This window comes from Peromyscus maniculatus, chromosome 17 (assembly GCF_049852395.1).
Source record: "Peromyscus maniculatus bairdii isolate BWxNUB_F1_BW_parent chromosome 17, HU_Pman_BW_mat_3.1, whole genome shotgun sequence".
NCBI classification, from domain to species: domain Eukaryota; kingdom Metazoa; phylum Chordata; class Mammalia; order Rodentia; family Cricetidae; genus Peromyscus; species Peromyscus maniculatus.
Window position 1 is genome coordinate 25,740,927 of NC_134868.1, and position 71,534 is coordinate 25,812,460.

General features: G+C 46.9%; 4 long non-coding RNA genes across 6 annotated transcripts; all 4 read right to left on the minus strand.

Moving 5' to 3' along the window:
* Window positions 1-6,942: 6,942 nt before the first annotated feature.
* On the minus strand, window positions 6,943-14,743 carry LOC121823465 (uncharacterized). Of its 2 annotated transcripts, XR_013045293.1 has the most exons (6): window positions 12,105-14,743; window positions 11,834-11,993; window positions 9,677-9,915; window positions 8,653-8,751; window positions 8,282-8,315; window positions 6,943-7,788 (listed from the first exon to the last, which is right to left on the minus strand). It is a non-coding gene; the product is annotated as an uncharacterized LOC121823465 (long non-coding RNA). The 2 variants fall into 2 exon arrangements; XR_013045292.1 differs by having other exon boundaries at window positions 11,834-14,743.
* A 2,329-nt stretch (window positions 14,744-17,072) lies between these two features.
* Window positions 17,073-19,259, minus strand: LOC143269026 (uncharacterized). The gene is made up of 2 exons (XR_013045296.1): window positions 18,975-19,259; window positions 17,073-17,980 (listed from the first exon to the last, which is right to left on the minus strand). It is a non-coding gene; the product is annotated as an uncharacterized LOC143269026 (long non-coding RNA).
* Window positions 19,260-22,530: 3,271 nt separating this feature from the next.
* Window positions 22,531-48,095, minus strand: LOC143269025 (uncharacterized). 2 transcript variants are annotated; one of them, XR_013045295.1, is made up of 4 exons: window positions 47,907-48,095; window positions 27,668-27,878; window positions 27,053-27,156; window positions 22,531-23,599 (listed from the first exon to the last, which is right to left on the minus strand). It is a non-coding gene; the product is annotated as an uncharacterized LOC143269025 (long non-coding RNA). The 2 variants fall into 2 exon arrangements; XR_013045294.1 differs by having other exon boundaries at window positions 22,531-23,927.
* Window positions 48,096-49,355: 1,260 nt separating this feature from the next.
* Window positions 49,356-57,291, minus strand: LOC107401621 (uncharacterized). Its single transcript, XR_001578484.3, has 4 exons — window positions 57,131-57,291; window positions 54,785-55,081; window positions 54,296-54,378; window positions 49,356-53,871 (listed from the first exon to the last, which is right to left on the minus strand). It is a non-coding gene; the product is annotated as an uncharacterized LOC107401621 (long non-coding RNA).
* Between the last annotated feature and the right edge of the window lie 14,243 nt (window positions 57,292-71,534).

Sequence of the window (71,534 nt, forward strand, 5' to 3'; positions counted from 1 at the left end):
GATTTAGTCCATGACATTGACCTTATCTTCAGTGAATTATGATATTTTCTGGGTCTCAGCCACAACCTTCCTCAACGAGCTGACCTCATCCTGATAAAATAATCAGTTCAGGTTCGTCATCACCGTCTATCTGGACAGACCGAGGAAGCATAACTAATGGGCAAATGGGATGCTTAGATCTAATCTCATTAGGAGGCTTTATGATGGATGGAGAGAAGCTGGATCACGGTGAACTAATTCCACAACCTAGTCTGGAATCGCAGAGCGGGTCTCTACTACTTAAAAAGCACTTATGCCTAAAATTAAAATTCACCTGCTAGAAACAGCAGCACCAGCAATTCTGAGCCCCCTGATGCTGGCTGGGTACATAAAGAGTTGGACGGAGGTACAGATGGTCTGCTCTGAGCTATTGTGTGAACTGAAAGGGCTCTTTAAAATCCCAAGGAGGTGATTTGTTCATTCATAAAATCCAAGTCCAAAGGAACAAGAAAATTAGCATGCATTCAAGATCTAAAAAAGACAAGAAACTATAGGAAAGAGAAGTTGAAATAAAATTTGATATTTCCCTGCCTCCGGCGATTAGGATTGAACCCATGACTTTGTGCACGTTAAGCAGGCACTTACCACTTATTCCCAGCCTATGGAATAAAATTTAAAATGAAAACCTACCATTCTAGTGACCAGCTCCACTCTCAGGAAGAGTCCACCTTAGGGCTGGGGACATAGTCCACTTGGCAAAGTTCTTGCCTAGCATGTCTGATAGTCAGGTGCAGTAGTGCATGCCTGGAACCCCAGTATCTGGAGATAGGGGCAAGAAGATGAAGTTCATGGTCATCCTCATACATGAGATTCTATCTCAAGAAAGAAAGAAAGAAAGAAAGGAAGGAAGGAAGGAAGGAAGGAAGGAAGGAAGGAAGGAAGGAAAGGAGGAAGGAAGGAAGGAAGGAAGGAAGGAAGGAAGGAAGGAAGGAAGGAAGGGAGGGAGGGAGGGAGGGAGGGAGGGAGGGAGGGAGGAAAGGAGGAAGGAAGGAAGGAAGGAAGGGAGGGAGGGAGGGAGGAAAGGAGGAAGGAAGGAAGGAAGGAAGGAAGGAAGGAAGGAAGGAAGGAAGGAAGGAAGGAAGAAAGGGAGGAAGGAAGAGAGGAAGGAAGGAAAGAAGGGAGGAAGAAAGGAAGGAAGGGAGGAAGGAAGGAAGGGAAGAAGGAAGGAAGGAAGAAAGGAAGGAAGGGAGGGAGGAAGAAAGGAAGGAAGGGAGGAAGGGAGGAAGGGAGGAAGGGAGGAAGGGAGGAAGGAAGGAAGGAAGGAAGGAAGGAAGGAAGGAAGGAAGGAAGGAAGGAAGGAAGAAGTGTGTGTGTGTGTGTGTGTGTGTGTAAAGCACGGGTGGCGTGCAGCAGTCTGGAGTGGAGGGAAAGGACATTCCCCCACCACCACCACCACCCCAAGGTGTTCCAAGGACAGGTGGAACTTACCGTTTCTGGTTTGCACGATGAGTAGATACCTACCCTGCTGTTCTACAGTTTACCCCGAGGGGGAGAGTTGATGACTGGTCAGTGGAACGAGGCATCCAAGGAAAAGAGTATGACAGTGCTCCATGCCACTGACCCCTCCCCTTAGCCTGCCCTTCAGTCACAACACATAGGCATCAGGGCCATAAGGGCCTATCTTATGTGTGAACACAAAACTGAAGCTTCTTCCTGTAGCAGGCTTCTCCTTTGGGCCACCAACCAGCTCCAATCAAGACACAGAGATGACTTATTAGTTATGAAAGCTCGGCGTTTTCTGATGCGTGTCGCACTGACTCTTAAAACTTAACCTGGGCCGGGCGGTGGTGGCGCACGCCTTTAATCCCAGCACTTGGGAGGCAGAGCCAGGCGGATCTCTGTGAGTTCGAGGCCAGTCTGGGCTACCAAGTGAGCTCCAGGAAAGGCGCAAAGCTACACAGAGAAACCCTGTCTCAGGAAAAAAAAAAAAATTAACCTGTTTCTCGTTGTCTACGTTTTGCCTCAGGGCTTTTTATCTTTTTTTTCTTCTAGCTGTTTTACTTTCCCTGCTTCTCATGTCTGGCTGGTGGCTGCCTGGCTTCTGGCCTGGGTGTGTCCTCCTTTTTCTCCTTCATTCTCTCTCCTCCTTCCTCTCCTCCCACACCCCAGTCTAGATTTTCTCCTCCTACTTATTCTCTCTGCCCACCAGCCCCACCTGTCCCCCTCCTGCCTCACTATTGGATGTTCAGCTTTTTATTAGACCAATCAGGTGCATTAGGCAGGCAAGGTGAAACAGCAACATAATTACATAATTAAACAAATGCAGCAGAAACAAATGAAACACATCTTTACATAGTTAAATATTCCACAGCATAAACAAATGTAACACATCTTTATATCACTAACAAAGGCAGCAGAGACAAATGTAACACGCCTTTGCATAGTTAAATATTCCACAGCATAAACAAATGTAACACATGTTTACATCACTAACAAAGGCAGCAGAGACAAATGTAACACACCTTTGCATAGTTCAATATTCTACAGCAGAAACAAATGTAGCGCATCTTTGCCTAGCTAAAAATAATATTCCACACCATCTTCCTTCACTCTACTCTCTAAAACTCACATCAAGAACAACATCTTTCATCCTGTATCCTTTCTCGATGTATCTGTTCCTCCCAGATGGGCTTAGAAACATAGGCTCAGCAGTGGTATGTATGTATGCAAATGTCACTGGGAAACCCATTATTCTGGATGCTAACTAAAAGAATACTTTAAAACAGGGGGAGGGGGGAGCTGGGCAGATGGCTTGGTGGATAAAGCATAAGCCTGAAGACCTGAATTTGGATCCCAAGACACCACCTAAACCTGGACATGGCTGTACTCATCTATAATCCCAGCATTCCTGTGGTGAGGTATGAGGCAGACACAGGGGAACCCCTGGAAGTTCATGGGCCAGTGTAAGTCTGGCACACTCATTGCCTTGCCTCAAAAAAAGTGGAAGGTGAGGACCAATTCCCAAAGTTATCCTGTAACCCCTGGACAAACACAGTGACATGCATATGCCTACATTCAGGTGCATGACCACACAAACATCATATACATAAGCACTCAAAAGATTTCTTTTTAAGAAAAAAAAAAACAAACCAGACTGTCTTAGTTAGGTTACTATCTCTGTGATGAAACACCATGACCAAATAATTTGGGGAGGAAAGGGTTTATCAGCTTACAGTTCCACAGCACTGTTCATCACTGAAGGAAGTCAGGACAGAAACTCAAGCAGGGCAGGAACCTGGAGGCAGGAGCTGATGCAGAGGCCATGGAGGGGTGCTGCTTACTGGCTTGTTCCCCATGGCTTGCTCAGTCTGCTTTCTCATAGAACCCAGAACCACCAGTCCAGAGATGACATCACCCACAATGGGCTGGGCCCTCCCCCATCAACTGCTAATTAAGAAAATACCCTACAGCCAGATCTTATAGAGGCATTTGCTCGATTGAGGACCCCTCCTTTCAAGTGACTCTAGCTTGTGTCAAATTGACCTAAAACCAGCCAGGACACAGACTTAGGAGTCAGCTGTAAGGGTCGAATTCCTGACCTTAATACTTCCTTGCTTCTTACCTTGAAAAGGTTACTCAAATTCTCATGCCTTCCTTCATTTTCTAACCTGTGGGATGAGGCTACTACTAATCCTTGCATTGAGATGCTGTTGGGGGCCTGAGGAGGTAAAACATGCGAGGAGCTTGAGAATAATGCAAGGCACACAGTAGGAACTAAGAACATGTCCCTGGCCGGTGGTGGTGGTGGTGGTGGTGGTGGTGGTGGTGGTGGTGGTGGTGGTGGTGGCACATGCCTTTAATCCCAGCACTCGGGATGCAGAGCCAGGCAGATCTCTGTGAGTTTGAGACCAGCCTGGGCTACAGAGTGAGTCCCAGGACAGCCAAGACTGTTACACAGAGAAACCATGTCTCGAGAAAAAAAAAAAAAAAAAAAAAAAAGAATATGTCACTGTATGTCCAAAAAACAAAAATGTCCATTTAGTCCCTCTGATGGCCTATCACAAGGACGAGGCTCTGGCATGAAAGATGATCAGTATCAACCCTGGTGCCCAGATGAACAGGCATTCACATCAGTCTGAGGTGATAAAATGAACCCAAGTGAAAGCAAACTTTTGTCAGAAGAAAGAAGGGAGAAGACTCCAGAGAACGAGAAACATTTGCAGGTGGCTGGGCCTGGCTGGAGTTCACCGGAGACTCCTTGGGTGCAGAGAGCACACAGTCAAGCCAGGATGGATCTTCCCTGCCAGACCAACGAAGTTGAACTTCATCCTTAAATGCCACAGGATCCCCTGAAGTATTTTAAAAGAACCTGGCCTCAGAAGGGTTAACAGCCCAGCATCCCCCTGCCCACCCTCACCCTTACTGTATCTGAAAGAAAACCCACTTGGTTTGCTTTTGAGATCTTGAACATATTTGTCAGAATGCTTGTGAGGGACTTGGGAACCATCTTTCCAGAAGCAGTCCCTACGATTCTGTGGCGGTAACTGGCCTGATATTAAAGGCTGACTCCTGCACGCTACCCGCAAGCCCCACATGTATGCTCAGTCCGTTTTCATCTTGTGCAGTCCTTTTCCGAAGGGGGCCCTGCCAACTGTATTTCTTCATCTGCAAACCCTGATATGGATGGGTCTTTTGTAGCATTTGGAGTAAACCAGTTGGCGGGGATGTCAGACCGATGCTAGGGTAATCAGCAGATTTATTTGAGGAAACGTATTTATGGTACTAAATGGCTGTTCTAAATGGGGTCATTATCTGGCCTGTTCTGCTATTGCCATAAATGTCCCTGTAGAACACAGATACCCACAATAAGTCCATCACACTTCCTGGACAAGACTTTGAGACAGTATTTATGATGGCTTCAATCGTGTCTTTTGAATGCTTGAGCACAAACTCTTTGCTGGATGCTCCGTGAAATGTTTCCAGGGCGGACAAAGGTAGAAGGGAGTGGGAGATCAGATTTGCTAAATTGTCAGGGGACACCAGAGGGTGAAGCCTGTCCCAGATCCATAGCTTGGGACATGAGAGAATAAGTCGTAACTAAATACCCTGAGGGGGTTTCAAAGGATGTCATCTTTCTTCTGGAACTGCGGGTCCTGTCCACTAGGGTGGAGTGCTCCGACCTGAGGGAAGTTGTGAGGATCCACAAGGCCCAAACCTCTCAAGGAGAACTCCCCAAAAGACGAGGCTGTATGATATTATATTTTAGAGATTCTCACAATGTATTAAGTCAGTCTCCCATTTATAGACATCTCAGCTGGTCTCAGAGGCCAGACTATTCCTTTTCTCTGAGTACTCACAACAGTGGATTATTCAGAGGTGTTTCTGCTTACTTTGTTATTACCCCATCTACTTTTGGGGGATCAAACAACAACCCACTACCATGATGGAATTAGGCTTGTCCAGGGTTTAATGTTTAGTGGCCACGCCTCCTGCAGAATGGAAACTTGGTTTCCATGGCTCCCAATTCTAGTCTGCAAATAGACTTTGGGACATAGATGCTTTGAAATTTCGTACCAACATCCCTGTGCCAAGCCCCAAAATACTTCGCCATGTGTTCTGGTTTGGCTTCTGTGACTCGGAAGCTCGTGCAACAGCATCAGGAGCAGACTCTGAAGAAACCGACCCTTTGCAGTATTGAAAAAACGGAACCTCGGATGTGTAGTCATAAGCACGGGTACACATGAGTACAGCGAATGTCGCACAGGTGTGGCAAAAATCCCATGTTTGCACACATGTAAGAGGAAGGGGAACCTGCTCTTTTTAAAGATGGAGTTACTACAGAGTTCTTACATGTGAGGAAAAATGGATTATTCAAAGTAGCCGCACACTAGCTTAATGGACAGGGGCTAGAGAGACGGCTCCGTGGTTAAGACTGCTAGCTGCTCTTCCAGAGGAGACTCAGTTCCCAGCGTCCATACAACGGGTAACAAACATCTGTAATGCTGGTTCCAGGGGGTCTGATGTCCGCTTCTGGTCTCCATAGGTGCCAGGTAAGCAATTAGTGCACAGACATGTGTTCAGACAAAACATCCATAAACATAAAAATATATAAAGCTCTTTAAAAAGAAATAACACGGACTTTTGAGTGGAAACAATTTCATTTCTCTCTCTAGACATTGGGAAAGATCTCAGGAAAGGCTGTCTGGGCATTAAAGGAAGAGGTAGCCTACAGAAGGTTGGAGAAGTGTAGGAGTCTTCAGACAGCCAACATTATGCATGTGTGTGTGTGTGTGTGTGTACATCTGTGTGTGTGGCATCTGTGTGTGGATGTGTCTTTGTGGTGTGTGTGTGTGTGTGTGTGTGTGTGTGTGTGTATCTGTGTGTGTGGCATCTGTGTGTGTATGTGTCTTTGTGGTGTGTGTGTGTGTGTGTGTGTGTGTACATCTGTGTGTGTGGCATCTGTGTGTGTATGTGTCTTTGTGGTGTGTGTGTGTGTGTGTGTGTGTGTGTGTGTGTGTGGCATCTGTGTGTGTATGTGTCTTTGTGGTGTGTGTGTGTGTGTGTGTGTGTGTGTATGTGTGTGTGTGTGTGTGTGTAGAAAGAGAGAGAAAGTCTCTGTTTTGCAATTTGTAGTTTCATAGCTTTCCTGGGACTGAAATTGACAACTTCAGCCTGTTATCGTTTGAGTTGTGTTCTCCTCAGAGTTGGTGTGTTGAGTCCCTAGTCCCCAATATGAATTTGTAAACTGGGCCTTGACCGAGGCAGCTGAGGTGAAAGGAGATCATGAGGGTGGGGCCCTTATCCAACAATACCGTGACCTAAGAACAGGAAGAGACCAGAGACTGAGGGTCCTCAGCAAAAGCAGCAAGAGCTTTTAACGCTTAGCGATTTTTCCAGCTCAACACCCTACTTTTTAAAATTCACATCCTTCAGAAACCTAAAGAAAGAAATTAAAACCTCATTTTTTTTCTTTCACAAAAATGTCACAGTAGATGTGCATAACTTTGGGGTTTAGTTGCATAGGCTTTAGTCACCTACAGGCTTGCCGTGCCAACATCTTTCCTCGTCAATAAATATGGAACACCATTTTAACCGGTTGCATAATATTATATTTTAGAGATTCCCACAATGTATTAAGTCAGTCTCTCATTTATAGACATCTCGGCTGGTCTACAGAGGCCAGACTATTCCTTTTCCCTGTGCACTCACAGCAGTGGATTATTCAGAGGCGTTTCTGCTTACTTTGTTATTACCCCATCTACTTTTGGGGGATCAAACAACAACCCATCACCGTGATGGAATTAGGCTTGTTCAGGGTTTAGTGTGAATGTATGATTGCAAAATGCCACTTGCATAATTGCCTGCAGTGATGCCGGAGTTTCTTTCACAACTCCAGAATATTGCTCACAAGTTGAACTTGGCCTTTAGTGACTTCCTTTGTCCAAACTTCCTTGACTTCACTGTGTTCTGGGACGCACGGACCTCGTGGTTCTTTCCGTCTAAGGCACGGCTGCTTCCACCTGAGTCTTCCTAAACGCTGTGTCTGTGAGTTCAGGGCAGGCAGCTGTACCAGGATTTGTGTCCGTTAATGTGTATCTGTTCTTGACTCCGCCCTCATAGTATGCGCCCTTTGGGGTTGTTTTATCCCAGTGGCTGCCCTTGGAGCAACCGCTGTCCTAATCAGCAACTGCAACTCCACAGCTATCAGCAGGTTTGGCAATGAGGGCTGCAGCCAGCGGGGATTCTGTGTCCTCAGGCACCGACTCTCTCGAGGCAACCAAGGAAAACCTTATCTAGATCTCTACCCTTCTGTAGAACACAAGATTCAAAGGGTAAAATTCTCAGAGAGGCTGAAGAGCAAAAAGCTAACCACCTCTCCTTGCTCTGGGCTCCCCCAAAGCAGCCCATCCTTCTGTTCCACCCCCACTTAAGAACCCTAGCTACGCATGGCTCCACCCTACCACTTCCTGTCAGTTAGTTGCTGACTCAACCTCTTGACCATGGGTTAATTTTATTTAATTGTTTAATTAAAAATGTAACATGTCTTTGCATTGTTAACAAAAGCAGTAGGAAAAAAATGTAACACACATTAAGATAATATTCCACAACACTTTGGAGACTTTGGGTGGGTGGGTAAGATGAGAGAATAATAAGGACAAAAGGGAATGATGAGTCAGTCTAGGAGAACCTGAGAAGCTTGACTTAATTAGCCCTCCTCCAGGCTACAAGCCCACCAGTTACACTGCTTAAAAATCCATCCAAGAAATCAAAGGCCAGCCAGCCAGCCACTCATTCAACTTACATTTATTGAGTGCCTCGTCTGTGAAGCCCGGTACCTGGGGATGCAATGAGTATCTATAATCACATCATGATCATAAGTTATTGTCTATTTCAGTGGTTACATTAGCAGACCTGAAAACTTAGCCATTTTCCAGTAGATTCCATCAGAAGCAAAACCATTCAACAGTCAGGGTCTGCGTAGCAGCTTCTTCACATGGAATACCAGATGGAAATGGGGGGGGTGCATTAAGGTAGTGGAGCTCTCCTCAGATAAGGGTGAGACAGTGTGGTAGTTTGAATGTAATTGGCCCCCATAAGCTCAAAGGGAGTTAAAGTGACAATTCCACAGAGTCTGTCTGATGGTCAAAAGGGATTTATTCTGTGTTAACTTACAATAAACATAAGGGAGTTGGTCACAGGGTCCAGGAGGGGTGTGCAGTCCAATGAGGTTTTCTGGAGAACTCTGTCTTCCACAGCACCAGCGTCCAGCATCTAAGACCATGAGGTAGCCAAGAGAGTGAGCACGTATGCATTCCAGGTCTTAAGGGGTGCCCCCCTTGGGCATGCTGGGGTAGGGGGGCAGGTACCTAGCTCTGAGGTCTCCTATGCTCAAGCTACGCCCAGTGTGGACAGATTCCTGCTGCCTATAGATCAAGATATAGAACTCTCAGCTTCTTCTCCAGCACCATGTCTGCCTGCAAGTCACCATATCCCACCATGATGATGATGATGATGAACTAAACCTCTGAAACTTTAAGCCACCCCAATTAAGTGTTTTCCTTTATAAGAGTCGTCATGGTCATGGTTTTTCTTCACAGCAATGGAAACCCTAAGGCAGAAGTTGGTACAAGGAGTGGGGTATTGCTGTGATAGACCTAACTATGGTTTTGTTTGGAGAAATTTGGGCTTTGGGAGTTTGGGTTAGGAAAAAAGATGGAATGCTTTAAATGGTGTTTAATGGGCTGTACTAGAAGGAACATGGAAAACAGTGGTGCTCAGCTTCTTTATTAAGCCAATCACAGCATCATATATTCACACAGCATGAAGGAATATTCTATATTTCCTTCTTAAGATGCTGCAAACCATGATTTGGGACCATCTGGGAACCTGGGTATGGACTTGGCCAGAGCCCATCCTCCTGACCAGTATTTAATTAAAGCTTGCTTCAAATTTGACTATAAATTGTGGTAGTGGTCTTGTTCTCAAGCAGTGGGATTAACAACTGGTCTTATGTGTAGCTAAAGTTTTTCTGTGTCCCATTCAGTCCACAGCTGCTCAGACCCAAGTAAGCACACAGAGACTTATATTAATTAAAACTGTTTGGCCATTAACTCGGGGTAACTACTAACTAGCTCTTATACTTAAACTCAGCCCATTTCTGTTAATCTATATGTCACCACGTGTTCCACGGCTTTACCTGTGTGCCATTACATGCTGCTCCCTGGACTGCAGGATGGTGTCTTCTGACTCAGCCTTCTTCGTCCCAGAATATTCCTTGTCTGTTTACCCCGCCTATACTTCCTGCCTGGCTACTGGCCAATCAGCTTTTTATTTATCAACCAATCAGAGCAACACATTCATACAGAACATCCCACAGCACTTACGATATTTTGATGAAAAATGTGGCTGCCTTTTGCCTTTGTCTGAAGATTCTGCCTGAAAGTGAAGAGATTTGGATTAATTCTGTTGGCAGAGGAAATCTCAAAACAGCCTGGTATAGACTCTGTCATGTGGTTACCAGTTCGTGCTGATAAAGATTTATAGTGGAAAGGAGCAAGCTGAGCAGGGGGAAAAAGAGCACCAGGAAATGGAATGGAGCTAAGCCCTGTATTCAAGGAGATAAACAGATTATGAAATGAAATAAAGGGAGTAGTGGCCTCAGGGCAAGATCCCACCCAGCTAAGTTTCCAACTTGTGAAAAGTAATTAAAGAAAAGCTTACAGCTGGGTGTGTGGCACACACCTTTAATGCCAGCACTCAGAAAGCAGTCTCTGAGTTTGAGGCCAGCCTAGTCTACAAATTCAGTTTCAGGGCAGCCAAGCTTAGGCAGTAAAAGAAACCATGGAGAACAGACAGCTGGTAAAGATGTAATTGAATGAGGGGACCATGTTCCAGCCCAACCGAACAGCAGAACTTGGCAGCTTTGGCCACGTGATTCTGGCTTTAGAGTCAAGAACAGAAGAAACGAGTTATGGAGTCTTCCTCTGAGGCTAAGGAAAGACACTGAGGCCAGGCATTTTTGTCAGGGGTGTCCCTGAATGGAGGCCTGGAGAGGCCATTATGTGAAGCTGGGATGTTGAAGTCTGGATTGCCTTGGAGAACCCAAGATGTTAGAGATGGCAGAGTTGTGGAATACCTGCTGAGGAAAGCTGCTAACAGGGAGTGGAACCAGCCCAAGAGAAGGAAGTGTGTTGCATTCAACAAAGCTAAAAGGAGCTGGAGATCTGAGGAGCATTTTGGCATCAGACATGGAGATGCAGTTGGTTTTAGTCTTACTTTGCCCCAATGTTTCCTCACTATGCTCCTTTCCCTGCATTTTGGAATGGTAATGTATATCCTGTGCCATTATATGTTGGAAATATGTGATCTGGTTTTTTTTTTTTAATTTCATAGGGGATTACAGTTAAGAGATTGCATGAATTGCAGAAGAGACTTTGAACTTTGGGCTTTTAAACATTGCTGAGACTATGATAGACTATGGGGACTTTGAAGTTGGACTAAATGTATTTTGCATTATGATATTGTTACAAGCTTATGGGGGCCAGGGAGTGGAGTGTGGTGGTTTGAATATAATAGACCCCCATAAGCTCATAGCAAATGGCACTATTAGGAGGTGTGGCCTTGTTGGAGTAGGTGTGGCCTTCTTGGAGGAAGTGTGTCACTGTGGGGGCAGGCTTTGTGGTCTCTAATAGGTTTTCTACACACACACCCATAATAGGTTTCTCTACCAATACAGTAAGCCAGATCAAGCCAGGCTGAAAGAGTATATCAACAGGTTTGTTTGAGCAAAGCAACCCTTAGGTGGGTTCCAGTCCCAGAGATCAAGGCTGGAGAAGCCGTGCCCACAACGGAAGCAGAGAGACTTTATAGGTTGGAGGTGAGGGGTGATGACATGCCCATTGCAAGCTGGGTTTGTGTCCAAGTATGGTCAAAAGCTGACCGCTTGGGCTGATGGCAGCAACATGGGAGGAAGTTGCCATAGTTACCAAGAATGGGGGGGAGGGGATGGGACTGGGCTTTTTGGCACCTTTTCTTTGTTGAAGACTCTGTGGGAGGGCAGGGTTTGGAGAGAGAGACAGGAATGGGGCTTTTGGGCTCATGCCGGAGTGAGCTGGAGGTTCCAACCGAACACCCCAACATTTTTGGATCTATGAACACCGGTTTCTATCAGGCTACTACCTGCTGGCAGGGAACGATGTGGGGAGGGGGCATCAGGAGTCAATGAGCTCGTGCTCAGTGGGACGTATGGGTGAAGTAGCATTCAGTTAACTACCACCCTGAAGACCTTGCAAATCCATTCCTGGGGGAGGCAGAGAAGGCAAGGTGCTAGGAGAAAGAATAGGCAGATTATTACCACCGGCCCCGTGAACAGGACTAGAATGGAATGGAGATGTGTTCTGGTTGTGTTGGCGAAATTCTTCAGACAGTTTCCGGAGTGGCTTGATATTAGTCCAGATCCACTGACACAGTAGCAGCACTCTGTCCCCAGGAATACGCGGGTGTCTGTCAAACAGCTGGAACAGATTCACACCTCGGTGTCATAGCAAAGGCTATGGCTTTGCGTTAAAATGCGTGAACACTTTCCCTATGTCTGGAGGGCCGGGTTTTAGCCTGACGAAATGCACCTGTAAGTCTATCCTTGGAAGGCAACCAAAGTAAATTTAAAATCTTGAGCTTGTGACCAAACAGTAAGTATTCAGTGCCCCGTCAGCTCCTCAGAACTCCATTTATCAGAGCTAAAACTCCGAAGATGCCAGTGTAACAACAGCCTAGAGAGAGACAGAAGTCTGAAACATCTTTATAGACCTTCAATCGTATACCTATACCTTCACAACTTGCATTTACACATCTTAAATCATTTTCTGTGTTTCTTTCGTGGAACGTTACATCTAAGACCTGTTTATCCTTTACTATGACGCCTGTGAACAAAATAAACCTGTCTGTATTCTTAACGAGAAACTGAACTACTAATGAACTCCCAAGGTGGCTGTAGCCTTGGGCAGAAGGAGCTGTTACCCTGGTGAAGCTATTACTAGCCTGGCTGTCAAACACTATCAAACCTGAGAAGGATAAATTTCACCTGGATAAGCAGAAGTGCAGACCAAGCAGCTTCCGAATCTATTAAAATGACAGGGACTTACCGGCTGCCTGGACAGCGGCCCCAGGTTCCTCCGTGGTCATTGGGGACAGAGGTCCCAGGGCAGCATCAGTATTCGGCTGCCAGGCCCAGAAGATCTGACAGACTTTCCTGAGGAGTAGGAATTTGGGAGGGACTGGCCTACCTTGTCTAGGCAAAGCGGGGCAATTGACTCCCCAGTTTCCTGCCTGTCTACAGTCTGGACGGGGGCTGGGCAACAGTTGAGGGAAAGGCTTTGTGACTGGCTTTGTCACGTTTAAAACAAGCTCCAGATGGAAGTTCTTCCGTGCCCACCATCTTCTTTGGAGGAGATGGGGTGCTGCTAGGAGCTGGCATGTCTCTACTGTGAAAAAGTTTTGTTATTAAACATTTTGAATGCCATATTCTCAGATCTCTGAAGCATTTGAGGATCATTATCTGTTAGGTATATCTAAACTAGACAAATGTTGTTTGTTTCTAGTTACTTGTTTTAGGCTTACCTTTGAGAACACATATATAAGCTAAATCTGATCAAAGAAGTTGATCCTTTATAAGATGTCTGACTATTAACTTGTATGTCTTATAAGATTAGGATTTTATAACTCTATCCCTGTTAAGTTTAGCCTTAAAAATAACAATTTCTGAATTGAAGCTCTTTTAATACCAAGATAAGACTTTTAACTCATAAACAGTCCACGAAGAGACTGGGATCTTTCCTGGGAAAGACTGGGATCCTTTTATAGTACACCATTATAGAATACAACAGTTTACTAAACTGGTTATAGCTTAACAATGTTGGGGAAAGCAAGGGGGTTGGACAAGCATTCCTAAATCGGTCTCTGTTAGCCTGAACAGACCTTAGGTAAGGAGAGACCCTTTGCCAGACTGCTTAGGTCACTGTCTTGCTGAATCATAAAATAGGAATACCTGAGTCTCTCGTGTTTAGCTGTGGTCCTAAGTTTTAGTTTTTTATTTACCTATTTATCGAGACCATATACTAACAAAGGCATTATTATAAAATGTCTTATAAATTTAAAATGTCCCATAGTCTTATAAATGTAAGCACTTCAAAAACCATTTCTTAAAAATATCCAGTTTATTTAAACTTTCTGTAAAACTCTAAAATTTTCTTTTAAAGAAGTTTAAGATCTCTTAACTGTGTGTTCTGGTAATATCCAACTAAAGCACCTTTTTATTTTTTTTTTCAACTAAAGCACATTTTTTTTTCAAGAATGAAGACAGAGAACACAACTATAATTTGTAGAAATTAAAACCAAGTTTCAATAAAATCAATACCAAGTAGATTACTCTTATGTTACAAAATCTGAGCTGCCATCAAGATATGTCCCTGTACATGAACACACAGAGGTGCAGCTTTAATATCTCATTAAACCAGCATTGTTTTAAATCCTATCTTTCATAAACCTTGTTTGCAGGACAGGACAGGAATGATCATACAAAATAAATCCTAATACCAAAACCTCGGAGACCTGTTGTTGCCTTATTGATAGGCCCACTCCATGTGGTCACTTTAATCGAGATGGTAGTGCAGTCACATGACCTCCCACTCTTCCAACTCTTGTCAAAATGTCAACTGCCCAGGTGGCTGTACTTAGTTCAGTTAAGATGGTGGCAAACCCTTGTTTCCCAGAACAGCTCCAATTCGGAGTTACAACTTTTATGTTAACTTTTTGTTACAGGTTTTTAACCAATTCTCCTAGCTGTTTTTTTTAATAAAGTAGAACAGCACAAAGCAACTTTAAGATTATTTATACCCAAATGACATATAAATCTCTGTTAATACATCAGAGTCCCAGGCCAGAAAGCCCAGAGGCAAATTCTGAGCCCAGGTGGCCAGCTACAACCGTAACAGCTGAGCTATCACATGGAACATAGTAAACTCACACATCCAGGACCAGTCAGAAACAAACATGCACTGGCCACATACATTTATACATTTAATTGAGCCCGACACAATTGTGTGTGGCTCCGTGACTGCAGGAAGACTTACTGGCACAGATCCATCCATCCATACAAAATAGACAAAATTTTCCGAGGGAAACAGACTTTGGTAACATAGGTTTTAAACCATGCCAGATGAACAACTTACAAATCCTGAGATAAAGGTTTACAGCACAGTTTTGAGCTATAAAGAAATCATAGGGATAAAAGATTTTTAGGAATAAGGAAATAGAACCTTAGAAGTAAGGGACTTTGGAAGAGCAGGTTTAGGCGTAAAGAGATTTGGGGATCATTTGTTTGCCACTGTAGCAGTTCAGTTAATAATTTGTGAGAGTTTGGAAATCATTTTCCAGTTTTGTCTACTGATTTGTATTGAGGCCAAGCTGTTGTAATAAAAACTGAGTCTGTGGAGGAGGAGAGACAGAATTAAGTTGTGTATCTCCCAGACTGCTGGGAGAGGGGAGAGAACAGGAGAGGAGATGTCCATGTGCATGCAAGAAGCTGCAGGAGCCAGACACGCACACACGTGCCCACCTGGGTGGCAACGCAGGGCAGAGGGAAGCAGCAGCTGAAGAATCGGACTCTAGAATTTGGAATCAAATCCGTCGACAAATGATCCGTACATACCTTATCGAAGGCTAGATCAGTAGACACAGCACGGGAGAACAAGTGTGTGCTGGGTATGCAGCAGCTGGCCTCTCCGGCTCTGATTCCCACATGGTCACAAATGTATGGATGGGCCATTAATGCAGTTTAGGGTGGGAGAGCAAACAGAGATAAAGAGAGCAGATCTCTTTGCAGGTGGAGCGGGCAGGTAAGACCCCAGCACGGCCAGAGCAAATGCCAGGAGAGCCTAGTGAGTCTTTGGCACTAATAAAAAGATTTTTTAAAAAAAATCAAAATGGGTAACACCAAGGTGTCACTAAGAGACCCCACCAGGCACAGCAGAGTGGGTGCAAGAGGTTAATGGGCGAGGGGGAGAGTGAAAGAATGGAAGGCCATCTTGTGGTGGGGACATGAGAGAAGCAGGCAGACAGACAGACAGACAGGGGAGAGATAAGGGAGGCAACAGGAAGAAGAGAGGTGTGTGGGGGGGTTACCAACGACTGGGGCATCTCAGTTGGAGGGGAGGACTCAGTGTCAGTCCCTGGATGAAAAGCCATCTGGAGCCACCACAACCCTGGCCAACAAAAGCTGGGCAGCCAAGTGCTGGCGACAGAGAGGGGGGCAGAGATGAAGATAAATGGAGAGGAGCAGTCCCCACGTGGACAGAGTACCCAGGCCTCCAGGCTGGGAGCTGAACTCCTCCTGGTTTCAGCACCAAGATAATAGGTTTTCTGCCCTCCACCCCCTAGTAGGTTTCTCCACCGATGCAGTAAGCCAGAATGAAAAAATATACCAACAGGTTTATTTGAGCAAAGCAACTCCTGGCTGGGGGGGGGGGGGGGGAGCCAGGGGAGTGTTTCTCCAGTCCCAGAGATCCAGGCCTGAGAAGCTGTGCCCACAAATGAAAGCAGGGAGACTTTATAGGTGGAAGGTGAGGGGTGATGACAAACAGTCTCTTGTGCTCAAGCCCAGTGTGGACAGACTCCTTCTGCCACCTGTGGGTCAAGATATAGAAGTCTCAGCAGTTTCTCCAGCACCATGTCTGCCCGCACGCCGCCATGTCCCACCGTGATGATGTTTTCCTTTGTAAGAGTTGCTGCGATCATAGTGTCTCTTCACAGCAATAGAAACCCTAAGACAGACAGTTGGCTGCCTTCCATCTCGGCTCAGATGACAGCGTCACACCTAAGCATCTCCCATGTTGGTGGAAGAGCAGTATACTGTGTGTGGAGTGATTAACTCCGCTGTAGATCTAAATTCTGCCTGAGGATTGGGGAGGTGTGGGGCATACCTTTGATTCCAGTACTCAGGAAGCAGAAGCAGTCAGCTCTCCGTGAGTTCAAGGCCAGCCAGGGCCACATAGTGAGACCCTGTCTCAAAAGAATCTGTCTTCTGGAACTCTAGCTTTTGTGTATTACGTACATTTTCCCATAGCTCTTCCTTGTCTTTACCAAGGCCCTTCTGAAAATGCTAACCTGTGTTCTTTATTCATGGAGACATTAGGAAAGGAACTTCATCAAGCACTCAGGATGAACAGGTACCCAGAGACAATACAATCGGGAAGAGGAACCAAAGTCATGGGACTAGAGTGGGTATCTTTTGTTGTTGTTGTTGTTGTTGTTGTTGTTTTTGTTTTTTTGTTTGTTTGTTTTGTTTTGTTTTTTGAGACAGGATTTCTCTGTGTTGTTTTGGTGCCTGCCCTGGAACTCACTCTGTAGACCAGGCTGGCCTCGAACTCAAAGAGATCTGCCTGCCTCTGCCTCCCAAATGTTGGGATTAAAGGCCTACACCACCTCCCTGGTTGTTGTTTTTTTTTTGGGGGGGGGGAGGTATATTATCTTCTTTTGACCAACATCAATCCTCCCTCTTCCTTATTTTCCTACTCCTTCTCTTTCTTCCTTAAAAAAAAAAATCTCCTTTCCCCCTTTTCTAGTCCAAGCTGAAATGTATCCAGATCTCCTGAGACCTCAGCAAGACACTATGTAGACCCAAAGCTAAGACTTGAGCTCCAGGGCAGCCAGCTAAGGGACTCACCAATGATGACAGGAATTTCTTTACCCTTCCAGGGCAAGAAAACCATTAGCAACGTCTCCCAGGAAGGAGACGGGCTAAGCAGACCCCGTGGCTGGAACAGTGGCTGGCATTAGAAGGGCAGTGTCTCGGGTCTTTTAAATCATTTCAATATAGTTCCGTATCACAGTGTTTCCGCTGTGGATTTGTAAGTGAATGTTCCACCCGTGACTGGGCTGTTGGTGCCTCTCCCTCTTACGGGAACGGCTTGGGGCTTTGTCCACACAGGAACCATCCGGCACACCAAGCCCGAAACAAATCAAACTCCACCTACTCCCCACGCAAGTGGCTCGTGGAGGCCGCGCTGAGCCACGACGAGGACGCATGCTCACACGGATCCCATCAGGCCAGCCGGTGGGCGGGGGCATCAGACCACAGCTCTGATGTTTGTCCTCGGTGCCGGCAACAAATGATTGGAATTCGGAGGGAAAAAATGCAACTGGGGGCGAGTTGCTGCAGCTTGACGATCTCCATTGTTTGTTCACTGCCTTTCGTTTTTAGACTTTAAAAACTGCTCCCGTTGTTAACCCCTCTGGGCACGTACGTGTAGGGTGCAATGAAGTTCCACAGCCAGGCGACAACAGCCAGGCAGCTCCGGAAACGGTTGCAAGCCGGTCTTGACTGTCACGTTCTCTCAGGTCACACCCAGAGTCGATGCCCATATTTTGCTGCTGTTGTTCTGTGTCAGAAAAAGGGAGACTAGATTTCAGATGGGGAGGCCAGCGCAGCCTCGAACAGATACTTGCTCTGCAGGATAGAAACACAAGAATGGATCCTCCTTATCGATTGCTACTTCATTCCCAAGGACCCAGGGTAATCAAGGCTCTTCTGCCGTGGGAGGGCAATGCAAGGCATGAAATGGACGCCCTGATGCCAGGGGAAGACCAGAGGTTCTAAAGGCTTGTCAGGCAGAGAGAGCGTAGTTACAAGACTGAGGGGTAATATCATTGGCACCCCAAATTGTTATTGGGTGAGAGCTGTGAATTTGAAATTGTTTTATGTTCTACAGATGAGACTGGAACAAGACGGGAGAGGCCCTGTCTTGGCAGTTAAGCTCATGCGGGTGATACCGAGAAATGAACAGATAATAATGTTTGCGGTATATAGAGAGAGATCAAAGACTCTACCGCTCCTGGTTCAGGTGAGGGATGCTGGGCAGCCTTCCCAGCAGGACTTCAGGGCTGAAACCTGATGGGCCCCCCCCATGCTTTCAGCCATTATCAGAGAAAATGGGGCATGACAAGCCCAAGAACCAGTGCTTCCCAGAGTCCAACCCATCAATTCAGTTTCCCAGTGCTTGAAGATAGAGTTCAACTCCTAAGATGTAGCTTCAGGACACAGCCCGGAAGGTAGGAGAGGTTCCCACAATGCTGCGGCCACAGGTTCAACCTAATGCCTGTCTGCAGCTGCTCAGTGTACACACAGACCAGAAACCCTAACTGTTGGGTTCTTCTGTTGATTATTTTTTGGGGGGGTGGGTGTCTATTATTTAAGATATTTGAGTGCAGAATGAATTGGTTTCTGTTATTTCTAGATGGTGTTTCTGAACAGTTAAACATTGTTCCTATTATCTGGAGTAGCCACTGTGTAGGATGGAGAAACACATCCCTTCACCAAGGCCTTCCTTAATATATCCTGGATTCCGGACCCTGTGAGTCCCACCAATTCAAGACTCCTTTCCCTCCTGAGACCCCACAAGCTCTGAGGAGAAGTCCCCAGCAGTCTCCTGTCTTGATTTTACCTGGTGGCCTTCTCCTGTGGGTCTGTACAGTTGACCAGTACTCTACCAATCCGTGTCATTGAGAAGGAGTGGAGGGTCACATTATCCCTATCAGCCCAACAATAATGTCCTGCTTGGGAACTTCGGGTCCTCCTGGGTGTGGTGCGTGATCTTGTCCCTTGTCCCCTCCGTTCCCACCCATCTCATCTAGATGACCGCCTGACAAACAGTCCTCTCTTGGTTTGGGTTTCCATTGCTGTGACGAGACACCACGACCACACCGCAACTCTTAAAACAACAAAATATTTAGTTGGGGCTGGCTTACAGTTCAGAGGTTTAGTCCCATTATCATTGTAGTGGGAAGCAAGGCGGCATGCAGGCAGACATGGTGCTGGAGGAGGAGTTGAGAGTTCTTGATCTTGATCCGCAGGCAGCAGGGAGAGACTGTGTCCCCCCACTGGGCGGGGCTTGAGCATGGGAGACCTCAAAGCCCGCCCCCACAGTGACGCACTTCCTCCCACAGGGCCACACCTCCCAATAGTGCCACTCCCTGTGGACCAGCTGTCTATGGGGGCCATACCTATTCAAACCCCCACACCAACTTGGACTCTCAGAACCCCTTTGGTGGAGCTAGCTGGTAGAGACGGAAAGTTCCACACGTGGCAGCCACGCCAACTGTCCCGATAAACAAAGTGAGCCACTGTGTGTGTCTGCGCATGGCCAAGCCCTCATTTCCGTCAAAAGTCTGCTTCCTCCTGCCTAAGGACCCCAGCAGTGAGCCCAGCCGATCCTTACATCGCCAACTTTCCTTTTGCTTTTGGACTATTCCCCAAGAGCACTTATTCTTCCTACTTTAAAAAAAAAAAAAAAAAAGAATCCTGTATCGTTTCCATTGCCCTCCGGAGCAGAGAGTTCTGAATTCAGCGTGCCTGAAATAACTGCTTCTCAGAAGCCCCAAATCAGGGAACCAGGAGGACCCGCACGCACCGGAAGTAACGATCTTCGAATGACAATTGGGTGCCAAGGTCAAGGAGTCTGAGACTTACAGTGTAAGCAAATGTGAAAATTATCCAGTGAACTTTCAGAAACAAATGCAGATATTAAGAGTTATTTTATTTTTATTTTAAAAGATAACTCTCGCAATGCCGCATGGTGCTTCAATGCCTAAACCGCCTCGTCTCCATCCATGAGCCTGAAGAACTAAGGATGTTGCAGTGTAAGTGTGAATTGCCCCCCAGGAGCTCATGTGTTGGAGCCTTGGTTTACATCCCATGATGATGCTAATTTGGACTGTTCCGGAAGCTTCAGGACCCTTGCAGGAAGAAATGGGTCACCGAGTGTGTGGTTTTGGAGGCTTTTAGGGGTAGACAACCTCCTCTTCTATACACTGTGAGATTCTTCCCCATGGTGAGTCTAGACACAACAGGGCCAAACATCCACGGATGGGATGGAGCTCTCTGGAAGGAGGAGAGAGAGAAGAGAAGCCTCTTCCTCTACGTTTGTTTCTGCTGGGTGATCTATCACAGTGATGGGGGCAGGAAAGCAAAGGGAAGCAGAGTTCAGAACTCAGCCTCCCACACTGGTTATCTGTCCCACTCCACTTCACTGGGCAGTGGGCAACCGCTCACTGTACCCAGACCCTCTGAAGCACACAAGGTTAATAATTATGTAGTTCGATAGAAGACCCACTGACCTATGAAACTGTCCACATGTGTTGGGGACAAAGTCACAAGATTTCAGATGCTATGGGATATTGTTGACGTTAGGAAGTACTTCCTTGGTCGTAAACCAAGGCGTTTGCTCAATTCCGGATTCTCTCCACAGAGCATGTGAGCATGTCAACCAGTGGTTTGCAGAGAAACCAATAACCCCCAGTTCAGGATGGGAAAAACAACCCATCGACCCGCATGGGAACCTCAGGCAGAAGAGTCCCGAGAGGCTGCTCAGCCTCAGCTGGCCTGGATGAGCAAGGGGCTCTGGAGGAGCAGGTGTAGGATTCTGAAGGGACCAGGGTTACGTGGGCGCTTACAGCACACGCAACAATCAAAATGCACGCGGAGCAGAATGAACACTCGTGCTTTTTAACTGATACTGATGATTTAGAAATGATGTAGCTTTCTTTTGTGAACTCGTCATTTCCCATAATCAAAGCCAAACTGGACACACCCTCCTAAACTGGCTAGAGATGAATAGGCAGAAGGTAGAGATGAGCAAAGTTCAGGAGGGGATGCGGATTTTTTCTCATTTTTATCTTTTTTTTTTTTCTTCAAAAAAGGTGGTATCCCCTAGTGAATGACTCTAGAAGAAAAGGAAAAGCTATTTTTGACTAAGAGCTCTACTTCAAAGAAAAAAAAAAAGATTCATTTATTTTATATGTATGAATGTTTTGCCTACACATATATGTGTGCACCGCCTGCCTGCCTGGTGCCCTCCTAGGTCAGAAGAGGATATCAGATCCCCTGGAACTAGTGACAGATGGTTGTGAGCCGCTGTGTGGGTGGGTCCTCGGCAAGGACAAGTGCTCTTAACCACTGAGCCATCTCTCCAGCCCCTAGCACCCTACTTTTAAGGTGCTAGGTACGCTTAGATTTGGAGAACTGGAATGCATATGAGGTCCTTCAGGTAAACGGGTTCGTTCAGAAGACAGGAATTAACCGGATGCCAGAGTTCTCAGTTCCGCCTCCAGCCCCAAGTGCAGCTTGTAAGAAAGATATTCCCGGCTCCGTGCAGAGGTGGGAGGAGGTGGGAGGGGAAGGCATGCTGCGTGCAAGGCTGTGGGGGGGTTTAAAAGCGTGAGACACAAGAACAGAGTGTTTCAGAAATGGGGGAGATACAATAAAAGGAGCACTGGGTGACAAGTGTCGGGGGCGTGAGACCCACGAAAAGCCGACACTAAAGAGTCCTCAGGAAGTAGGGGAAAGATACAGCCAGGGAAAATGAGGAGAGGTAGTGAGGATGCGGAAGGTGTCAGCGGCTCTCCGGTTCCTGATGAGTCTGATATGATCAGAGAAATAAGACACAATCTATTCAGAATAAAACTCAAGGACAGGTGGGATGATGGCCCAGTGGATATGGTGTTGGCCACCAGAACCTGAGGGTCAGGGTTCAGATCCCCAGATCCACATAAAAGCTAGGGAGTATGGCAACTCACCTGTAATCCAGCACCGAGAAGGTGAAAACAGGATCCGCAGGGCAAGCTGGCCAGGAAGCCTGCTTGAATCAGTGAGTGTCAGGTTCCACAAGAGCGTGCCTCCGTAAAATAAAGAGGAGAGTAATGAAGGAAGACACTCAGAGTCAACCCCTGACCTCCATAAGCACACGCACACACATGTGCCCCCCCCCACGGGAATCTGCACACGTATGCACACATCGTCCATACACGTCACACACGTCATGAAAGAATTCAAGATCCAGAGAACAAGAGATCCCAAAGGAAGGGAATGTTCTGGCTTTTTCTTCTTGATGGATATTTCCAGTATGAAGATCAGAAGGATAACTTAATAAAATATTCCTGACAGTGGGGAAATGAAGGCCACCACCAATGTCAGAATACTCACAGGGGGCAGCCTGAATCACTGATCAACATCCCCAGCCATAATTTGCTGTAAGTTGAATAAAATGAGTTAATTGACAAGTAGACAGTTATATACAGAAGCTAATAAGAGGGCCGGAGAGCGGACTCAGTAGTTTAAAAACAGTTGTTACTCTTGCAGAGGACCTGGGGTCGGTTCCCGGCACCCATAGAGTGACTCAGAAACATCTGTAACTCCACTTCCTCAGATCCAACGCCCATGTCCAACTCCTCAGGCACCAGGCATGCCTGCAGTATGCAGATAAACATGAAGACAAAACACACGTACACACATAGAATAAAAATGAATAAACCTTCCAAAACAGGAAAGCTAAGATGGTCAAATACGATGATAAGCCAGAGTGGCTTGTTTACTATGGAGTTCTTTGAGCTTTTTGTTGTTGTTGTTTAAAGATGTTTATAGTAAAATGCTGGTTAGGCGGAGGGATCAGAGCAAATCTGAAATCTGGACATCGGGGTTAATACTCCGTTTCCTCCCATGGAGCTTTGTTTCAACACTGGATCTTTTTTTTTTTTTTTTTTCCTTTATCCTCCACACCCATGGAGATGAGTCTCAAGGTCTCTCGGCAGATACTTAACTCGCCACTGAGAACACAGCAGCTCAAGGGTTAACCGGCCTGACATTTCACAAGTGATGCTTCCTCAGTAAAACAACATTTTCTAACTGGTAAAGTCCCCCCAGAAATACCTGTCGTTCCTTTAACGCAGGTAATGCCATTTAATAGGTTGCGTTAAGAGAAAAGGGCTGGCTCTTATCCAGCACACAGTTGTGTACATGACAAATGTTGGAGATTCGTGCTGATGTGTTTAATTTTGTAGAAGTCCATGACTCTCTCGGCTGTTGCTGATCCAGCACCCCAGAAGGATCCAGTACTCACTGACTCTAACCTCTCTTCTTGACATGAAAGTCCACATACATAAAATGAGGAATCGGTAGCAAAAATAAATGGATATAAAAAGTTACAGGTGATGTGGACCGAGGAAAGCAAAGGAAGTTCCAAAGCTTACAGCGCTCTCAGGATGCGATTTCCTTTAAACCGCAGGAAAAGATGAGCTGATAAATAAACAGACATGTGGGAACAAGTTAGTACCTTCCAACTGACCTAAAACTCAGGATGCCATGCACCTGTGTACGTGGCGCTGGACCTGCATGGCTGATAGGAACAGCTCCAAAGACTAAGAGGGGATCAGGGAGGGAGGTTCCTCCTTACATTTCCTCTGCTTCTCAGCTTCGGGATACTGTTGAGTATCTTCTTGGTGTGTGGAAAGGACAATGCCTGCCCTGCGTGGTTGTGGGTCATTGATCCACACTGGATTTGCCTTGCAGGGCAGGATACCTACCTGGCAGCATCCAGGAGGAGCACATTCAAAAGACTAGGGACCTGGAAGGTGGTGCACAAAAGAAAAGATTGCCTGTGGTAGTCTGGGTGGTTTCTTGTTTTTTTTGTTTGTTTGTTTGTTTTTGTTTTTTGTTTTTTTTTTTTTGTTTTTTGGTTTTTCAAGACAGTTTCTCTGTGTAGCTTTGTGCCTTTCCTGGAACTCACTTGGTAGCCCAGGCTGGCCTCGAACTCACAGAGATCTGCCTGCCTCTGCCTCCCGAGTGCTGGGATTAAAGGCGTGTGTGTGTGCCACCACCGCCCGGCGGGTAGTCTGGGTTTTAATCACTATAACAAAATAACCAAGCTGGGTGGCTTTATAAAACACAGATCAAAGTTCGGATGCGGTGCCAAATGCCTTTAATCCCACACTTAGGAGGCAGGTGGATCTCTTGCTAGCCCTGCCTCCCGAGTGCTGAGATTAAAGGCGTGCGCCACCACCACCGGCTTCTCTCTCTTTTTAAGAAAGTTTTTGTTTTTGTTTTTGTTTTTGTTTTTGTTTTTGTTTTTGTTTTTCGAGACAGGGTTTCTCTGTGTAGCTTTGCGCCTTTCCTGGAACTCACTTGGTAGCCCAGGCAAGCCTTTGAGTTTGAGGCTAGCCTGGTCTACTTAGTGAGACACCACTGTAAAACCAATGCACAGCAGCAACAAAATCTGAAATATGAAAAGAAAATGTGTAATGCCCACATAAACGCAGGCCCTGTGTTATACAGCAGGACCTCTGTGCTGTGACTGAAGCCTTCAAGGCAGGAACACTAGTCTTTTTCATGTGTGTTTTTGTTTTTGTTTTTGTTTTTGTTTTTGTTTTTTCAAGACAGGGTTTTTCTGTGTAGCCCTGGTTGTCCTGGAACTCTCTCTGTAGACCAGGCTGGCCTCGAACTCTCAGAGATCCTCCTGCCTCTGCCTCCCGAGTACTGGGATTAAGGGCATGTGCCACTGCCACCACCACCTGGCCAGAAGGCTAGTTTTTAATTTAGAGTCTTCAGGAAACAGTTCCTACAGGTTGACCTTCAGTTAGGAAGGGTTATTTGTCACAAATAATAGACACCATTGACTCCTGCAAATGAAGACAACTTGAGTTCTTTCTCTTCTTCATGCCTTTTCTTTTTCTTGCCTTATTGCAAGGGCCGGACCTGGGATGGAAATGGGAAGACTGAGCATTCTACTTTGTCCCTGAACTGTGGGGGAAACCATTCAGTATTTCAGCATTAAGCAAGATGTTACTTCCAGGTTTTGTGGATCCCTTTTATTGGGCTGAAATTGGAACTTTCTCTCCTACTTGGATGATAGGGGGTTTGTTTGTTTGTTTGTTTGTTTGTTCGTTTGTTTTGTTTTATCTTGCTCTGGTTCATATTTTTATTTCACACTCATAAACGAGTTCTGAGTTTTTCCAGATATATTTCATCCATTTGAAATGGTCATGTAATAGCTTTCTCATATTCTTTGAATAGGATAAATTATATAAATTGTTGAATGTTAAATTAGCTCTGTACTGTTGGAATAAAATCTATTTGTCATGATAGTTATTATTTATATTGCTGGATTTGGTTAGCTAATGGTTTGATAAGAACTTTGGTAATTATATTCATGAGGAATAGTAACTCTTAACTTTTCTATTTCATCATATTTTGTCAATTATGAATATTAGGGTTTGCTGGCTTCATATAATGAATTAGAAGTGGTTCTCTCTCTCTCTCTCTCTCTCTCTCTCTCTCTCTCTCTCTCTCTCTCTCTCTCTCTCTCTCTGAGACAGGGTTTCTCTGTGTAGTTTTGGTGCCTGTCCTGGATCTCACTCTGTAGACCAGGCTGGCCTCAAACTCACAGAGATCCACCTGCCTCTGCCTCCCGAGTGCTGGGATTAAAGGCGTGCGCTACCACCCCCGGCTTCTCTCTCTTTTTAAGAAAGTTTTTTTTTTTTTTTTTTTTTTTTACCTTAACAATTTGATAGACTCACCAGAGAAATAACTTGAGCTTTGAGTTTTCTGTGTGAGGTTTTCGGTAAGTTTAAGTTTAATAAATTCAAGGCCATTTGGATTTGGATTTTCTGTCTCATTCTGTGCCAGGTTTTCTAAGATCTTTAGGTTTGTCCAACTTCATCTATATACTATTGGATGCACTGGTCTGAAGATGCTCATAATCCTCGCTTTCCTATGCTTTCAGTGTTTGTAGGGCCTGTAGTTATAATCCTTCTGCCATTCCTAGCACTGGTAATTTTCACCTGTAACACATGAGTACTTCATTTCTTTTTATTGTTGACTACAATTGCATTGAATTAATATACTACACTTTCGTCATCCATTCATCTGTTGGTAGGCATTTGAGTTGTTAGCAATTTTGGGTGCTTATGAATAACGAGATTGGGAACATTTATATAAAACTTGTAAATCGACTGCTCCAGAGCTTCTCTTGGTTCCTGTCCCCAAAGGCAAGCCAATTATATAGCCAGAGCTGGATTGAGTATGGAGTAGACACTTAAGGAACCCCAGACTTCTGGGGTATTCGGGTAGCATGGAGGTACAGGAAACGTCACAGCAAGGGCAGATTTTATTAACGGTTACAAAGCATTGCTTATGAATTCTTGTGCAACGTGGTAAAGGTGAGAAACAGCTCAGAGAGAACTGACTCCCACAAATTGTCTTCTGACATGCTCTCTGGAATGTATGCTCACATGCTTGCTGGCATGTGCACACACACACACACACACACACACACACACACACACAATAAATAAATGTCATAGTTTTTCTAATTAAAAGGAAACAGAAGGGACTAGGGATATAGCTCAGCAACATAATGCTTCCCTAACATGCCATGGGGCCCCAGGTTCAATCCTTGGCACTGAGAAAAATAAAAGAATGGGTTGAAGCAGAGAGCAACAGGAAAACAAAAGAATTCTTGTGCAAAGCCAAGTGTGGTGGTGAGCACCTGTGATCCCAGCACTCGGGAGGCAGAGGCAGGTGGATCTCTGAGTTCGAGGCCAGCCTTGCCTACAGAGCTAGTTCTAAGACAGGCAGGGCTACACAGAGAAATGCTGTTTCGAACCCCACTCTCCCCCAAAAAAAATTCTTGTGCAATATGCAACTTGTCGATTCACGTTAGTGAACCCACAGATTGTTAAAAGCAAACCTTACCTTTCATTTTGGCTGTGTTCATGTTCAGAATTACTTAGCTCCGAAATCTAGAATAGCTTTGTCACAGGCTGGGAAAAGATTTCATCTGTTGGAGTCCATGTCTCCTAAGGACAGAATGCCAATGATTCATTTTTCCTCCCGTGTTTATCATTTACCCATTGTATCGCCTTACCCAGAACCACTTGCTCTAAAGGCTACAAGGAAGCCTCGTGTTAAAAGGATATTTAGCAGCTGTCTTCTACTTCCTCTTAAAAGGATTGTGGGTGAAATTATTGAAAGATGGGCTGGAGAGATGGCTCAGAGGTTAAGAGCACTGCTTGCTCTTCCAAAGGTCCTGAGTTCAATTCCCAGCAACCACATGGTGGCTCACAACCATCTGTAATGAGATCTGGTGCCCTCTTCTGGCCTGTGGGGATATGTACAATAAATCTTTAAAAAAAAAAAAAAAAAAAAAAAAAAAAAAAAAAAGAAATTATTGAAAGATCTTTCCATCCCATCATAGAACAGGTCTGGAATTGACTTAATGAGTATGGGAAGGAGGGAGCAGAAGGTCGTTAACTATAGGTGAATTTATAGGTGTTCTGGTGCCCGGAGCCCATGTAAATAATGTATTACCTCGCTGTAAATATTAACTCTGCTTCAGCTGAGGTCTTTAAGTACAAATTAGCAGGGGCTCCCGGGAGGGGAGAGCTGCCCCACGCTTAACGATCTTTTTAGCACCAGGTTCTCAGGACCCTGTAGGGAATTCCTGGAGCTCATAGTCCTTAAGCTGCAGGTCTCCTGTGATGAACAGTTGGTAAAAGAAAATGGGAAATGATTCTTCTCTCTATAAAACAAAAACAAAATCAAATGGAAACAGGCAATAAATTCTTTCAGAATAATTACAATAATTGGTCTGCAAACTCCAGGCTTTTAAAACATCCATGAGGTAATCTTTTTTTTTTTTTTAAGTAATAAAAGCAGAACCTTTGACCTCAGAGGAGGCTCAGCTTGTCCAGGGACCCACGATTCAGTTTCCAATATGATTGCCCAACCTACTGAACCGCTCTCTACAAAGCCTACCACGGAAATACGCACGCACGCACGCACGCACGCACACACGCACGCACGCACCCCACCTTGTCGTTTCTACCCCATCTTTTCCCTTCTACCCTTCTTGGGCTCCCAGTTCTGCGCTTGCCTAGTGAAGATGTTTCCTGTGCTTTGTTTTTCTTTCTCTTCTTCCTCCTTCAAATGTTGTTTTTTGTTTTCTTTTTATTTATTTTTTTAGTTTGAAAATTTTTTATAATCATTAGGTGTTAGGTTTTTTTCAATTTTAAAAGATAAATCTATTTATTTATTTTTTAATATATTTGTTTGTTTGTTTATACACTCGCCAGAAGAGGGCACCAGATTTCATTATAGATGGTTGGGAGCCACCATGTGGTTGCTGGGAATTGAACTCAGGACCTCTGCAAGAGCAGCCAGTGTTCTTAACCTCTGAGCCATCTCTCCAGCCCCCTATTTATTTATTTTATATCCTGGCAGGTGTAAAGAGATCTCTCTTCCCCTCCCAGCCTCTCCCCCCACTCCACCCCCTCTATCTCCCCACCCCTACTCCCCACCCCCACCAAATCCACTCCGCCTCTGTTTCTGTTTAGGAAAGAGCAGGACTCCCCTGAGTATCAACAAAACATGGCATGTTTCTGTTTAGGATAGACTGAGAAAAACAAGCATGGTATGTACTCACTCATAAGTGGAGATTAGCTGTAAAATAAAGGATAACCATGCTACAATGCCAGAGAGACTAGGTAACAAGAAGGATTCATGGGGGGATGGCCAGATCTCCCTGGGAAGGGGAAATAGAGATATTGTGAGTGAACTGAGGGTGGGTGGGAATGGGAATGTGAGTGATCAGGTTTCGGGGGATAGAGGCATGGAGTACTGAAAGAGACTACTAGAAAGGGGGGGTCATTTTCGGGTCAGGTAAAATCCTGGCACAAGGCAATCTCCCAGGAACCTACAAGGATGACCCCAGCTTAGATCCTAGCAATAACAGATATTAGCCTGAACTGGTCATCCCCTGTGACCAGATTGGTGCCTAGCCCAGTTGTCATCAGAGAGGCTTCATCCAGCAACTGATGGAAACAGACGCAGACCAGACCTCACAGCCAAACGTTATGGGGAGTTCAGGGAAGTCTGCAGAAGAGGGGGAGAGAGGACGGAACGCCATGGCTCTGGAGCACCACGTAAGAAAGCCTGGGCATGCTCAGGGGTGTTTGCCCATGCCCTACCAGCTAGCTATAAGACCACTGCTGAGGCTGCCGCCGTACCACCAGGAATTGGGCCCCCTTTTGCTGGTGCTCAGGATACAATTGCTCCCCACAAGTGGTGCCGCCTGAGTTCTCATGGTTCCAAACGGAGCGATAAACTATGCCAAAGGGAGGCATATTTCTTACTATGGCTTCAGCCAGAGTATTTCATCACATGTATTGCAATACAGGGTTAGGATTTTTTGTACTCTGAGTCTTTTTTTTTTTTTTTGTCTTTGGAAACATACACGAGGAAGCTGGGGGGTCAGGCTGGAGTAACAGCCACCATCACACTTCCCGACACCCAGAATCTTTGTACCCAGCTTCTTCTTCTTCTTCTCTGGGGAACTGTACAGTTCTGTCTGGTTGCCACGCCTGGTCTCCAGTCTCCACCCAAGCATAGCGCCTTCCTGGCAAGTTCCTCCGCCCCTAACAAATACATCTCTGTTGGTCCTGGCCTGCTCATGTGTTGTGAACAACAGAAAACTAGCTCAAATGAAAACTAGCTGAAATGTTGGGGGGGGGGGGGGCTCCCGTAAATGCTCCTACAGATAAGCCACTTGGAAACCTATATACGAACTGCTATTTTTCGAAAACTGGCAATGGTGTGGCCGTGATTCCTGGAGGCCACACTCATTCAGAATGATTTAAAGTAAGTCAGGTGGTCACGTAAAAGACAATTGAGTGACGTATTTTGTGCTGTACCGGCTTCTCCCCTCCCCCTCCCCCAGAGCTCTCACAGGGCGGCCCAAGTCGCCAGAGAACCCTCCATGCCCTCGCCTCTCTCTCTGCCTCCTGAGTGCTGGGATCGTGGGCGGGCGCCACCACACTTGACACTTTGAACAAACCTGAGAAGAAAGATCCAAGAACCTTAGTTGGTAGAGAAGGATCAACAGACCACGATTTAGACGCTACCATTCAAAATTCCTCAGTTCGCCCTGCGCCTCCACCAGCAGAATGGGAGACGGAGACCCAGGGGCTTAGTCTGCTCCACGGGGAAACCACTGACAGATGTTAGCATGAAAAGCCAACAGGAAGTCACTCTGCCCTGTCAAGTTCCTCGGGACCTTCTGCTGTCATCCTGCCACCGCACAGAAGTGGTTTGAAGGAAGCTGGAAGGAGTCCCATAAGGGGAACAGGGAAGCTCAGCAGCTAAAAGCCCGTGACCCATGATCCTCGTGACCCGAGTCTGGCACCCCACCCCACCCCAAACCCAGGAGAGAACTGACTCCTGCAGCTTGTCCCCTGACCTCCACATGCGTTCCATGGCACACATGCACACACGCACAGTGATAATAAATAAGATCGGGGGATCTTGTTGTTGCTGTTTTTAAAACATCCCATATGATAACTCAGAAAAATGGGCTCTGGGCACTCAATGCCACATATAACACCTATTCTTTTGAAGGCTAGGAAAATGCAAATTTGGATGCTCATGAGGTTCAAATGTCTTTCTTTCAGTGGGCCAGTCACTCAGCTAATCATCAATTTTTGTTGTTGTTGTTGTTGTTATTGATATCTTGTTTGGTTTGCCTTTTGGAGACAGGATAGCCCTCTGTGGTCCTGACTGGCCTAGAACTCACTCACTGTGGACCAGGCTGGCGTCGAAGGTGATCCTTGTGGCCCCGCCTTCCTGAGTACTAGGATTATAAGGGTGCCCAATTATGCCAGCTTTTCTGTTTGGTTTTGTGTGACAAGGTTATACTATGTACCCTGGGCTAGCCTGGAACTCACTATACACCAGGTTGGTCTTGAACCTAAACAGTTCTGCCTCTGCCCTTCAGAGCCCCTCTCACGGGTGTGTGCCGACACATGGGGAGGCCTTAAATATCTACAGTTTAGGGCTAGGTACTGAAAGGTACTCTGGAGTCAGCACAGGACACACCAAGACCAAGTTCTCAGCACAAAGGAGGTTGATTTGCTCTAGAAGGGCAAAGAGGAGGGAGCAAGAGACAAAGGATCGAGGTCAAGGATGAGGGAGAAGGAGAAAGAGAAGGACTGTCTCTGAATAGAGGCAAGACAGACGCGGCCGGCAGGCAAATGGCGGTTTACACAGGGAAAGGGGGGCCCCCCATGTTAGGATGAGTTAGTATGTTTGATTGGGCGTGTTAATTAAGTGAGCCAAAAGCAGGCTTTTGACTGCTGCAGTTCAATACTTCAGTAGCTGGACTCAGGAGGAGGAAGTGGCCAAATAAGGGACTAGACCTTGGGGGCTAGCTTTAGGGACGTGATCTAACGGTTTAACAAGGAAGAGGAGATGGGGGAGGGCAAGACCTGCCAGAGCCATGTCTGCCGTGTTCGGGCTGCTAGGGCACCTAGGGCACCTTCAGACACCGTGATAAGCCCTAAGGATTCAACTGTGAGCACACACACAGGCCCTGCACTTAATTTAGGGGTCGGGGCGAATGGGAGAAAAGGTAAACTCCAAGTTACAATATTGAAGGCGTTTTTGTTTTGTTTGTTCCCATACTTGCTTCACCTCCCTTTTAACACAGTCCCTGGCCAGGTCAGCTCCATGAACACATGCGGAGCCCAGTGATGGAGGAAAGTTTGCCTGTAATGCCTGAGGCCCTGGGTTCAATACTCACTATTGCCCCATCACACACATGGAGCTAACCAGTTGGCTAGGCTGACTGGACAGCAAACCCAAGGGGATCTGCTTGTCCCCATCCTGGCCGCAGTCAGCAGAGCCCAGTGATTGGGGGGGGGAGGGGATAGGAAACCTGTGCCTTCCAGAGTGTCCCCAACCACGCTACAGTGCTGTTCAAGGTTTCTGAAGACTCTGCTGAGGTCAGAGCACTTTCTAATGGCTTCTCCTTCCCAGGTGTGCCCGCTCGGCCGTCACAGGAGCACCGCCCCCCACTCCTCAGGACACCAGAGTTAAGGCTTCCTGTGTGTGTGCCCAGCGTCTCCGGCACTAACCTCTTGTGCTTGCTGAACTTCAGAGTTTATTGACTTTCTCCCAAACCTAATAACCGATACATTGCAGGGCTGAGACGGAAAACGAGCATTCAGGGGAGCCTGCTGGTTTCCCAGCACACACCTAGATGACATTCAGAAGAAACCCGGAAGACCTCCTTCTGACTTAAGGGGTAAGAGGGGAGAGACAGTCCTCTGCGGCAGGCACCCCTGTCCCACCTGTATGGTGTCAAGCTCGCCTTGACACACCTTTCTGCGAGAATCGGCCTGTTTCACACTCTGGCATACTAATGTGCCCCGGGGGCATCACCCAGACCAGTGGGCCCTTTCCCTGCTCTGTGGCCGCCTTTGACACTTCCCGGAGAGTGACCTTCAGCAAAGTCATTAAGATCCGTCTAGAGACTTCCTCTTGGGTCCTCAGTCACTCCCTGAAAGAGGCTCTGCCAACATTTATTGATCCAAATCCTCCTCTCCCAAATTTATTGATCCAAGTCCCGTACACCTGGGAAGGAAGAAGAAAATACGGCTTGCAATTTGCTATTTAACACCCCAGACTAATTAAAAAAGGGATCACCATTCACACCGGTGGGGAGTTGACGGGAGGAGAGAGGCCTGTTCATTGTGCAGACCGCACGTCAGAGGCAGTCTCCCCACCCTTTCCCCTCTAGAGGAGGTCAGATTTCATCCTGCTGCGTATTCGTGGGTAGTCAGACTGGGTGAGTGGAAGCCAGGGCCCGTCTGGTCTCTGTGTCGGAGTAGAATTAAAAGCGAGCCCGTGCTGCGGGTCTGCAGATGAGCCCAGCGCACACAGACGCTGCTGAAGAACCAAGTTCAGCCAGTCGACCCGGTGGCAGTCACAGTTTATGTTCTGGCTTTAAAGCCAGAAGCGGGGACCAGAGAGATGGCTCTGAAAGTGGTTGCCACCAAGCCTGACAACCCGGTTCCTGTCCCCAGGGCCCACGTGGCCGAAGGAGAGGACCATGTCCAGCCACTCTTCCACGTGCACGGTGTGGCACTCATGTATGCGAAGGCACACAGGCTCATGCCTACATAGAGAATAAATAAATAAATGTTCTATGTAACTGGAAGCAGGCTCAACTCTAGAGAGCTTTAGCCCTTACCTTGGACTTTCTTCCTTCTTCCTTCCTTCCTTCCTTCCTTCCTTCCTTCCTTCCTTCCTTCCTTCCTTCCTTCCTCCCTCCCTCCCTCCCTCCCTCCCTCCCTCCCTCCCTCTCTCTCTCTCTCTCTCTCTTTCTTTCTTTCTTTTCCATTTTTATCCTCCAGTGATCTCTCTGGAGAATAAAACTACAACCTCTTAGTGGACAAGGAGTCAGAATCCCTGGTTCCCACTTACTCAGAATGATGGACATTTGGGTCCTTATTGCCCACCAGGGATCTTAATCTTATCTGTACTCAGCAAGAAACTGCCCACATTTTCAGTGGTAACAAGAGCGTCAAGGACCTTGAAAGGGACCCTGAAAGGGGACATGCCACACTGTCCTCGACCTCACTCCTGACTCACAGCAACTGCCCCTCTTGCCCTATCCACGTCATCTACCTCACCTCCCAGCCTCCCCGCCTCTGGGTGCCCAATTCTGGGGCCTGACCTGACCTGACCTCGTTCCTCTCTCTTACTTCGGCATATTTACCAAGTTTTCCATTCCTTAAAAGTATAACTGTGCGGCCAGCAGCCTGAGTGCCTGGCTGAAGCCCAAGGGAACCTCTCGGCCGCCCCCCGCAACTGCTCAGTGACCTGAATACACCCCAGTGCCTGAGACGGTAGGACGAGGAATTAACCCCAATGCTGGACGAATCGGTCTCTCCAAGAGCAACAGAGGCAAGGAGCCAAGAGTTTGTAGCTGTGGCCATTCTCGGTTGTCTGCCTCTGACTGAAAGGAGTCTGCTCTTTCGTTAACAGCAATTAATACTTTCTGAGTGCATAGCTGTACCGTGGCTCTGGCTGAAGCCCACCTCAAGGTTTTCAGACGTAAAGGATGTGAAATCTCTAGCCTCAGGGAACACACAAGAAGCAAGACGTGACAGTTAATTAGCAAATATTCAGGGAGTTCTTCTTCAGCCTGGGCATTTTGCTAGAAGCTTAAGATCACAACTCAGGAGCCCAGCATCGCTAAGGAGTGGAGAGTTTGCTTCCACGCATGCACCCCCCCCACACACACACACATACACACCCTGCCCCCAGACACACCCTGTTCCCTTAGCATAATTAGAAGTTTCCAACCAGGAACAGTATCTGCCCTCCAAGGAGTGTTTGGGAATGTATGCGAGCATTTGTTTTTTGGCTGTTAACAAACTAGCATTTATTGGGTGGCGTACAGGAATTCTAATGCCTGACAGAGTGCCAGACAGTTACTTCTTCACAACCCAAAATGTTCCTTTTCACTCAGAATGCCGATAAAATTCGACTGAAAGCTGACAGAAGAAAAGCTATAAAAAAAAAAAATCCTTAGAGCCTCAAGGATACCTCGCTTCAAGACCATCCTCCACTGTGGGGAATCTTTTTTTGTGGGGTCGGGAGTGATACTTGGAGAAAGCAAGGGTCAGGGTAATGCAAATAATCCAGAAGCTCCAGAACCCCTGGCAGAGAATGGTATGTTGACAAGAAATTCATTACCTTTGCTAGGAAAAGAGGCCACTTCCCTGCACTGTATTTAGCAATGTGTATACAAGTGTTAAGTGTTAGTGGTCTGTTTTGCTAAAATACAGAAGAATCAGGTCTTTCATGGTTGTCATTAAGTTAACTATTTGAGGAAGGATTTAAGTAATAGTCTAAGTTTAGTATATTATCTGTCACTTGTTTTCAACTCAATAAGCATGTCATCACAATTATTCTCTGGGATTATTTTACATAAAAACCGTGACCAATTAAGAGAGGACCACGAGCCAGGGGTGGTGGGGCACGCCTTTAATCCCAGCACTCTGGAGGCAGAGGCAGGTGGATCTCTGTGAGTTCAAGACCAGCCTGGTCTACAGAGTGAATTCCAGGACAACCAGGGCTATACATAGAAACCCTGTATTGAAAAAAAAAGAAAGAATGAGAGAGAGAGAGAGAGAGAGAGAGAGAGAGAGAGAGAGAGAGAGGAAGAAGGAAGGAAGGAAGGAAGGAAGGAAGGAAGGAAGGAAGGAAGAAGGAAGGATGGAAGGAAGGAAGGAAGGAAGGAAGGAAGGAAGGAAGGAAGGAAGGAAGGAAGGAAGGAAGGAAGGAAGGAAGGGAGAGGACCACAGAGAAGGGAAAGGACTCAGTTGGCCTGTGTAGTTCCCAGCACTGGCTGCCTGAGGCAGACCCAGATGGACTGGATCACGCCCAGTTCCTGCAGGCTGTCATCCAGAAGCCTCTGAAGGACAGCCTGAAAACACAGGGGAGAAAATGGAGTAAGCTATGACTGGTCAAGGGATAGGAGTAGGAGAAACAGAATGACATCCAGCAGAGGCGGCGTGTGGGCCAGCCGGGGTCACGTTCAAGGCAGAGCAGGGCACTTGGAGAAACACATCAAGACTGAACCCACTTGGAGCCACGCTTTTCCAGACCCGAGCGGCGACCTCTGAAGGCGCCAACTGGCTCCAAGGAAGGTTGAGGAAAACTTGAGGGTTTCCTGAGGGAACGTGAGCCAAGTCTTCACTCACTCATCAAGAGGATTAAACCGGTTTCAAGAAGAAAAAAGTAAAAGTTGATGCCGGCTGGTTTGGGGGCTTCCGTGCCAGTTTCTGGGCAGGAGGAAGCTAGCAGATCGCAATCTGGGCATCCTCTGGTCTGCTGGGCAGAGATGAAGAGCTACAAAGGCTCGTGGCATCTATGTGATCATGGAGATGCCCAAATGAGCTGGTTCTAAAGAGGGGAGATGTCTCAATGCAAGTCCTACCCCACTCTGCAGTGTGACCCTAGAAAAGGGCCTTGGTCTCTCTCTGAGGGTCAACCTCCTCATCTTTATTTTTTTGTTTTAACCTCCTCAACTTTAAATGTAGATATTTACCAGATGCCACTAAAAAGATAAGAAATAATGAATAGAAATTTCGATGCTAATATGTAAATGGTCTACAGATAATAAGAGTTATTAGTCGCCCCCACCCCCACCCCCATACTAGCTTCTACTCCACGAGAGCTTCTTCTGATCTAAATTAAAATGCAATTACTTCCTGTTCTTGGCAAACATGTGGCCTTTATGTTTGTCTTCCCAGGGCAGTGGTTACAGAGTAGGCGATCAGAAGTATCCCCATTAGATACCTTGTCGTGTGATATCAGAGCTCTGTGGTGACAAGGGACCGGGAACTCATTCAAGCTGCCTTGAACAGAAAGTAGGGGATCTCCCCCATTCAAACTGAACAAAACCCAGAGTGTCGATGGCTGGCTTTAGCTCTGCAGCTGTCCCTGAGGTTTAAACAATACCATCAGAACTTGCTTCCGCTCATTCAGCACTCGGGCCTCTTCTGAAAGAAATAACCCACTCATGGCGTCCTGTGGCTCCAGCAGCCAGACTCTCAGGTTCAAGTCCTGAACAAGGCTCAGGACATCATCTGAACACACTGAACAGTCTTCCCAAACAACCACTGTGGCTAAGGAGATCCGGTGCTCTGACTGGCCTGGCTGTCTTGTCACACCCCTGACCTGGAAGGGGAGCACTCCCGGAAGTACAAGCATGCGGAGGAGGGGGAGGGGTGGTTCCCGGAAGGAAATGCAAAGTGAAGGGAGGCCTGAAGACATAAAGATCAACTCCGAGTTCTTCACACACACGGCAGGACCGGTCTGGATTCCTCCAGGGCTAGCCAGACTGTGGTCAGATATCTCCCACTATGTGAGCCGTAAGTCTTGGTTTGGAATTTCTCAACAGGTGGCCGTGACCCATGTCGGGATCACCCGGGATACGTCTAGGTTCTTGGGCGGTACTCAGGATCGACTTTACGGACACTGAGCCCCTAGGATGGACCTATGGAAATAGATGTTCAGAAAAAAAATGAAAACAAGAAGGAAGTGGATCAGGCAACAGGAAGATGAGGTTAAATGGGAGATGAGGAGGAAGAGAAGGAAAAAAAATCCCAAAACTAAAGTTCTAGGGGGAAAAAATGAAATAAAACAAATTTGTTGTTGTTGTTGCTTTTTTGGTTTTCGAGACAGGGTTTCCCTGTGTAGCTTTGCAGCCTGTCCTGGATCTCACTCTGTAGCCCACGCTGGCCTCGAACTCACAGAGATCCGCCTGGCTCTCTAACCACCACCACCCGGCTAGTTGCATTATTTTTAACTACGTGTAGGGGTGCATGCCTGCATGCGGGTGTGTGCATGAGTACAGGTTCCCTCAGAGGCCAGAGGCATCAGAGCCCCTGGAGCTGGAGTTATAGATGCTCTGTGACATGGATGCTGAGAGCCAACTCACGTCCTCTAGGAAAGCAGCAAGTGCTCTAACCACTGAGCCACTGCTCCAGTCCATCGCTCTGCATTTGAAAAGGGAATTTATTTGAGAAACAAGAACACAACAGAACATTTCAGAGGTTGCTTTATACAATAAAACAGGCAACAATAATAACCCATATCTTAGCAACCACGAACGCTAAGATGTACTAACAACAGTTGGGTGGGTCCACAGCTTTGAGCAGCTGAACCGTATTTACAGAGGAGCCCGTGTGCCAAGAGGCTGGGTGTGCACAGACATCATTATGATGAGTATTGTGTGCGTCCAACTTTATAACCACAGCCACGTGAGATACTGTAACAGACAGACTAAGCATTTTGATGACCTAATCAAAAACACCATAAGAATCACAATTGACCGTAGAGCTGAGACCCTGAGAAATGTTATCTTACACAAATGTAGAAAAAGGACATCATTTTGTGTTTTTTTTTTTTTTTAGGATATTTTAATATTTTTCGTGGACCTGCATAATGCTCTTACACAAAGTCAATACACTGTGTAATTCACTTGCCTGGATCAAATTTGCAAAAGCGTGTAGCGAGAATTGCAATTCTCTCCAAGCTTTACACCTCAAAGTAACTTTCAACTCAACCATGGGTACTTCCAGCATTGGAAATAACACAAGGATGAAATGCATAGTACGGCAAATCATTTTTTAAACAGCTCACAAAATCACAGAAAAGGAAAAAGGGGGAGGGGAGCCTTTCCTCATGAAAAATAAGAGGGCCAGAGAAATGTAACCTTTTGAAAAAAATAAAACCAAGAATGATTTTTTTTTAATACAAAAAAAAAGTGGCCGGGCGTTGGTGGCGCACGCCTTTAATCCCAGCACTCGGGAGGCAGAGCCAGGCGGATCTCTGTGAGTTCGAGGCCAGCCTGGGCTACCAAGTGAGCTCCAGGAAAGGCGCAAAGCTACGAAGAGAAACCCTGTCTCAAAAAACCAAAAAAAAAAAAAAAAAAAAAAAAAAGTGTACTTTTAGCAATAGGCTACAGGTAAATACATAGAGGGAATCCATTGAGAGCTGACCAAACTCATAATCGTCGAAGATATTTGAAACCTCGAGTCGAGATAGCTGCTCTTTTGTTTTAGGGCATTGGTCTCTGTGGAGAACACATTGACATTCATTTCTCCTCATGAAACCCTCCTTTGATCTGCTAGCACACACTGATTCTGCAGCTCTTGTCTCTCCTGTGGTCACTATACATGGAGACTTCTTCCAGATGCGCACACACAACACCACAGATTTGGTGCAAGCCACACAGCTTGGAGGAACAGACCCACTGTCTGTCCCCTCAGGCCACGGCAAGCCTCAGTGTTTGCCAGTCAGAGACTTCACTGCCTTCTAAAAAGTTAACTCAGCTTGAGTGCAGGAAAAGCTCCTAGGCTTTTGCCAGCTAGGCACGTAGACAAAGGGTATGTTAAACCGAAGGTTTTTATTATTGTTGAATTGGTGTGGCTAATCCTTCTCCAGAGTCTGGCTTTCTCCTCTTTATATAGCCCAGACAGACAGACAGACAGAGGTGTGGTGTGTGCACACATGCATAAGTGTACACACACACACACACACACACACACACACACACACACACGGAGACAGACAGACGGACAGACACAGAGACTTAGATAGAGGTCAGGCAATGGTGGCACACGCCTTTAATCCCAGCACTTGGGAGGCAGAGGCAGGCTGATCTCTGAGTTTGAGGCCAGCCTGGTCTACAGAGTGAGTTCCAGGACAGCCAGGATACCCAAAGAAACCCTGTCTTGAAAAGCCAAAAATAAAAATAAAATATAATATAATAAAGAAAAGAGAGACAGAGACACACACACATGCATACACAGAGACACACACACACACATGCACACACACACACACACACACACACAAGAGATTGCTGGGGTTTTCAGGATTGGGGCTTTCACAGTTTCAACATCTGGGATTTTAATCTCTCATGACTGTGACTTGATTTGGAGGACTTTAGATCTTTATAGGACTTGATCTTTTAGGCTCTTAACATTTGAGATTATAGTATATTGTACCATGACTTTCATGATTACAATGGTCACTGATGAGCAGTGAACTATTTCTTTGAGTCTTTATTTCTGTACAAGAGTCCCCGAGTCATACACAAAACGCTGTCTTAAAACAAAACTCAGGGTTGTGCCTGGTGACACTCACTTTAATCCCAGCACTCGGGAGACAGAGGCAGGCGGACTGCTGTGTGTTGGAGGCCGGCCTGGTCTACGTAGTGAGCTCCAGGCCAGGCAGTCATGAGGAGACTCTGCAGTGATGGCTGCTGATCCAGCTGTACCAGAGGGGGACCTGGCCTCACACTTTGTCCCTTGACCTCTGCACCTGCACCTTGGCATGCGCACAGGTACGATAAATAAATATGTATCATAAGACAAAACCTGTCTCCCTTATTTGGAGGAATAGACAATTAACAAATCTTTAAGACAGAGAGAAAAACCTCAGTAGAGAAAATAATGACAAAAGAATATGGTCAGACAAGTCACTTAAGAAAAATTTGTACCGCTAAGTGACCCACATGTGTGCTGTTCTTCCTCAAGTGTGGTCTCAATCCTAGAAGCAGGGCCTGTACCACTCATCCAGAACCCTCTATGAACCATGCCTCACTCTTATTAGGCACATGGAACCTATCTGTCCCCAGCTTGTCACCAACCCTTGCCATCCCTGCCACCTATTTGGGGGTGAGGTCTCTGGAGTCAGCTCTGGGATCCTGGTTCCTCCTTTTCTCTTCTGTACGATCTTGGGCAGGGTGCTGAACTCTGCAGATGACAGAAGCCACGGTGTTGGTGAGGACCAAAGAGCTAAGACAGCACATATTCATCACAGCACCTGAGACCGAGAGAGCCTAGAAGGAAGTTCTCCTGAGGGACGGCATGGCTTGGCCTGGCAGAAAAGTCCACTCCTGGCAGGTGCGCGGGAGGGAGCCATGTCTTTAAAACTGGCTCAGAATCTTGGATTGACAGCCATTGTGTCTCCTAATAACAGAATATTCTCCTCGTCATTTCTCCTCAGAAATGACTCCAGATATACGGTACTAGGGAGAAAAGCGAACTAGTTGTTCCTCAATTGTCTCTGCCGAGTCTGCTGTGTCCAGAGGCACTGGAGGTAGGCCCACCTGCTGACTTTTCCATGCACTAACTCTTGATGGTTCGCTAAGTTCAGATTAACCACCCCCAACGCTGGCCTGGGAAGGGAGCCATGGAAAAAGACTGACAAAGGCCCTCTTGACTTCCCAGATAATGAATGAGAAAAGAGAGAGAGAGAGAGAGAAATCTTATTAGCTTTGCTCCTGCAATCTCGTTGAAAACCTCATACACAGATATTCTTCAGCTTCCTCGGGCATCCACCCAGAAAAATTCTACAGTCCCCGGATAGCATTTCACGGAGCCTGAGACCTGTCTTGGAAATGGCTCAAGACAGCAAACTACTGTTCTCTAAAGGTACGAGGGAGATCCGAGGTCTGTCTTCAAAATAAATGGCTGGTATAAAATTTCAGGGTCTCTGGGATCCCTGGCTTGGGAGCAAGGCCATGAATAACTAAGATGTCGAACATCTCTGCTTACACCTACTTCTATACAGAAAGCCTTAGGAAGAAGAAAGTATTACAGAGAGAATTTGACCCAAGTAGAACCCCAGTGCTATCCTGGTTCGCGAAACCAAGGCATATTTCAACACAACAATAAAAATGTTGCTCTCGGCCATATAGAATTCCCAAAACCCTTGGGTAGGCCCGGATTCTTGCTCTCAAATATGGAGATTCTTTCCAACTCCAGTGGTCCAGATTTGTGTGTAGGAATATCAGAATTCATCAGACTTCCATAGGTGAATTCTATATTCATAGAATTGTAAAACATGGAAAAGATGCCATGGATAATGGTTATAACCAAGATTCATAGACATGCAAATTTCTAAATTCCTGTTGCAGAGGGGTGTGTATGTGTGTGTGTGCATGCCTGTGTGTATGTATGTGTGTGTGTGTGTGTGTGTGTGTGTGTGTGTGTGTGTGTGTGTGTGTGTGATACAAGAAGCCTTAGCTCACTGTGGGTGATGCTACCCCTGGACAGGTGGTCCTAGGTTCTATAAGGAAGGTAGCTAAGCAGACTGAGGAAGGAGTCTCGCTTCAAGCTCCTGCCTTGCCTTGACCTCCAGCCTCGGCTTCCCGTGTTGATGGGCTATGTCTTAGTGAGGGTTCTATTGCTGTGAAGAAACCTCAGCAACTCTTACAAAGGGAAACATTTCATTGGGGCTGGCTTACAGTTCAGAGGTTCAGTCCACTATCATCATGGCGGGAAGCATGGCGGCACGCAGACAGACATGGTGCTGGACAGGTAGCTGAGAGCTCTACATCCGGGCCAGCAGGAAACAGGGAGGTTGGGGGGCACACAAAGACACGACACTGGGCCTGGCCTGAGCCCTCAACACCTCAAAGCCCACCCCCAGTGACACACTTCCTCCAACAAGGCCACACCTCCTAGTTGCACCACCCCCTATGAGCCTATAGGGGCCGTTTTCATTCAAACCACCACAGGCTGTGACTCGAAGATGAAATAAACTCTTTCCTCCCTGGGGGTTTTCGTCAATGCTTTATCACATCAGTGAAACCGAACCAGGGCAGAGGGATTCTGAACCGCCCCCCCCCTGCGGCCACTCTGATCTGTCCCCCTATGCTCAGTAGCCGATCAAAATGCCTGTTAGCCCCGTTCCTTGGAGCCGCGTCATTGAAAGGAGCAAAGCAAAAGGCTGCAGAAACCTTGAGGTTTAGCTCATCCGTCCGAGGGGAGTCTTCCTTAAGAAATTGTTTCCCATACGTAGATGTAAGGAGCAGGCTGAGGGAGGTGTGAAAAGTTATAGTCACGGGAATGACTGCAAGATTCTGGAGGTAAGAAGAAGGGGCCCCTGAGATCTGATCCTGGGTTTGGTCATGAAGATATAACCATCAGTTAAGATAATAAGACATCCTATTAAGATAATAAAATAAAAGTGTGAGCTTAGAGCCCAGGGAGCAGAACCAGTCGGTAACTTAGGAACTGTTGATGTAATAAACAAACACAACAGTAACAGTATACACAGGCTTAGAGGGAGAGCTGACCGAGCAAGTGTGTGTGTGTGTGTGTGTGTGTATGTGTGTGTGTATCTATGTCTGTGTCTATTTGTCTTGTGTATGTGTGTGTGTGTGTATGTGCCTGTGTCTGTGTATCTGTTTCTCTCTCTCTGTGTGTGTGTGTGTGTGTGTGTGTGTGTGTGTGTGTGTGTGTGTGTGTGTTTAAGTGTGTACCCAAAGCAAGTGTGTGGAGGTCAGAGGGTAACTGGTAGGAGTCGGTTCTCTCCTTCCACCGTGTGAGTCCCAGGGATTGAACCCGGGTCGTCGGGATTGGCAGTAGGCACCTTTATCAGCTCAACCATCCCTCTGGGTTTTGAAAGAAGAGTTTGTAAAAGGAGAGTAGGTAAGGAAGGGGACTCTGGGCATTCTGGGAAATGACACACACAGTCTAATAAAAGATGTGAAGGATCTGTCCTTCCTCCTTTCTCCTTGTCCCCATTAGACACAGGGAGTGGGACTGGAGAGATGGCTCAGTGGTTAGGTACTATTCTGGTAGAGAACCTGAGTCCAGTTCTCAGCACCCACTGGGAGTTGTTCACAACCACCCGTAACTCCAATTCCAGGGGATCCAACACCTCTGCACTCCTAGGGCACCAAGCACACACATGTGTGTACCCCACATATATGCATAATTTAAAATAAAATAAATCTTTAAAAAAGAGACAGACAGACAGACAGGAACAAAATAGTTGAAATATAAGTGCGTCTGCTTGGAGATATTGAAACCACAAGGAACCACTGAGGCAGAGCCTTCGGACCCAAGCTGTCTCCTGGAGGCGGCGTTTTGCCATTCACGGCAAGCAGGGAAGAGGGAATGAGGCCGTGGCGACCTCCTCTGACAGCGAAGAAGATGAAGTACTGGTTGCTCAGCATCCCAGAAACATGCCCCCAAACTGGCCGGCCTGGCAGAAGCCGTACCGGGAAAGAAAGGCCGGCTGAGAACTTCTGACTTATGACCATTCGTGGGGCTCTCTAGACCTTGCAGCCTACCCTCTACTCACCAAACCAGAGCACCGATGGGCGGGCCTGGTCATGAGTATCTGGGGCCCCCTGCCGTGGTCCTCACCCATCACCGAGGTCAGCTGAGTAAGGCATGAAAGCCAGCGCGACCCACCCACGGTTTGCAAGAGTCGTTCCCATCTCCCTCCCTTGGGCAGTCACACGGGGCGGGCGGGCTGGCTGGCCTTGGCCCTCAGGGCCCTGCCACAATCACCCAGCCTCCTCTTTTGTGAAAGAGACTGGCTTTCCTCCAGCCCCAAGCAAGGACTCTCTGTCCTAACCCTCCTCCGCTGGTTATTTAAACATTGTGTGTGTGTGCCTGTGTGTGCCAGTGCGTGTCGCTTTCTTTATTGAAAAAGCTCACGGGGGGGGGGGGGGGGGGGGGGGGGGAGTCTATCAGGTCAGCAGAGCTGAAAAAGCCGGAAGGTACCGAGGCATCACAAACGGGACCAAGGGATGGGGGCGGGGGGGGGGGGCTGATGTAAGTCCCCACCATCTTGAGGGATCGATGACACAACCATGTGATATGATAGGTAGCGCCTAGTGCAAATGACAGATTTAGTCGGGCACTTCTTACTCTGGGCCAGGTGTCCGCTAGGCAACGAAATGGGTGGCTCCCCCCCCCCTTCTTATCCCACACTTCTGAGGTGGGTTTCGCCGCCTCCCCATGGACAGGGACAGACGTGGAGTCACAGAGAACCGGTTGGGGAGGGGGCGGGGGTGCTGGTTTCCATTCAGGGAACAAGGAAGTATAGCCATCCAGGCCTCCCTAGTTGCCAGGCAGCCGGCCACCCAGCTCCCAGAGGTGGTAAACACTAAGTGCTCAATGAGTCGGAAATGCCCGTGTGTTTGTTTTTCTCTCTGTGACAGAATTCCCGACGTGAACACCTTAAAAGAACACAAGACTGATTTTAATTCCCCATTTCACTGGTTTCAGCCCAAGTTCAGCTGGGTGTGTCACACTGAGCTTGAGGAGCGGCAAGCATCATGGCGGTGGGAAGGGATGCTAGAAGCTTCTCCCACCTCTTGGTATCCAGGAAACAGAGAGAGAGAGAGAGAGAGAGATAGAGAGAGAGAGAGAGAGAGAGAGAGAGAGAGAGAGAGCGCTAGCTCTCCCCAAACAGAACACCTTCAACTTTCTCCATATTTGAGCGACCATTTCCTAGACAATCACTGCACTGTTAAAAATGGCAGTCAGTGTTTCTCCTTCCATTCCGTCCAGTTTCCCCCACCGATTGGGTGACGCTGACCCCAAACAAGGCAAGTCCCCCCTCCTTACTTCATACCCTCTGGGATGGCCTTCCCTGCCACACCCAGAAGTGTGCTGGCCTGATCGGCCAGGTACTTCCCTAGTCAATCAAAAAAATTAAAAACCATCACAACCCATGTCAAATCGGGGTTTCGGGGCTTCAGAGTCTTAGAGTTTCTACGTTTGAAAAACTGTTTCTAAGATGGGAAACGTGAGCGGGACACTCGATAGACTGAAAAGAAGTGCGCGTCCCAAAATTGAAGAAGCTGAGGAAGAGTCCGGCCCTGATGGGGAACGCAGGGGTAAGGTGACCAAGATTCAAGACTCAAGATTCGAGACTCAGTGTTCAAAAGGAACACTGTCAGAGCACAGGAGGTGAGCACAAACAAAAGCTGCTGGAGTCCCCTGGTCTTTAAAAGATGTATTTGGGACGAGGAAAAGGGGCTCTCTTCTCTGGAGAGTTCGTAACCATCATTTGTGTCCACAGCCCCATTTCCCTCTCCACACTCCAGGTATCAGCCTCAACTTCTCCACCCCTGGAGTTCTCACTGTGAGGAAGCAGGCTCCCTTCAGCCTTGGCACAGTAACTTAAGTACCAGTCTCCCTGTATCCAGTCTCCCATTGCCCCCACCCCCACCTACTGTCTGGACTCTGTCATCTCTCTCTGGCTCCTGCAGACACCACTCCCTCATTCCCACTTGGTTCCCAGCAGCCTACTTATCCGCTTCCTACCCCACACGTGGACGACTACCTCAGTGTCCCCCTACAGTCCCCAGATTGCAGCTGTCTACACCCCGCTGTCCTCCAACTTCAATTCAGATATTAAGAACAAATCCACTCACATGAAATAATTAGCTCAAAGACCATAGATCTTGGAGTACAAGTTGCTAACTTGCTCTCCTAAAAATTTGTGCAAATTTATAAGTAGCATAAAAAAACCCACACACACACACATTTGAGGGCCTGTTTAAGCATGGGTATTACTCCCTTTTTCAATTCACCTTCTCTTTTGATTCCTTCTCTATTAGGTATGCCAAGGTGAGAGACATGGACCACAGAGCCATCTTGTCTACCTGCCTCACCTGCCCCATACTCCTGTGCCAAAATGATCTAAGGCAGAAGGATCTCGGTGTAACTAGGTTGGCGAACTATATGATACAAGTATTTTAACCCATCCAAGTCTTTGAAGACTTGTTTTTGCGTATGTGGATGTATGTGTGTCTATATGACTATATGTCGCATAAGTGAAAGTGACTGAGGAAGAAGGAAGAGGGTGTTGGATCCCCCTGGAGCTGGAGTTGTAAGCAGTTGTGAGTTTCTCAACCTCAGTTGTAAGAACTGAATTCAGGTCTGTAGGCAGATTTTTCTGTCCTACCTGCCAATTCCCAAATAACCACATAGAGACATCTTATTAATTCTGAACGCTTGGCCGATAGCTTAGGCTTGTTACTAACTAGCTCTTACAACTTAAATTAACCCACATTTTTAATGAGCTATGTTCTACCACGTGGCTTTTACCTCCATCCCATCCTTTGTGTCCAACCCCTTCCTCTCTGTCTGGCTTCTTCCCCATGTCTCTGCTCTTCTTCTTCCCAGCATCCTCTCTGCCCCCAAATCCTGCCTAGCTATTGGCCATTCAGCTTTTATTAAACCAATCCAAGTGGCAAATCTTCACAGTGTACAAAAAGATTATTCCACAAGTCCTCTGGAAGAGTAATAAGCGCCCTTAACCACCGAGCCATCTCTTCAGTCCCTAGCCCCTCCGTTTTAGATACTGACACTGAGACATAAGGAGAGTCTTGCTAAAGGTTTTGAGCAAAAGGGTCTGGCACTTCCAGAGGACCTGGGTTTGATTCCTGGAACCCACATGGTTGCCCACAGACATCTGTGACCAGAGTTCTGGAGATCTGATCTCCTCTGCTGGCACACAAAAGGTACAGAAAATACATAGAGGCAAAATGCCAATAGATATGAAATGAAATAAAAAAAATTTTTTTAATGTAAATTGAAAAATAAATATCATTTGAAAATGTAGCGGAAAACCAAGCCCAGGTCAACGGAACGCCAAAGTCCGTGGGAGATCTGACAAAATGTCCCAAACCCCTCCAGCCGAGATGTTCCAACAAGGCTGAAGCACAGACTGGACAGACCCTTCACAAAGTCATGTGACAAGTTTTGAAAGATGTAGAATCCCGTAGAGATGATTCCTGAATCCCAAGCTGACATCCGGCGCCATTCCGGATTCTTTCGTCCCTCCAAGGAGAAATTCCTCGGGCGTGAAAGCTCACCTTATTCACTGCGATTTATAAATTCCCCATGGGGGAAAGTCATTGCTGAAACCCAGGGCTGATGAGGGTGAAGGAGTATGTGTGCATTAGGAAAATTAATACGACGTTTGCCAAAGAAAGACTGTATCAGGGAGACATACCTAATTGGTATAAATGCTGCTGCAGTCACTGACAGATCCGCTCTCCCTGCAGATCTCAGCCCTTGGTACATTTATGTCCTTCGTCACTGGAAAGAGTCACTTTACTGACTGTACATCACTCTCTCCTTCAGAACATAGCTATGGAGAGTACGATGTCATTAAAGGTCACGGGCTCAAATTGGTCTGAGTCTGGAAAGAGATGGAGTCATTACCCCCGGACGGCTTCCTGGCAGGGTTAGGCCAGCAAATTAAGATCTGCTGCGCTGAGGCCTACCCTAGTTAGCATGGCATCTCACTAGGTCACCAACCTCAGAGGAAAACGCCTGGCCTGCCAGGACCTCATGACCATGAATTTGTTACCTTTGAAACAAACCAAAACAACGAAATCATTCCAACGATGATGATAGTCATAATCTACCTGCTTCAGTCGTGGAGGAGGTGGGAATTCTGCTGTGGGCTTGGAAGGTCAGCCGCCGCGGGTCCTGGGCTCTCACACACGCGCTGACTCGTTAGCTCCGGCATTTCTGACCATTATCCTCCCTTGACTCCATCTTTCTTTGGCCATCAAAGGGGAGTGTCAGGCTGCTTAAAACTCCAGCATGTGCTGTTTCCCACCCCCTCCTGGAAGGGCAATAAATCAAATTACTGACAGCCGCTCTTTTTCCCGGGAGCTTGGCCTTGACTATGGACAAAAAGCCCGAAGATTGGGGTAGAGACATAAAGGAGAAGGTAAGGCCATGGTCATAACCTTCTGTACGCCACTCTAGTCCCTGCCTTCCCTGTCCCCTGAGTCAGCTCAAAAAGACAAGGACCACTAAGTAACAAGAAGAGCGAGGGTACAGTGTGACACATGACCTCCAAACTACTACTTTTTAAATGGAGACAGGGTCTCACTATATATCCCTGGCTAGCCTGGAACTCACTTTGTAGACCAGGCTGGACCCTGACTCACAGAGAACCACCTGCCTATGCCTTCTGAACACGGAGATTAAAGGTGTGTGCCATCACACATGGCCTCCTTTTGTTTGTTTGCTTGTTTGTTTGTATGTTTAAACAAATAAGAATTTGTTCCTGAGCCAACCAATTTGTTTATGTAGAGCAGATCAAAAGCAAATCAGATTCCCAATCAAACCTGCCCAAAGCCCGGTATGATGGTACGCACGCCTTTATTCCCAGCACTTGGAAGGCAGAGGCAGGTGGATCTTTGTGAAGTTCAAGACCAGCCTGGTCCACATAGACAGTATGCAGTGCCAGTCTCCACACAGGGGAAGTTTCAGCTCGCCCTGACCGTCCTTCCACTGCTGTGGCAATCCTTAGAGAGCCAGCCTGGCTTCTCCTTCTCATATTCTTCTGGAGTCGCATTTCGTTTTCTCATCAGTGTTCAGCAAATCCACTAAGGGATGGTTGCTTGAGCAGGACTATCCTGATTCTGAGTCTTGTGAGAAGACACGGTGAGAAACTGAGTCACACAGACCAGGACAGCAGAGAAGAACAGAAAGGTTCAAATTCTTTGATGCCCCCCCCCCTCCTCTGAGAGGCAAGAGTCTCCTCTATCACATCCTCTTGAAACTCAGCTCGGCTACCATTTGGCAAGTAGAATGTGGTGAGTGCCACACTGCCGATTCTTAAACACTGTAACACTACCAGGCCTTAAAAAACGGGCGATGGGCCAGTGAAATTGTTCTCTGCGTAAAAGGGCTTGCCACCAAACTAGGGGACCTGAGTCACAAGAAACCTTGATGGGATGAGAGGATCAGCTCCCAAAAATTGTCCTTTGACCTCCGTGTGCATGACACTGCTCAAACACACACACACACACACACCAAAAGCCTGACCACTTTCATTTCTTGTCTTTTGCTTGTTTGTTTGTTTGTTTGTTTTCGAGACAGGGTTTCTCTGTGTAGCTTTGCGCCTTTTCCTGGAACTCACTTGATAGCCCAGGCTGGCCTCGAACTCACAGAGATCCGCCTGGCTCTGCCTCCCGAGTGCTGGGATTAAAGGCGTGCGCCACCACCGCCCAGCCCCGTTCTTAATTCTAATGGTCTTTTACACGCCAATAAAAAAGAACATTTTCCAAATAGAAGCATCCTTGCTAAACACACTTTCATTCCTTATTTATATTGGGGGTGGGGGGTGGGGGTGAGCGGAGCATGGACCGTCCGTATTAAAAGTGGACTCGAGGGGGAGCTGATTTCTTCTCTCCTTCGCAGCCACTCCTCTGTCCTGGTACCCGCGTGACTAAACTTGTCCCAAATTTGCTCTGGCGGGAGTTGGGAGCAACAGTCTTACTGGTAATCCCGGCTCCTTCGGCGCCACCCAGTGGCCTCAAGGGAAAATGACAGGAGCGCGCCGCCGGCCGGCCGGGAGAGCGAAGCTCAAAAAATCGGTAAAAACAACCCTTTGTGTTTCAAGAAGGTGCCTTTCCTGCCAAATCAAACCACCGTGTGTTACAAATCCTGGAAGAGCAGCCCCGAGAAACAAAGGCCTGATTTTTTTTTTTTTTTAAAAGCGAGCGTGGAAACCAGACCCTACTTCCTTCCTCCAGGATTAGGGCTTATTGAGGCGGATGGAGCAAGTCATCTTGTTTTCAAGGATGGCCTGCTGGCATGGCTACGTGGGCCATGAGAGAGGGGAAATATTTAAGCTCTCTGGGGAGTTTATCAAAGGTTTTTCTGTTCGGGTTACTAAACTGTTACAAAGAGCTCTCTGTGGCTGTTTTTGCTGTGCGTTCCTCCCCCGCCCCCCGCCCCCCACACCCCACTTGTTTAAACTTTGTTAATAACATTGAACCTGGCTTTCCCTTGCATGCATAGCCTTGGTGGTACATCACTTTGCTCCGTTCCTTCCATATACCTCCATTCTGTTGCCTTGGGGGACCTAAGTGAGCCTCATGGCGCAGAGACCTCGTCCACTCCCAAGGTTCTCTCTCGCACCCCTAAGGACGCTCCTTCCCACAGCCCTCAACATCATTCCTGTGGGATCAACTGCTGGAATGACAAAGGGGCTGTGGCCTGGCTCTTTCCTCGGGACTGAAGAAAAGGAAGAGAGACCTCCCAAAAACACACAGGGACGTAACAAGACTCGGGAGGTCTCACCCGGGGGGTTACACACAGCAAAGAATCGTCGGGTGTGGGAGGACTCTGGCGGAGGTGCCTGCAAGGTGCATAAAGGACGCCTGGGATGTGGTTCTCTTAAGGCGTCACCTATGCTGGGGTGAGACGTTCAAGGATGCAGCTGCCTGAGTCACGCCGGCTCCGATCGGTAACCCCAATAAACTCACTGGCTCGTCACCCAAGTCTCGCGTGGAGGCATTTCATGGGTAGGTTGTTGTCTGCGCCCTACGTGGACTGAACAGATGATATTCACGTCTCTCCAGGAGAAGGAACGGCAACCGGACACTCACAAAAGGCCCCCGGGGGGTCTGGGGACGCTGTGATGTTCGTCACAGGAAACAGCACACGGCCGTCGGTTGTCGGTCAGGCCTGGGGATGGGTTGGGAGACACAGAAACTCCTTCAATAGCAGTGTGCCATTGCTTTGGATGTGGCCCGTTGAGGTGTTCCTTATTTATCCCCTGTCTGGTCTGTGAGGACAGCTATCGGCCTCAGACCCATGGAAGGATTTCCACGGTGCCTGACTGGTTTCTCATCTTAGCGGGGTCGTCCTAACCCCTGCCACTCACTGAACAGGCTCTCACCTCGTCCCTCATCTTCCTCAACACCCTCCTCTCTTCCCATCATGGCCTTCTGGTTCTCTTCTGCCTCTCTGCTTTCCTCACCTTCTCCGACCCCCTCCTTATCTTCCCGTCCCCCCTCCCACCTTCCCCAGCCCCTCAACACCCCTTGTCCTTCCAAACGGACCCCCTGAGGGGGGGGGTGTAGAGGGGTGGGGCCTTGCTAAGAGGAGAGAACTGGCCGGGGCAGCAAGTCCAGCTTTGCGTACAAGTTCACACAGCTCACAGGATACAGAGCCGGGTGCCATGATGTCAGTATGACTTTAAAGTACAAGCAATCCCCCTCTGCTGCCTCCTCCACAAAAGGGACCTTCCCCTACCTAATGGGGCCAGGGGTAAGCCATGTTGCCTCTGAGGAGCTGGTAACTGCAAAGGCTTCCAGGAGGCAAGTGACCTGGGCAAGTTCAAAGCAGGAAAGGGTGTGACGTTTGGTCCCTGTACAAACCCCAGGGGCCGGGGATGCCTGGAATCCAAAGGCAAACACACTTCCTGCGGCAGGGACAGCCCGAGCACTTCAATGACGCCTTCCCTGGGATTGCTAATATGTGGGCTTGATGATAGAAATGTAAGCAATACTAAGTTTCTTACTGGGTTTGAAAGGATTTTTTCCCAATTTCCACTTTGCAGGAGGAAAATCCTTCATGGGAATCGCAATTGCGTTACTTAGTATTTTTCATCCCCATTGAGGGACCACGATATGATGTTGGGGGGGGGGCAGAGAGGCGAGATCTAGCACCAGCAAGGCACATCTAGAAATTTCATCATGCCTCTCGGCCTCCGAGACTCTTATAAATATTAATTTAACTTGCTGCGTAATTGGTAATAAAATTCTCTTTGTATTAAGGAAGTGGTAAAAGTTAATAGGCTGTAAGCCAGCATAATTCCTGGGTGGATTTGCTGCCAGCGTGCAGCCCTCTGATTGTGTTGTGGAGGCTGAGTGACTGGAGCATATTTCCCACCTGGAATGGCATTGATGAATGGCTACCATGGTATTGCCAGCGGCTACACACAGCCGGGCACAAAGGAGGTACTTAATGAGCATCATTGGAAGAGGGCTCAAACTTAGTTCCTTTTGAACCTTGATATTCGGTTTAGCCATACGCTCCTTCTGTCTACCTGAGATCTGCGGGGACCTTCTTGTGGGATCTAATTGCCAGTCATCATCTGGACCACCATTGACTGTCTGCATTAGACCCCCCACCTACTTCTCTCTTCCTTGAAATCTTCTTGTGTCTGCCTCTCCTCTCTCTCAGTTCTCACGCTCTCGGGCTACTGTGAACATTCTATGTCTCTTTCTTGTTATGGTTTGGACGCGAACTCTCCCTCACCAGACAGCGATGCTCAGTCTCCACCTGCTGGCGCTAATTTGGGCGGGAGTAGAAACTTCAGGATTTGGGGCTTGGCTGGCGGCTCGCGGGGACCGAGTTCTTGAGAGTCAGACCTGTTCCCCAGGCTCTCCTCTCTGCTTCCTGTCTGGCGGGATGTGCACTGCTCCACCCACCCACCCCTACACACAGCGGACTGAAACCTCTGAGTCCATGAGCCAAATGATCCTTCCTCTTTTTAGGCCGGGCAACCTGCCATAGAGGCAAGAGAGCCAACAAGCACATTATTTTTCCTGCTTGTTTCCTGAATCCCCCACTAAACATAAGTTCCCTGAAAACCGGCATTTGTATCTCTTCATTCTATCTGGTATTCATACCCAGAACCATGCTTGGCACATAACAATTTCCAATGAGTGAAATCTTCCAATTTCCAAATGAAATCTTCATTGTATTCGGTGGTGGTTTCAATGAGAACAGCCTCCACAGGCTCATATGTTTGAATACTTGGTCCCTGGTGGAACTGTTTGGGAAGGATTAGGAGGTGTGGCCTTGTTGGAGAAGGTTTCAAAAGCCTATATTCACGATTCCAGTTCTCTCTCTCTCTCTCTCTCTCTCTCTCTCTCTCTCTCTCTCTCTCTCTCTCTGCCTCATAGTTGCTGTCTCAACATGTAAGCTCTCAGCTACTGCTCCAGCACCATGCCTACCTGCTTGCTTGCTACCACGCTCCCCTCCACGACAGTCTTGGATTATACCGCCTCCTGGATCCATCAACCCCAAATGAAGTATTTCCCTTTTTAAGTTGCTTTAATTGCGGTGTCTCTTCACAGCAATAGAAAAGTGACTAGGATCCATTCAAAAGCAAATTCATAGCAACCCACCTTTGTGGACCACTTGCTGCCCACATGCATACATGCTACCCCTCGTAGCTGTTTGGAGACATCCTTCCACTAGGACGAAACCTTTCCAGGGCCTGATCGCATGGAGCAGACTTTGCTCTCTGACATATTGTCAGCTTCTGAGGGGGGAATTCATTGTTTTATTGCACATGATTCTGTTACCCCATTTCTTCACTTGTAGAGCTTGAAAACATAAACACATTAGCTGCACCGTCCTGTGGTCACGAAAAGAGTGCCCTGCTGACGTGCGCTCTGGCAGTGGAAGTGGGGGTCATCCGAAGCCCTGGTTCTGCTCTGTCGGAGCCTCGGAGCCTCACGAAGGTGGACTCTAGGAGGAACAGGTCATCCTTCACGAAGATCCCGGGAAGGCATCTGTGGACAGCTTGCTGACATTGAATTTGTAGGTCTAATCATGAAATGGCAAGACCACCTGCCAAAAAGCAATTATTTCCATGTCAGTATTATTCCAGCCACTTCACACTCCGAAGATAAATCTTCATCTGGTCATTTAGAACCATGTCAGAATGGCATTTCGTTCATAAACCCCGAGGTGAAATTTGGAAGGGAAAAAAACATTATGTAATTTAGTGAAAATGTCCATATATTGAAATGAACAGAGTTTATGAGATGAGATGACACTTCCTCTCTCCCTCAGGTAGACATTTTTCATGTTCGATATTATCATTCGGACATATATAATTGTCAGGCTCGGCATGAAAAGCGTGGCTGTAACAAGTCATTTGGGGTTTTCATTCTTGTCTGCATTTATTCTCACCACCCCCCGCTGCTCAGGACTTGTAGCTCACCCTGCAGGTGCAGGTGGGCCTGCCACCGGGACAGGTTTTATGACTTACCAGTCCCCTCGAAATGAAGCTCGTGACCGTAGTTGCCTGTCAACCTACTGGTGATAAAAACCTTTCAAACGAAGCCTCTTCTTCTGCAAAGATAAGGAAAACTTGATTCAGGGCCTAATCTCTCTGCTGCCTGTAGCCTTCTCTTCTCTTTTAAGATGAGCTGGGAACGTTATTATTATTATTATTATTATTATTATTATTATTATTATTATTATTTATTTTAATTTTTCAAGACAGGGTTTCTCTGTGTGGCTTTGCGCCTTTCCTAGAACTCACTTGGTAGCCCAGGCTGGCCTCGAACTCACAGAGATCCACCTGGCTCTGCCTCCCGAGTGCTGGGATTAAAGGTGTGCGCCACCACCGCCCGCCTGGGAACACTATTTTTAAAGCCAATGATGAACTCTGCACTTGCGCACTACAGCCCTTTTCCTCCACATGCACGGCGACAGTAAGTACTGCCTCTGGATTGGCAACTCAAAGCATTTCTACCTTCCGTGGCGTATGGCTGAAGGCCACAGCTTCGGGGCCGTGGTGGGGACATGGACTGGAACAGTCTGCGACATTCTGACAAGTGAGCTTTTGATGTCTGTGGAGGTGACCTTCCAAGTCAGGCGGCGCTGCGGAGACACAATCTGTTTCCCGTGGCAAACATCTGGAAACAGAACGGTCCGTGGCAAAGCAAAACGTTGAGGGAGTTCTCGTTCCTTCCTTCCTTCCGCGCACGTTCACCGAGGCCAGCCCAAGCGGGGGTTGCCGGGAGTCTCTGCTTCAGCGCCGCTCCGGCATCTGAAAGAAGACGGGAGGTTTCCAGTTTTGTTCCTGAAGTCAGCACAGCCTGGGCACCAGCATCCGACAAATGTCTCGCTGCTGCATGCACACCCACACAAGACCAGGAACATTTGCAACAGGGGCTCGAATTGTAAGCCAAGTCCTAGTAAAAGTACGTTGTTCAAGGGCGGACACGGTGCAAACAGGTTCTTAGCCCACTCCTGCTGCAGTAGGAAAATACCTTAGACCAGGCAATTTGCAAATCACAGAAATTCATTTCTTGATCTTCTGGAGTCTGGGAAAACCAAGGCGCTGGCAGATCCCATGCCTGGTGACAAGCCATTCCTCATTTATGGTGACCTCACACGGAGAAGGGGGAAAGTGGTGGGAGGGGTGAATTCATGCTAAGCACACGCATGAGGCTTTGCAAAGAGCTTCTCTGTGTTTCTTGTACCCCTGTCTTTAATATTATTGCATTGAGGATTAGGTGCCAACAGGAAGATTGGAGGAAATAGTCTGAATCCCACATGTGGCTTTCTTCATAGTGTATCCCACGCGGCTCCTTTAGCTCTTGGATGTGCAGGGTCAGGTGATCATTCACTCTCCAAGAAAAGAAGCCTGGCGTGCTTTGAGGATAGAGAGTTACTAGGGACAGAAATCCAGCATCAGGGAAGACTCACTGAGCAGGAAGCTGATCAGCCTTTAGTCCCCACACAAGGGAGGCATCATGACTATCCTGGCATATGTGTCTTCTCAGCCTCCTTCCCACACCCACGCCAGCTGAACTGAGGCGCTCACTGATGACTGCAACACGGTTGCTCTTCTCAAACGTGTTTCTGTGTGGAGTGAATCTTATTCAGCATCTCCAAACAGATGGGGTAATGGCGAATGCTTTGGGTGATAACGGACCTTGTCTCAGCAAAGGTTTCTATTGCTGTGACAAAATACCGTGACCAAAAGCAACTGGTGGTGGTGGGGGATGGGGGCATTTCATCTTACAATACTTAAGTCCCAGTCCTTCACTGAGAGAAAGTCAGGGCAGGAAGCTGAAGGCAGGAGCTGATGCAGTGGCCATTGAGGAGTGCTGCCTACTGGCTTGCTCAGCCTGCTTTCAGAGGCTCAGAACTACCTTCCCAGGGATGGCACTACCCCCAGTGATCTGGACCCTACCACATTAATCATTTATTGAGAAAATGACCTACAGATTAGCCTACAGGCCAATCTTATGGCGGTTAAGAGTCACTCTTCCCATGTATGTCTAAGCTTGTATCAAAGTTGACAAAACCCAACCAGCACAGGCCTGGAGTGGTGGCACACACCTTTAACCCCTGTACTTGGGAGGCAGAGGCAGGCGGATCTCTGTGAGTTCAAGGAGGCCAGCCTGGTCTACATAGTAAGTTCTAAGACAGCCAGAGCTACACAGTAAGACCCTATATCAAAAAAACAAAAATAACAACCAGCACAGATCTTGACAACAACGTTGAAGTACATTTTTGAAAATTCAAAGTACTAGTTATATCGAGGAATATAATTCGATTAGTAGAGTGCTTACCTAACTTACACAAAGCCCTGGGTTTGAGTCCAGAGTTGCATAAAACTGAATGTGGTGGTGTACACCTGTGATCTCAGCAGTTTCAAGGAAGAATTTAAGAGGAAGTTCAAGACCATTCTTGGCTAGATCAAGTTCAGCGCCAATCCAGTCTCGTTAAAAAAAAAAAAAAAAGCAAAAAGCTACCATGTATTTTCTAAATTAAACTGAATTTTATATGTATAGATGTTTTGTCTGCATGTATGTATGTGCACCATATGTGTGCCTGGTGCCCACAGAGCTCAGAGAGGGCATCAGAACCCTTGGACCTAAAGTCATGGATGATTGTGAGCCACCCTGTGGGTGTTGGCAATCAAACCCAGGGATTCTGGAAGAACAGTCAGTGCTCTTAACTATGGTGTAGTCTCTCTGAACTACTAAATATATAGTAATATATGTCTTAGTTAACTTTCCATTGCTGTGATGAAACACCATAGCCAAGGTAACATGGAAAAGAAAGCATTTAACATGGAGCTCACCGCTGCAGAGAGTTAAAGTCCATCTGTGACCATCGTGGCGGGAAGCATGGCAGCAGGCAGGCGGGTAGGCATGGCACTGGAGCGGCAGCTGAGAGCTTACATCCTGATCTGCAAGTAGGAAGCACAGAGAGCTAACTCGGAATGGTGTGGGCTTTTGAAACTTCACCTCCAGTGACACACCTCCTAATCCTTCCCAAACAGTTCCACCACCTGGGGGACCAAGCATCAAATCTATGAGCCTATGGGTGCCATTCCCATTGAAGGAACCACAGTAAATATATATATATATATATATATATATATATATATATATATATATATATATTTACACATATATACATATGTATATTGCAGTATACATACATAATATGTACCATTTGTAGTTACACATTAAAATATAGTATTAATGCCTTAGTTAAGGTTTTTACTATGAAGAGACACTATAATGGTAGGCAGAAGTTTCTGTCCCACCCACCAGTTCCCAAGTAATGGACACAGAGGCTTAATACTAATTATAAATGCTTAACCGATAGCTCAGGCTTATTTCTAACTAGCTCTTACAGCTTGAATTAACCCATTTCTATTAATCTACATTCTGCCACTTGGCTTTTACCGCTCTCCCATATTGTGTATCCAACCCATTCTGTATCTGGCTGGTGACTCCTCTGACTCCTCCTTCATCCCAGCATCCTTAGTTTGGTTGTCCCGCCTATACTTCCTGCCTGGCTACCAGCCAATCAGCTTTTATTAAACCAATCCAAGTGACAAATCTTCACAGTGTACAAAATGATTATTTCACAGCAGATAACCACAACAGTTCTTATAAAGTAAAACGTTTCATTGGGACTGGCTTATAGTTCAGAGGTTCAGTCCATTATCATCATGGTGGGAAGCATGGCAGCATGCAGGCAGACATGGTGCTGGAGGAGGAGTTGAGAATTCTATATCTTGATCTGTAGGCAGCAGGAAGACTACCACAATGAGCCTGGCTTGAGCATATGAGACCTCAAAGCCCGCCCCCAGTGACCACTTCCTCCAACAAAGCCACTCCCACTCCAACAAGGCCACACCTCCTAATAGTGCCACTCCCTATGGGGGCCATTTTTATTCAAACCACCACAATTAGTTATTAAACTTTAGGAGTAAATAAATCCAGGAATTACTTAGCAACAGTAGGTATATATCTTACTAAACTATACTAATAGTTAATTATCAAATGAACAGACCAATGCCATATAATTTATCCACTCATTAAACAAAGACTGAAGGCCTAATGTGTTCTAGGCACAGGGCCCTACAGAACTCTCTCATGCCTTTCAGGTGACATATTGTGGAGAACACTGACACCAGATTGTGCCAAAAGAAACTAGAGGATATAGTGATAGGTCACCAAGAGGACAGTGGCTGGAAATGTGTTCCCTGTACGAGAGCTACATCTGAAACAGATGTGGCCTGATTTAGGCTTCCTTTTAGAAGGCTTTGCAGATATGTGATCATTTAGATGGCGGAGATAGTTCTTGATGGGTGTTCATAGTGGGACCTAAATCTAGCCACAACAGTTCTTCTCAGAAATGCAAGAGTGTACGGGGGGCGGGGGGGGGGGGGGGGGGAGCCAAGTAGAGATTAGTCACAAAGCCAAGGCCAAGGAACACCAGGAGCCACTAGAAGCTGGAAGTACCACTCCGGAACTCACCATTCATTCTGAGCCTTAGACAACATGGCCTGGCTTCAGAGTGCCTGGAAATTGTGGCTACACAGTGTTTTCCCACACGTCCCACCCTGAACCTGGGAGTGGGTACACTCACCCTTAGAAAACTGTCTTATGTCACTATTAAAAGCAGTTAGTCTAGGTATGGTGATGCATGCCTGTAATCCCAGCACTTCAAAGGCAGATGCAGAAAGACTGAGTCAGAGACCATCTTAGGCTACAGAGTGAATCCGAGGTAGCCTCAGTTACATATCAAGATCCTGCCAACACACACACACACACACACACACACACACACACACACACACACATAGCCTAAGACCCTTGAGTTTCTATCTGTCATGCTTGTTCCCTAGAGGACAGAATTGTGAGGTATGAATGTTATAGATTTTGTTCCTGGATAAAGCCCACAGAGGTGGTCGGTCCCCTTGGCTGCTCCGGGTAGCATGCCTCCAACAAAGGTCACAACCTTCTGATTCTTTAATCAGTAATTTTTAAATGTGAAACACACACACACACACACACACACACACACACACACACACACACACACACACACAATCTACTTGGAATAGCCTATGCTGAAACTCAGAATTTAGGTCAACACGTAGATTTCCCAGTCAAACTGTGTGGACGGAATCCATGAATGTGCAGTTTGAGAGCTTTTCTTGTGTGATTTTTTTTGTTTGTTTTTATATCCACACACACATTTAAAAACCATTACATCAGTGCATCAGTGGCATCCCTTCTCTGTTCTAAAGCATTTGGCCTAGATTACACGCGTGGATCTATTATTACTCCCTGGTGAGTGAGGCTCAGATTATTTACCTAGGAAATGAGGAAGATTCTTATCTGCTGCCAGGTATTCGTCTCACAGTCTTTGAAATCCCGAGATCAGAGGGTCTAGATAAACCCAGCACGATCTATCAGCTCTTCCTCAGCCTTTGCCTTCAGTACTGCATTAGAATGTGTCAAGGTAGGAAGGGCCCAGAGTACTGGATAACATCTCTCCACACAGGGGCAGGTTAAGACACTAAATTCAAGGAGCGATGGGGGAAATCTGCAATCGGCCCTCAGCCCTAATCGATGCCAGGATTGTTGAAGCTGTTCAGCTCTCCAGTGGTCTCACAGCAATCTCTGAAGCCAGTGGGTCACAAGTCACTGCCCCAGCCACTCAGAGACCTCCAGTGCAAGCAAGCCAGGGCTCTGCCATGACCTGATCGAGTGTTATGTTTCACTTAACATACCACCCCACCTCTGGGAGCTGGGATTTCATTATTTCACTTTTGAGAAACAACAATGAAACTCAGAGATGTTAAATAACTAGCTGAAGACCATGTGGTTAGTGAGTGATTCTGGCCCTCCAAGCCATCCTCTGGCCCTTGACACTACGTAGCTCTTGATACCTGGCACTGCCCTAAGGTCTAGCCAGATCATCACAGGCTGAGAGCTCGATTGCTTCTGCCTTGCCCGCTAGGCCCAGGGGAAGGTGCTCCATGAACATCTGTGGTCAATGAAGAAATGTAAATAATCCTAATACCCAGGAGTGGTTGGTTGTCTGCTTGAACTTTGGCAGATGTCTCTGGTACAGGCTACCTAGAACCACCTGCCTTAAGGGACCTGCTGTGGAATAATCCTCTTGTAAAAATGTCACTCGGGCTGGAGAGATGGCTCAGAGGTTAAGAGCACTGAATGCTCTTCCAGAGGTCCTGAGTTCAATTCCCAGCACCCACATGGTGGCTCACAACCATCTGTAATGAGATCTGCACCCTCTTCTGTATACATAGTAAATAAATAAATCTTTAAAAAAATAAAAATAAAAAAAAATAAATAAAAATCTGTCACTCAAATTGGTTTAATAAAACGCTGATTGGCCAGTAGCTGGGCAGGAAGTATAGGTGGGGCGACCAAACTAAGAATGATGGGAAGAAGAAGAGCAGACTCAGGGTTCACCAGTCAGACACAGAGGGAGCAGGAGATGAACGTGCCCTGCTAATAAAGGTACCACCATGTGGCAAAGCATAAATAGAAATATGGGTTAATTTAAATGTAAGAGTTAGCTAGTAACAAGCCTGGGCTATTGACCGAGCATGTATAATTCACATTCAGCCTCGGAGTCAGTTATTCGGTGATCAGTGATAGGGTGATCAGGACAGGAAATGTCTATTTACAGGGACCTCTGCCCATTCCCGTGATTTGCTGCAATACTCTTTGAGCTGGAAGACCCCTTTCTTTCCTCTGCCTACCTGTTGCCTACTGTGCCAGCTGTTTTCTAAGCAGGATGGTTCTAAACATTAAGCAGAGTATGGTTTGGATGTGAACTGTTCTTCAAAGGTCTATATGAGAAAGACTTGATCACCAGCCTGGGCCACTATTAGGAGGTGGTAGAACTCTTAGGAGTGGATCCTGATGGCAGGTCATTCAAGCTATACCCTTTGAAGGGATATTGAAACCTGAATTTTCTGGTTCTTTTTTTGTTTCCCAGTCACCAGGAGGAGGAGAGGTTTGTTCCCTCATCTGCTCCCCACCATGTGCCCCCCCCCACATGATGCCATGTCTCACCACAGACCACAAAGCAACGGAGCCAGTTGACCCCAGGCTGAAGCAGCTGAGATCATGAGCTAAAATAAATCTTCCCTCATGATAAGTTGACTACTGTAAGTATATTGTCACAGCAATGTAAAGCTGACTAACAGAGACACGGTAAGGGTTCTAAAAATTGACATCCGGGGCCGGGCGGTGGTGGCTCACGCCTTTAATCCCAACACTCGGGAGGCAGAGGCAGGTGGATCTCTGGGAGTTCAGAGTGAGTTCCAGGATAGCCACGACTACACAGAGAAACTCTGTCTCCAAAAACAAGACAAAATAAAATTGACATCTGAGCAAAGGCATGCAGCAGCGGGGACAACACAATCACAAACATCCTAACACAGTCTTGTCTTGCTAATCTTCTGCGTTTGTCTCCCATCATGTTTCTTGGTTCTCACCAACACACAGCATTGAGTCCAATTAAAATTGTCTATGAGCAGGGACAAGACCATCACAAACATCATCGCATGGTCTTGTCTTGCTAATCTTCTGCACTTGTCTTCCATCGAACCTCTTAGTTCTCACCAACACAGAGCATTAAGTCCAATTAAAATTGTCCATGATTAATAGCAGTCCTCTTTACTGAAGAGTCACAAAATCCTGGGTACTAAGAAATGAACGGAATTTTTCTTGTCGCCGTCCCCACGAGAACCGTCCATTATGTAATCACAGCTATTATTCCTTTTCACAGATGAGCAAGCAAGTCTTCAGGAAATTGCCTGAGGACAAACAATGATATGTGATGGGTTTTCCTCCTGTCTTCCCCTTCGTGTGCCTTAATATCCAACCCACTCTTCTCTGGGAGCTTCTGTCCTCTATACACCCCACCTGCCCTGACCCTGACCCTGACCCAAGACTAAATCTTGCCATTCCCAAACACACTCCGTTCATCCCCCTCGACTCTGAAATCCTAAAGCACCTGGAGCATTTGTGGGATATGTATGCATATTTTATATACATTTGAACATTAGATGGCTTTGTTTCTACTCTGTGTGGTGAGTCTCTTGGAAGCAGGGGAAGCGCCTTATCCATGTGGCTTCGAGCTAAGCACAAGCTCTTGCTATCTTTAGCAGTGGTGAATGAGGGACTGGAGAGGTGATTCAGCCGCTAAGAGCACCAGCTGCACTTCTAGAGGACCAGGGTTCAATTCCCAGCACTCACATGGCAGCTCACACCAGTCTGTAGCTCCAGTTTCAGGGCTTCGGACACCCTCACACAGACATACATACAGGCAAAACACCAATGAACATTAAGTAAAAATAAACTGTGTATTAAAAAACAAAACAGTGGTGAATGAGCACTAAATCTCCACCGAGTCTACCATATGGTCCATGCATATCTCAGTGGGCAATGACTAATATTCATGATGGTGACTCCAAGTCCAGGATGAACTCTGTTTTTAGATAGCAGGAGGACATTGAAATGAAATCTAAGAGGCTAGGGAAATTTGAGTACGTTAATATATTTATACAAGAACTTTCCTTACTCCCGTCACACGTACAAGCCCAGCTGTTCCTGATACTTATCTAAGTTGTGGAGACGAGGTAGATGAAGAGATGACTGGCGACTGGGAAGTCAATTCCTTTACTGTCTGTCCTGCATCCCTAAACAGACCTCCACTCTCCATCAACAAAGCTAGACCTGGGATCCAAGCATCTCCAAGAGGTGCTTCAGGGATTATCTAACCCAAATATTTCTAAATTCTAAGTGAGGGGAGAGGGCTGCGGCTTTTGAAAATTACCATTTCACCTTGACATTAGACACTAACGAACGAGTATTTCCCTATCATCAAAGCCTCCGCCAGCGAACACCATCACAGCAGCCCCAACATACTGTTTAGAAGACACCAGGAAGACTATTAGTAGTCTGTTTTCTAAGATGATTTCCCATAAGAGGCCAGAGGTGATTTGGGCCAAAACCTTCCTGACCCCTGTGCCCCGAGTGCTGTAAAAAAAAAAAACGAGGCCGAGGGCTGAAGAGATGGCTCAACGGTTAAGACCACTGGCTGCTCTTTCAGAGGTCATGAGTTCAATTCCCAGCAACCACATGGTGGCTCACACCATCTGTAATGAGATCTGACATCCTCTTCTGGCATGTAGACAGAACACTGTGTACATGATAAATAAACCTTTAAAAAAAGTACAAATTTAAAAAAAAGGCCTATCCTTGTTTCCACTAATGTAACTTGGAAGCCTTTCTGTTTTGCAAGCAGTGGACAGGGAAGGAGACAAAGGAGCAAGCAGGGAGTCTGCTGTGGGTCTTTAGAAGGTCTCCACGAGAAAGGACAACAAGATAGCCACAGGGAGCAGCCTTGCACTTGAGTAGTTACTGACCCCTGCTGGAGCTAGAGATCGGGTCTGGGGACTTTGAGTGTAGTCTCCTGGGAACACATAACTGTCTCCGAGTGTCTCTTTCCTCCTGTGTGAATCCAGAATTGTGAGAGCTGGGATGAGTCTCGAGCCTGTGCTATGGAAGGGGCTAAGAGGGACATGGTGCCCTTTGAACTCTTTTCAGGAGGGTGCACTGACTGGGCCCTGGCACCTCCTGGCAGGCAGGGTTTCTTTCAACATCACAGAAGTGTTAACAGTATTAATTGAGAGCAACTAAAGAAATGGAGCCTAGGGCCATCAGAAAGGCCCTCTGATTCCCTGAAGCTGAGAAAACACAGAGCAGCCATGAAAGCCTCCACCTGCCCCCCCCCACCCCCACACACACACCCGCCCCCCCACGAGGGAAATGAAAGCTTCCAAGAGTGGATTGTATAATCAGTTCACATTTGAAGCTATGGAAGCTCATCTGTTGTTTTGAGGGAGATATCACTACACTCTGAGAGGGAAAACATCCTAATATTGTAAGAGCTAATGCAGTAGCATCCACAGTATTATGGAACAAAATAAAAATAATATACTTTCTATTTCTAGAGAGAATGTAGTTTCGAGGATCTCAAACCCAGAGCATTTGATTGACATCATCTTACTGTTTTATCACATTTCCTTTATAAAAACATCCTGTAATGTATTCAAACCTACTCCTCATTCAAGAGTGCCTGGCGGGAACGGAGTCTTCTAATGTAAAGTTCTCTTCCCAGGCAAGGGAAGAGACAGAACCAGGGTCCTGGATTCTACCTCCCACTCCCCCTGGGCTCAGTTCCATCTGATCTGGGTGTGGGCAGGCTTCTTTTCTGTTGTCTTTTTGCCTTTTTAAGCACCACCAGTCTCCAAAATGAGTTTATCTATAAACCACATTATGCCCTGGACATTATGGTTGGGATCTTGAGTATCTCCCACATGCCTGTGGCTTGGAGGCTCGGTCCTTAGGATGAGATTGTTGGGAGAAAGGTAGTATCTATTGGGTAGTGCCCTTCATGGGGATTGTAGAACCCTAGTCTCTTTTTCTTCTTTTGCTTTTTGGCCATAAAGTAAATGTTTTTGCTACACTACAGGCTCTCACCATGATATGCCTCATTACAGGCCCAAGGCAAAAGACCATAAACAGGAACCTTCACAACTACGACCCATGGGGCAGGAGAGATGACCATTAAGGTTACTGGTTGCTCTTCCACAGGACAGGGGTTCATTCAGTTCACAGCACCCATATGGTAGCTCACAACAGTTGTAACTGGATAAATTGACAACGTGACTACTCTATGGTATGGTTGAAGGGAAGGATTTTTCTTGTAGATATGAGAAAGAGAACAGCCGGAGGCATCTGGAAGAGTCCAGAGCAGAGAGAGAGAAAGAAGTAGCCTAAACAGGGCCAGCAGACTGGTCGTGGCCATGAAAAAAGAAGGAGCAAAGCAGAGAGAGAGAGACAGACAGACAGACACAAAGACAGACACAAAGACAGAGTCAGAGAAACAGAGAGGAGGAAGAGGAATAAGAAGATAGAAAGAGGGAGAGTGGAGGGTAGGGAAAGAGAGGAAGACAAAGAGAGAAAATACAGCCAGATTAGCAGGGTTATAAGGAGAATGAGTAGTGGGGGGGTTTGGGGGAGGGGAGGAGGGAGAAAGGCCAGGGTGCTCACACGGACTCTGAAATGCGTGACAGGTGCTTGTGACAGTGAGGGAGCCTGGAGGCCAGCGTGCACTTTGGTATGACAATAGGCACCACAGACAGCCATTTGTCCCTTCTGCCTTTTGGAATATGCCGAAATGGAGTTTCTTTTGAACCTGACACTATCTCCAGTTTCAAGGGATCTGATGCCCTTTTTCAGCCTCTGAGAGTGCCAGGTGCACATGCAGTAAACATACCTACCTACAGGCACGCACACATACATAAAAATAAGTAAATCTTAAAAAAACAGAAAACAAAAACCTGTATACCAAAACAATCCCTTTGTCTCTTTAAGCTTATTATCTCAAATATTTCGTTACAATGACCGGAAGGTGATAAACACTGGAAATCAAGGATCTTTGTGTCTGAATGGAGGGCTTCAAGTGGTTAGCCACTGATCTCTTCTCTTCTGGAAATGAAAGCTAAAAGAAAGAAGGCGTCCCAGAAGCCAAGTGCTAGTCACTGCTCAATGTCTGTCCCACGCCCGTTTCCTAATCTTGTTCAAGTTTCCTGAAAATAAGGGCCTCATCTCAGTCATGCCCAAGAAGACCGCATACAAACAATTCTGCCATTCCACATCTGGCTATTCAAATGTTTACAGTTAGGTAGTTAGAACTGGATTACTTTAGTTTTTACTGAATATATTGTATCTTCTTACTGACCCAATAAACTGAGCATTTATGAGCTCTGGCTCTGAGGACAATCTGGGGTGATACTGGGTAGGGCATCCTTTGACCCCCAGCAGCTGAGACCATGACAGCACGTCTTACCCTGAACCAAACACTCTGCTCGTGAGTCTAAGCCAAAGCAAATCTATGAGCATGCGGGTAATATGACCATTCTTTTCCTGTTTAGTAATTCTAGCTACAGATGGCAGTGACAAACCCAAGATTCTTTCTCCTCTTATGCCTAAGCTTGGAAAAAATTAAATGCGAATAGAAATGCCCCACTCACATCAAGGCCCCATGGATGCAATTCTACCACACCATGTGTCCTCCCCCCCTCCCTGCCCACTCAGTGCAATAAGCTCTGGGATTCATTTCCACAGGACTTGGCATTGTAAAAATAATTGGAATGTGCTGCACTCTTAACACTTCTCTCAGCAAATAGAGAAAGTGTGCCTCTGCTCATAGGTGGGGGTGATAGCTGCCTAAGTGCTGGCGGGTTTCACCCTGTGTTTTCCATATTGTCTTGTCAATAGGCGCTATTATCAAGTCCCCAATGAGCCTGGTGGTGCTCCCCTCAATGAGGTGTTTAAAACTGCCTTCCCTGGTGAGAAGGGAAACACTGCCTTTGTTCCCATCTTTAAAATTAACTGCATGGTATTACCACCATCAATGAGGTGTTTAACATCAAAATTGCCTTCCCTGGTGAGAAGGAAAACACTTACTTTGTTTCTGTCCTTAAAATTAATTGAGGTTTTTTCAAAACTCATCCTTACTCAACCAACAGCCGCATAGAAGGCGCAAAGGAGAAGTAGATGAGATTTTTAAAATGTTGGCTTCGGTCGCCCGTCAGCGCTTTCAGCCTGTTCGTCCTATTTAGACCACTCTGTGGACGCTTTTCGGCCCCACTGTTCTCTCTCCCTTGTCTTATGTTTTGTGGCCCTGCCCTCGAACATTAGGCCTTGGCAGGGAGTTAATTAATAGACACTTGCTTGAGTGAAGCAAGGGACACCGACGACCCAGATATTCGTTAATGACTTGCGCATACAGCCTCGTCTACTCATTCCATGAGGTAAAGCAATTGCTCATTTCAAATTAAAACTGAGCCGGGTGTGGCGGCGCACGCCTTTAATCCCAGCACTCAGGAGGCAGAAGCAGGTGGATCTCTGAGTTTGAGGCCAGCCTGGCTTATATAGTGAGTTCCAGGACAGCCAGAGGTACATAGACCCAGTCTACAAAAACAAAACAAGACAAAAAAGTAAAACTACCCTCCAGTATTAATGTCGGAGGGGGTTTTGGTAGTTAATAGCTAAAGAGCCCCCCTTCTCTCTTCCTGGGGGATTCCAGAGGTAGCTTTAACTTTCATAACTGTGACGTTTTTGAGAAGTAGGCTCTTGCACAACGCAGAAGGATGTAGTAGACAAAAGAGGTGAGGTCGTGACTTCATAGGCCAAGTCCAGAAAGAACATACTAAGGGTAGGTTTCAAAGAACGACAAGCAGGCTGCTCACACCCAGAAAAGAAATTCTCCAAAGAAAGAGACCTGGAAGGGAACCGAGAGATCTCTGCAGCCAGCATGTTTCCCAAAGGAAGGGCCTGCGTCCTGCGTTCATCTCCAATGCTGAATTGAAGACAGAGGGAGGGGAGGAAGGTTTGGGGGTCCTTGAGCAATGTGAGTCAAACCCCCACTGTCAACAGAACCCAAGGATACCATGGAACATATTCTTTTCCTCACATGGCATGGACCGTGATTTGGATGCTAAATGTCCTGCCGAAAGGTTCATGTAGGGAAGGCTTGGTCTTGAACGCAATGTTCAGAGGCTTTGGGCAAGTGATTGGGTCGTGAGCACTCGGACTTCAGGAATAGGCATCTGCATTGATGGGTTCATAGTTGAATAGCATACTGGAAGCCAGTAGAAACTGTGAAGGGAGGGATCTGATTGGAGGAAGCTTGTCACTGAGGGAGCAGTGCCTTTGAAAGGTGTCTTGTCCCTTGTGTCTTCATATTTCCTGGCTGCTGTGAGAGAATCGGTTTTCTCCATTACACTCTTCTACCAGGATGTCCTGGGCTTTACCATCGCCGAGAAACCACAGAGCCAAGTGGTCCACAGGCTGCTGAGACCATGACCCAGATCAATCATCCATCAAGCTGTTTTGTTTGATTCGGGTATTTTGCCAGAATGACAAAAAGTGACAAACACAAGGAATAGAATAGAAACAACTGCATGATGTGTCCGGGCAGATGGGCCAGAAACAGCCTCATACAGCACCCCCAGCAGGTCCAGTGACAACAGACCGATCACGTGTGCCTGAGACAGGAAGGGAGAGAGCGGTGATCCCGGGGGTCCCTCTGCAGTGTCATTAGTGAGCTAGTCAGAAACATAAATGAACATGTTTGTGTCTTTTCACAGTGTTAGAATTTAATTGAAAAACAGTAAGTCCACAAGGCAAAGTTCCAAAGGCAGCAACCTGCCGGATAATCCTACCTACCTTGGTAATCTGGCTGAGGTGAATGCAGGTTCTTTTATTGTGATCTTAGTTACTGATATAAACTGTCATATCACACAGGATGCAGTGAATATATCTATCTCAGTATATGCATGTGACAGCTTGAATGAGATTGACCTCCATGTGTTTGAATACTTAGTTCCTGGTTGGTGGAACTGTTTGGGAAGGATTAAGAGGTGTGGCCTTGATAGAGGAGCTGTGTCACTTGGGGGTGGGCTTTGATATTTCAGAAGTTCACTCCATTCCCAGTTCAATCTTTTTCTCTCTGCCTTGTGCTTGTGGATCAGACTCAAGTTCTTAGCTACTGCACCGTGGACATGCCTGCCTGCCGCCATGCTCCCTGCCATGACGGTCATGGACTCACCCTCTGTCAGCCCCCCACTAACCACTTTCTTCTCTAAGTTGCCTTCATCATGGTGTTTTGTCTCCGCAATAGAGAAGCAACTAAGATGTTGCGTATGTGAGGGTTATGGGATGGATACTTGTTAAAGAGGCCACTGCAGAGTTCTAGAGGTCCCGGAAGCAGGCTGTTAGAAATCTAAGTAGAGTCTGTCGTGATAGGATAGTGAACCCAAACCAGTCTAAGGGAAACAGCTGCTGTGTGGAGCAGTGGTTCTCAACCTTCCTAACACTGTAATGCTTGAACACAATTCCTCATGGTATGATGACGCCCTCACCATAAAATGATTTTCGTTGCTATTTCGTAACTGTAATTTTGCTACTGTTGTGAATTGCAATGTAAATCTCTGTGTTTTCCGATGGTCGTAGGTGACCCTGTGAAAGGGGCGGTCAACCCCTGTAGAAGGAATCTTAAAAGTTCTTATTAATAAAATCAAACCCGAGGACGGTTATTGGGGTGAATACTGGAAGATCAGAGAGACAGAACAAGCCACAGCTATCTCACCTCACCAGTTCCTCAGCTGGTCCTGTTTCCTCAGACTGGAAGCCTCTGTGTCCTCATCCAGAATGAATCCCAGCTGAACTGTGCTGCTTCAAAGCCTGAATGCTTAACCAGCCGAATGCTTAACCAGGCCAAAATGCTTAACCAGCCAAATGCTTCTAGTTTCTGGTCTTCACGCCTTATGTACCTTTCTGCTTTCTACCACCACTCCCTGGGATTAAAGGCTGGCTTCCTGGGATTAAAGGCGTGAGTCACCATGCCTGGCTGTTTCCAATGTGGCCTTGAACTCACAGAGATCCCAGATGGATTTCTGCTTCTGGAATGCTAGGATGAAAGGCTGTGCTATCACTGCCTAACTAGTGGCGTTTCTGTTCTCTGACCCCAGATAAGTTTATTAAGCTACACAATATTTTGGGGAACACAATACCACCACAAAGGGGTCGCGACCCACAGGTTGGGAACCTGTGCCCCGGGGCCACTCAAGAGTCGTGAGAGCGAAGATGTAACCAGACGCAGAGGCGACAGGGCAGGGCCGGGAAGCCCAATGTCCAGAGAATGAGCAGGAAGAGGGGCAGGTGGCAGCTGACCCGGGTGCATCAATCGTGGGGGCCAACCTGAGCTAAAGCCCCACGCCGAACAACCTAGAGTTCTCTGCCTGTGGGTCTTCGACGCAATGCCAGGTATTAGACGGCAGCCCGGTGGGGTCAAGCCATCTCAGTGCTAGATACCCATCACGTGATGAGCTCCAGATGAGGGGGGGGGGCGGGGACCCTTTCCTCTGTCCGCTGAGTGTAAGAAGTTCTCTGGCAGCCGGTTGGTGGTGGCGCACGCCTTTAATCCCAGCACTCGGGAGGCAGAGCCAGGCGGATCTCTGTGAGTTCGAGGCCAGCCTGGGCTACCAAGTGAGCTCCAGGAAAGGCGCAAAGCTACGCAGAGAAACCCTGTCTCGAAAAACCGAAAAAAAAAAAAAAAAAAAAAAAAAAAAAAAAAGAAGTTCTCTGGCTTGGTGTCTCTGATAGGGTTTTAATGTGCCCACGTGTTCCTGGAGCCTCAACTCACTTGGATCATGTTTCAGGGTGGCGCCCTTCCTATTCCCAGGAATTATTCACTTATCAGTCTGCCCTGCATTTGGGTGGTGCCAGACAGCTGGTGGTGTTGGCAGGGCCACCCTCAAAACGGAGTCCAAAGCTGCTGGTAAGTGGAACCTCTCAGAGCGAGGCACCGCCTGAGAAACCACGGTTTCACCCAATCTGTAGCAACTTGGAGTCGGGGACTCAGCAACAGGGATGAAGGGAACAGAGACAACAGTAAAAATCACTGGATTGGGGGGATGCCCGGGAGCGCCTCACCTTGACTCTCAGTTCCTTTGCCCCAACGCTGTGTGTGCTACCTGTGTGTGCTACTCAGACTCACTAGTAAAGAAAGCAAAACCTTGAGAGGCCGGAAATCATTTTTCATCAGCTGGTGGAAGGGACCTTAAAAGCAGAACATAAATTCAATCGGATAAAAACAAGATTACGACCACATTACTATTGCCGAGTAAAAAACCCACTGGGTGTCTGAAGTTGATTCACTGAATCCAGGCATGGGTTTGCACACCTGAGTCACAGCACTTGGAAGGGGAAGATGGGAGGGTCAGGAATTTGAAGTTGTACTTGGCTGTAGAGGGAGCTCAAGGCCAGCCTGGGCTACATGAGACTCTGTCTCACAAAACAACACATGTTCATCTGTTTAGTAAATGCACTGTATATTTATACATACAGCATTGCTTTTTCCTTGTGAGTCATAAGTGGCTGTATCCACATCTAACATATAAAAACAAATTTAGAAAAGCTAAATAATTTGCCTAAGCCCACAGTATTGTTAAACAGTGGAGCTGAGATTCAAACTCAGGAATGTCTGACTCCTAAGGGCAGTATTTCCTTAAACCAAGTTAAGTGACCCGATGAATGTTCATGGGGCCCCTGGGTTTCTTCAAGAAC